This window comes from Neolamprologus brichardi, chromosome 7, assembly GCF_056152115.1.
Source record: "Neolamprologus brichardi isolate AB-2024 chromosome 7, ASM5615211v1, whole genome shotgun sequence".
Taxonomy (NCBI): Eukaryota; Metazoa; Chordata; class Actinopteri; order Cichliformes; family Cichlidae; genus Neolamprologus; species Neolamprologus brichardi.
The window spans coordinates 66,129,347-66,188,683 of NC_142110.1; the positions used below are offsets into that span (position 1 = coordinate 66,129,347).

Genomic DNA, 59,337 nt, shown 5'->3' on the forward strand with positions numbered 1-59,337 from the left:
GAAAATTAAAATGAGGTCTGATTTTTAGATTTCGTTTCATCATACACAGTTCAAAGAAGTCAAAAAATTCAAAGTCCCATGAATAAGGACCCTTGAAGCAACAAGGATGCTAATAGACTGATAGAAAGTTAAGCATTTGTTATTCTTAGGAGCACACTTCACAACCTTCTGTTGGACCTTTGGTGCACCCCTGAAGGACCCCTGGGAGGCCCTCACACCCCAGTTTTAGAGCCCTGAGGTGGTGAAACCTAAGGTGCCGTGGCCTGTCAGTGATGCATCTCGCCTCAGCTCGCCTTGCTGTCACAACTACGCTGCTGTCACTGAGCAGCTCGCAGGGCTCAGGATTTATTTTTGGATTGTCATGGCGCCTGTTCCTTCCATTTGCAGAAGGGGGGTCGAGTTGGGCTCAACATGAACCTGCCGCTCTGACACTCCGGGCTGGGACAAGCAGGCAGCAGCCGGCCGGCCGCCCCCCAAGCAGCAGTCGCACAGGTAAACACACCATAATTACGCCTTTTGTTCTCCAGATAGAGCATGGGGACACTGTTCGCAGGGTTAGTGAGGCAGAATCACCCCCCCAACTCAGCACCAAGGTGTCTGATGTGATTGGGGAGCTCAGGGTGCTTTTTCTTGTCCTCAGTGCAACATTAAAGCACCAGCATTGATGAGCTAGGTGCTAATCACGCACTGTTTTGGCTTCAAAAACACACTCTGTCCTCTCGGTTATTTGTCCTCTTCTGCAATGAGGTCAATGAGATTGACTGTACTCCTATCTTCTTTTGTGTAGTTCTTGAGAATAAAGCTGTTCACTGTTTTACAATGAGCTTGAACCTGTGCTCTGTTCTGTTAAGGGGAACCTGCCTGGAGTGCTTTTGAACATCAGCAACAAGTTTTTACCTGGTAAGCTCTCCCATTTTTCATCAAAAAAACCAGTTTGCTGTGATTGATCGTCATAACTTCAGGTTAATGACTTTTTGGAGTGGATTCATTTGCTTAAGCAGGGCATTGTGGAGCAGCTTGGCCTTTATTACACAGCTATTATTACTCTTTCCTCTTTTGAACTAGCATCCTGAAGGCACTCCAAATACCAAAACTACCAAAGCCTTAAAAGGAGCAGTGAGCATCTCATGTGTCAGGCAGGCAGCAGGTTCAGACAGGGAGATGTGTGCGTGCAAGGGTGGGTGGGAGGTCTAAAACACAACCAGCACTGGCCTACATTTCACCGAGGTGACACACATAGTAAACTGAGGATATCAAACACTCGTTTTTGCAGACTTCATGATGTCAGCGTTGCTTTATTTGTAACACGAACCTTCTTGTTACTTCTCATCAAAAACATTTCTGCATCTCATTTTAAGCTGACCTCGACTCTGCCGTCTCATTTTCCATTAATTAAAAAATAACTACAGAACAGTCCATTAGAAAATATATCTCCTAGTCTGAGGTTCATGATCCATTTCTGTTAAGTGGTGCTGTCATGTGATTGGACATTCTCAGTGACAACATATTTCCCAGGCCCTATCTGGTGATTGGGAGCTGTGATGTCATAAGGTCAGATGCTTTGCATTTACTTTCACCCTTCAGCAGAACTGCACATACATGTCTATATGTGTGCTTTTATTTATGTGGGGCGAGACATGAGAGGATATGTGATGGAGCTGCCCTCCATTTCTGTCTGGTATTAAATATCAAACTATGATTTGTGGCCTGACTGGGAAAGCAAATATAACCCTTTTTTTTTTTTTTCCAAAATAATAACACCAACACAAGGTAAATATGTTAAATTCTTACATTTAAAGAAAGAAAGAAAAGTCTAGTTTGTTAAGTGCAAAGTAAATCATCTCACTAAATAATAGGGAGATACCCAAAAATCAGCCATTTATTGATTCTACTGGTTTTGACATTGGAGAATGTACAGGACCTGTTCTCTAGCATCACTATTACCAAGAAATATCTATGCATGAAGCTATATGACACAAGTCAATTAGTTAGACTGCAATAAAATAAAGGCCTGGATGTAATAACTTTTTCTATATTCAGACAAAATAGTTCTTAAAAATCTAAAAAACAAAAATCACAGAAACATGTTGTCCAAATACACTGGACGGTATTACCTTAGTCTTCGGCAACACTATGGAACCTGGGAGCAATTTTTGATCAGGATATCTCCTTGAGTGCACATATTCAGCTAATATGTAGGTCTTTCTTTGCAGTATCTATAAAATTAGAAACATCTTGTCTGAGTATTGCTGAAAAACAGGGGCTAAAAATAGGGATCACATTTCTCCCACATTGGCTTCTCTTTGGTGGCTGAACAATTGAATTTAAAATTCTTTTAAAATTCTTTTTCTCAAATACAAAATTCTCAATAATCAGTCCCACCTGATCTTAAAGACCTTCTAGTACCATAGTATCCTAACAGAGCTCTTTGAGCTTTCTTGAGTTTCTGAGAGTAGAATGGGAGGAAAAGCCTTCAGCAACCAGCTCCCAGTTTACCTTTCAGCTTTTGTTCAGACCGCTGCGATACGTCATGTGATTCACTGTAAGCTTTTCTTTTGCACTCACCTCTTTTCAGTCCCCATGTTTATATCTCACTTAAGCATGTCAATCGTCTTCATCACCCTTGGTCTGTGTTTTGTCCTTGCCACCTCATTATTTGGTTCATCCTCTTTCACTTCCACCTCCCAACTGGTCGTGGCAGATGGTTGCCCATCCCTGAGACTGGTTCTGCTGGAGGTTTTTTCCTTTTAAAAGGGAGTTTTTCCTTCTCACTACGTGTTTGCTCATAGGGGGTTATTTGATTCTTGGGGTTTTCTCTGTAGCGTCTTAACCTTACAGTATTAAGCCCATTTATGTGGCTGTTGTTGTAATTTGGCACTACATAACTAAACGTGAGGTGAATTAAAACTAATACACATTATCATATTGCAACTCCCCACATTTTATAACCTTAAATCTTGAACATGTAGAATGAAAGCCATAATAAACTTGACATTATTAGCTCTGATATCGATGTATAGCAAACTGTAAATAATGTATTGTCTATTGGGAATCTACAGATTCAGTTATAACATTTTAAGGTCACAAATTGACAGTTTCTTCCCGTTTCTTTGACTTTCTGTTGATAATACTTATACTAAAGATACTAAATACTAAAAAATACTAAAGTGACAATTCTTTAAGACAAAGATATAATTTTGTGAAAAGATTTCTGTGTAAGTCAGTAAGTTTGCTAAGAATAGACGACGCGGCTGCAGTCAATGGAGAAATATAGCTTGCATTTATATACATTCATCTTACTCACTTCTCCTGTTACACCAAGTTTGTATCTGATGGCTTTAAGGCAGCTGGTCCTGCAGAGACTCCATCTGAGAATCTGCATCACAGCTCTCTGATTTATTGTTTTTAGGAAAGTGATGCGGCCTGTAAAAAACCAGGAGTCTTAAAAAAAGAAAGCAGGTGATTGGCCAGCGTCCGCTTTGCCTTCAAACTAAAATTAGGCTGTGAAACAGGCTTCCAGCATCAGCTGTGAAGGGGTATCATAGAGCAGGAGGAGTTCAGCTTGATTCTTCGGGTGGGTGTTTCAGCCTGAATTGCCAATATCCGTCTTCCATCAGGACATCAGTGTTTGAGGCACAGGAAAAACTTTTTGAGAGAAGTTGATGTATTTTAACTCTTGCCAGACTAACGCCTTGTTCATATGCTAAGAATGCACATCTTTTCCATCGTCTCCAATGGAATACCTTTGTATTGCTAAAATTGGGAATAAAATATTTCTGAAACAGACTGAAACCTTAGTAGTCTATAGTAACCCAATATCTTACACTATAGGTGCCTGGTTAGTGGCTAGTAAAAGCATGCTAGCCCTCTGGTTAAAGGGGTTATTTTTTGCTGTTCATTGCCTTTAATGAAAAATGTAAATAATAATGATAATATATTTGTGGTAATAAGTAATGGATCAGTATACTGCTGCCTGTCCAACTGGTTGCTCATCCCATGGATTCCATTTCTACCAAAACTGGAAACAGATAGTCCCTCTCCTGCATTATAGCCGTGTTGAGTTTGGCATAAGTGGGACGTGAACCAATTCTATGGTAGTGTTATTACTAATTATAGACTTTACTGAGGAAAGTTGGAGAAGCTTCCAAGTCTGAAAAATAAAGTACAATTAAAAACTGAATACTACATATTTGTTCAGAAGGCTAACGGAGGGTGACTGCTGTGGTTGCAAAAAGAGTCACATTTGCATTCTTACTAAACACTTTCCAGATGAATTCACGGTCTCAGGTGATAGTTTTAACTGCAATAAACAGCAAACTAAGCTAAAGTGAAGACACAGCTCAAGTAAAAAAAGAAAGATTTTAATTTAATCAAGAAAATGACTTAAAAACACATACAGGTAAACATTGCAGGACATTAAAGGTGAAAAATGTCATTTAGTTTGGATGTTATTAGCCTTCCAAATTGCAGCATCAGTCCCATACACATCAACTTTAACTGCCCTCCTTTATCTTCTTGCAAGCAGAACAGGCTGCTGCATTGTAATCAAAGTTAAACAGCGGAACAGATTATGTAGACATCTAGTGGTTTTGTGAAGAAGTGTATACTGAGGCAGTAAATGTGATATTAAGATAGCAAACGTCAGCTGTGTTTCAAATCTCTCCCAAGTCCAGCTTCTTTTCAAGATTGTTCTTTAGCAAAGGTTTAAGTTCAGAACATGTAACATGTCAAAGGGTGAACCAACACTTCTATGCAATTTCTAAAATGTAGAGGATTTCTATAGGACCCCTCCCCCATACATTTAATATTTCACAAAACATCACCATACAGTGATCAACTAGACTTGAATTATGATTTACCAAAAACTGCAGAGGAGAAGAAAAACAAACAGCAAAGTTTACAGTCAGATATATACACAATACTAGAAATGCAATGCAAGAAAACATGGAAAGAAAGAGAAAATCGGTTAAATATAAACATTAAATGATCAAATGGTTTTGGGCTTGAGCTGATGCTTTCTTGTATAATTGTACAACCTCCACAATCTTGAGAAACCTCTATTTAGCAGTTTCGCTGTAGGTATTAACAACGTTTTTCTGGTTCTGGTTACTTGTGTTAGATGTCTGTATCGTCAGCACATTGTTGTGAGATCAAGATGGAGACCACTTGAAGAGCAACGCCATTTCAGTAATCACTGTGACACAAATCTGCAAAAAACAACAAGAAAATTGTTGCAAAACAGTCAAACTTCCATTTGCGCAATTTTCGGAAACATTTTCAGGACCAACTTACTAAATCCTTCATTAATTTAAGTTAAGTTAAGATAAAATGCTGTGAGTCTGGTTACATTTCTGAAAGAAAAAGCTCAATGACCAATGTTAAAGACAGAATTTAAATCAATGATTGACTTACAGTCAGAACTAAAGACGAGGAACCAACCATCATTATAATATTATTTATTTATTGGCATCTGGACCAGTTTGGTAGTGTACAGGTCCAGAGCTGTAATCTTTGTTAGTTTTTGACAGCTTGTGACTTTTTTCTCCTTAGGGTGCTGAAGCACTCATGGCTGTCGCTTATGGTAGTGTCACCCAGCCAGGCCTGCTTTCCCAGCAGTACCCCCCACCCCTGCTTCCCAAGCCTGGAAAGGACAACGTTCGGCTTCAGAAACTCCTCAAAAGGACTGCCAAGAAAAAAGCTTCTGCTCAAGCATCACAGTCTACCGCACCTTTCCGCTCCAGCCTCTCCCCTGTAAATGAAGCAAGCCCTGACCTCGAGCACAGTGACCACTCCACCCCACCTCGCACTCCAGACACACCACAGAGCATCTACAGGAACCAACAGCCACCAAGGTTCACCATCAGGCTTCCGTATCAGCATGTGGCATCGCCATACCCACAGCGTGCAGCTTATGGCAGAGGAGCTAGGATGTCACCTCCAACAGTGGCAATGCCTTCATACTCTTACTCTCAACGTGTCACCACAGTTTCTTACCCAGTTTACCCTGAAGGAGTCTCAGCAGCCCTGGGGCAAGTCACTCAGCCAGGGCCACCCAAAGTGCTGCTGTTGGCTTCTGAGGTGACAGTATCTGCTGCTGAATTGGACAAGCCAGCTTTTAGCACATTAGTTGAAACCCATGCTGGTCTCATACCTACCACAGCTGTAGCAACCGCACCTTCAAAACCTCGGAGTCCAGGTCCAACTCCATTTACAATAGCTGGGGGTCAGCCAGTGATTAGACCTCTCACTGTGTTGACAACACTGGTCAAACCCAGAAGTCCACGTCCAACATTTAAAGCAACTGAACCCTCAAAATCACCCAAACCCATGTTTGATGTCCCTCAAATTAGGATGTACACTGCAAGCACATCATTTTACGAGAATTCCAGGATGCCACCAGTGTATGACACGGCTGGATTAACTGCTATTGGTAGTACATTACCTCAAAGTAAGACACCAGTTGAGACAAAACAAGCTACTCAGAGAACAACACCAACTTCAGATATTAAGAGAGGCATTACACCAACAGCAGAGATTAATGCCACCATTGTTCCTCCTTTGGAGATCAACACAGCCACATCAATATCTGAAATCAAAAGAGTCACGCCAACTGCCGAAATCAAAAGAGTCACGCCAACTGCCGAAATCAAAAGAGTCACGCCAACTGCCGAAATCAAAAGAGTCACTCCAACTGCCGAAATCAAAAGAGTCACGCCAACTGCCGAAATCAAAAGAGTCACGCCAACTGCTGAAATCAAAAGAGTCACGCCAACTGCTGAAATCAAAAGAGTCACGCCAACTGCCGAAATCAAAAGAGTCACGCCAACTGCCGAAATCAAAAGAGTCACGCCAACTGCCGAAATCAAAAGAGCCCCACCACCAACAACTGAAATCAAGAAAGTCACCCCAACAGCTGAAATCAGAGTTAAAACACCAACTTATGAGTTCCAAATATCAAGAACTGCAGCAGGAAGGCCTAAAACACCAGCGCACCATGTAAACCGCGCTGCAACACCAGTATTTGAGATCTCAAGACCCAATCCTCTTTTATTTGCAGTGTCACCAGTCACAGTAGAGTCAGAGTGGTCGAGAGCACCTCAAACAGTGGTAAGCAGTTCATCTGCTTCCCAAAGTGTGAAGACTACAGTGTCTCTTGAAAAAACATTAAATAGGGACATCCACTCAGACATGATGCCTTCAGCAAAACCAATACAACCAAGTATTAGAAAGTCAAAGTCGGAACCCATGCTGTCAAGCAGAAAGAGTTCAACTGGGTCTGAGGAGCCCAAAACTTCTATAACACCAGCAGTGACTGGTTATCAGAGGGCTAAGACTCCAACATACGAGGCATCCCGACTTATGACCACATCACCTGGCTATAAAAGACCAAAGACACCCACCTATGGGACATCACCTTTAAGTGGGTCACCTATAGGCTTTCCGAGACCTAAAACACCAACTCAAGTGTCTCAAAAGTCAAAGTCTAGTTATCGTGGACTCACACCGGCTGAATACGCTGCTTATGGAGGAATCAGAACTTACTCTCCAGCATTTGATATTTCAGTTTCAACTACACCGACTAAAGAGGATGATAAAGCTAAAAGAGAGATCTCTGAAGAATCAAAAGCCCCCAGCCAAGAACCCTCTACAGTCAAAGAAACACCAAAAGATGTTGCTCACTACCACCAGAGAGATGAGAAGGTTGCTGCCACACCTCCAGTCCCTTTTATTGTTGTTACACAAGCATCTGACTCACCTGGAGCAATGTTAATACAAGAGAAGAGCACTGTATCTGGTCAGGTTGCAGCAAAAGGAGATACAACAATCATTCAAGAAATGCCAAAGACTATACTTTCAACGGCAGAGAATGAGAAAGTGGAAACACTTATTCAAGAAACTAAACCAAAGACTCCTGAAACCAAACGTCCTTTGCCTAAAGGTGGAGACCAAGATCCCCTGAAGGCAGTAAAGAAGCTTCTAGGTAAAGAAAAAGTCCCGACTGCTGAGCAGAAATCTGTACCTGAGAAAAATGCTGATGTCGCAGAAATAAAGGAACAAGGAAAACCTGTAAATGTCACTAATATCACACCTAAAGGCTCAAAGCCAAGTACTGCAGCTTTTCCTCTGCTTAAGGTTTCTGCTGCTGTAGCAGACAAAGAACAGGACAAGAAAACAGAATCACCTTCAGGAGATCAATTGGCACCTGAGAAAAAGGACAGTGATGAGAGCCTCCCAGCAGGCGAGTCTCTTCTTAAAGCCATAGTAAAGCCGAAGGGATTGAAATCTAAAGCGAGCGGTTGGTCAAGGCTCAAGACGCACATGGTGGTGGAGCAGGCGGAGCCCAAATTCCCAGAGACAGTCTCTGAGAAGGTGGTCACGGGGCAGGACCAGAAGGAGACAAAAACAGTGGAGGAGAAGGCTGGAGACGAGCCGAGCACCCAAAATGAAAACCAAACCAAAGACACTCCCAAGGCGACACAAATGTGGGACGCTGTCCTCTTCCAAATGTTTTCTTCCAAGGAGAACATCATGCACCAGATTGAGTTAAATAAAAGTGAGGAGGAGAAGAAAGAAGGGGAAAAAGATGAGCTGAAAGAAATACCGTCATTCGCGTACAGGTTGCCTGTGCTGCTTTTCAGTCCAAAATTTGATGCTAAAAAGCTCAAAGAGGCAGCATCGAGGCCGGTCACAAAAATTTCCACTGTATTTGAAATGGGCCTGATTGGGCGAAAAGGTAAAGATGAGGAACCAAAAGACTTTAATAGAACAGCAAGGGGGTTCACCACTTCTTAAGCTACACCCAAGATGAAGCGCCAAGACAAAAGTGTAAAAAACAAAAAAACAGGATTCTATGTTTAATGTACAGATGCAGAAAATCTTAGCCACAGAAACAATGTAAAAGTCTGGAGTCTTAGTCCCTTGTTGCTGCAGTGCTGAAGAAAACTTCGGTCAGAACTTTATACTTGACAAATGCTTTGTGTAATGCTTTGTGTGACTGGCTGTCAGGGTGTTAGCATACATGTCTGTATTTGTGGATTAGCTTGAAAGAGAGCTCTGTTTGTCTTAAAGTCATTCAGACATCACACCAAGTGTTGTAAGAGCTTCTCGTTTGTTCTTCAAAGTGTTCACAATAAACAGACACTGTTAGATTATGAATTGGCGAGATTTTAAAAGTGCCCTGTGGAGTTTTCTATTTAGAAACATACATACTGTTAGGTGTTTAAAAGGTCAGGGTGTTGAGTGTAATTTTCATTTGCAAAGCATTTTGAAAAATATTTTATATTTCTGGTTCTTAGCTTTCATCTTTTCTGCTTTGTTGGTGCATTGCTACAAATTTAGGCTTTGGCTTCACTCTACCAACTGTAATGAAAAGGACAAAACCTAAGAGATTAAAATTGAGTTATTCTAACTGCATGAAACAGGTCTTATAGTGTATGTAAAAACCACAACATACTGCTAATAGTGATCAGAAAACTCCATAGGGTACTTTTATTACAGAAATGTGGATGCTTAGAAAAATAAATTAACTTTTGGTGAAATAAAATATGTTTTTATGGCTAATAAATAAAATGTAAGTGATTTTATGATACATAACTTGTTCAATCATTATTCTAATATGCAGTTTTATTCAAACTGGTGCTACTTACCTTAGGGTAAGACTTCTCTTTATGATTTTGTTTTTCAGGCTGTAGATGGTTGTGTTTTGCGAATAAACCCTCTTAAAATCACACTGCATGAACATTTTTGAGATAGTTTAAAATCACTATGATCTAACAAAAAATGGCAAATTGGAGGGAGTTTATTTAAATCTGATTAATATTATAATTTTCATGTTTACAGGTTACATATTGAGCCGCAGTACATTTTTACACATGCTTACTGGTAGCTGTATACAGTGGTAAATGCTGCATAAATAAAGCACTGGGCTTTGCTATGAAATATAACTCCCATATAAAGTTCAAATTACTTAAAATTATTTTAGTGATTTTCAGCTCAACATGTTAAATTTTACTGTGACTTAAAGACGGTTGATGAGCTAAAAGCGTGTGAAAGTTGTTTGAAGAACGATGAAGAGCAGCCTCCACTGTGATGGAGGTCAGTGGGATAATGATCTGTGAGGTCAAAGGTAAAGATACACAGAAGGGATGTGACTGTAATGCATGGTAGGCACTCCAAACTTTATTTTAAAAGCTTTGTTTGTTTGTGTTTTGTCCAGCCCGAGTCAGGAGAAGTCTTTCACTAGTGATCTTTTTAACGTGTGTGTCGGAGCTACTGATTATTCTAGGCACAGCTTATAAAAGTCATCTTTAGTTGCTGACACTGTAAAAATAAATCTTAAGCAGAGTTACCCTCATGTTCAGTTTATTTACAGTAACACAAGAAATAAAAACTGCTCTGATTTTTTACTTTCCTACAGTTGGAAAATGTAAAAGAAATCTTACTCTACCAAATTCAGTTCTTTTCATTTTCATATCTCTATCTAGGTTACTCTGTTTGAACATAGCTTAGCATTTCATAATAAAACCAAATTGTGACTTCCGTCTCTATTACTGTATTTTCGTTATCACTGCTGTTTTATTTAAAGTGAAGCACTTTGAACTGTTTTCTTTTTCTTATGTGAAGCTTGCTGTACTGCCGCCCTGCACAAAAGGTAATGAAAAATAAACTCAGTCTGACTTAAATGTTTCTCAACATGTACATTTTTCTTGCCCATAGGTTCAATTCAGCGTGGAACATCAGGGGCAGAGATAGCTCAGTAGGTAGAGTGGTGGCCCCATGATCGGAAGGTTGGGGGCTCGATTTCCCTGAGGTACCCCTGAGCAAGGTACTGTCCCTACACACTGCTCCCCGGGCGCCCAGTGGCTGCCCACTGCTTCACTGAGTGAATGGGTTATATGCAGAGAGGAATTTCCCCACGGGGATCAATAAAGTATACATTATTATTACATCTAGGGATGCACCGATACCAATACTGGTATCGGGTATCGGGGCCGATAACCGATACCATGAACCGATACTAGCTTATTTCATTAGTCAGAGGGTGGCTTGTCATTTCTGTTGTAGTTTTTTAGATTGGCCACTAGGGGGACATCCCACGCTAAACAGGCACAGGGTTAGGCGGGTGAGACTGGTGGCTCCAGATAAAAAAGAGAAACTGGAGGCTGCTGTAGCCAGGCTAAACAAAATGTCAGCAGTGTGGACCGGAACAGCCAACTTTAACTCAGGTTTTGGAAAAGCGATGAAAAATGTCAAGAGAAAATCCACGGGCAGTTAAAATAACAGAGGCTCTGACTCATTTTATTTCTCTGGATGACCAGCCAATGCCGGTCGTGGAAAACATAGGATTGAACCGTCTTCTCAGCATACTCGAGCCGCGATATGAAATTGGACACTCTGCAATAATGTAAAAGTTTATTTTATTCTCAAACCTAATTTGTATTTATTTTATTCCAAACAGAAGTGTTTATTTATTATTCTGAAAGCTCGAGACAGTGCCAATAGTTCAGTGATATTTTGTTAAATTACAATGTGGAGACTCTGCAATAATTTAACAGAAGTGCTTATTTTTCACTTGAAATTTTTTTTGTGGTCATTTTTATTACGATTTTATTTTTTATCGGCAGAGAATAAAATAAAACCTGTCTTCCAATTCATTGCATTTGTGTGTGTGTGTGTGTGGTAGAAGTATCGGTTTTTGTACTCAGTATCGGCAAGTACTCAGATCCAAGTATCGGTATTGTATCGGTTTGAAAAAATTGGTATCATTGCATCCCTAATTACATCAGTATATTTTTGAGTCATGCAATGGATTGAATGAAGAAAAGAGACAGCTGAAACAGCTTCCTAGTGATCACAAGCTGAAAGACACGTCTGAACATCACAACAGATCAGCAGTTTACCCTTTACCCTGATTCACACGCTTACATACTTACTTACATTCAGGCATCATAGTGGAATCAATGCTTAGAGTTTAATGATGCTTTGATGTGGAATAAACTTTAAACTGCCAGGGCTGCACACTGCACATATATTAAATACAAAAATGCCACTAATTTGTTCTGCTAGCAGATTCTCTGATGAAAGTCACTGAACCAAGCAATCCAATCTGAAAACAGGCTCCCTTTCTGCTCTGTATTCAAGATGGTGACCACTGAGGGTAAGAACAGAGTGCTACTCAGAGGACTTTGTGTCATCATATATAGGAACGGTGGTACACAGTTTAAGAGACAGCTAGCTCTTAGTCTTTTACTTCCTTGTCTGTGATCTTACCCGACTCTCCATTGGTGAACTTCCCTTCGTCCTCGTCGTCCACAGGAATCTTCTCATATTTGCCGTGTCCGGTGACGACAAATTTGTACTTTTTATTAGCCGCTGAGCTCTGAGGAGATAAGCAAGAGCTCATTTTGAATATTTTTTACAGATTAGAAATCTGAAGATGAAAATCCAGGTCAAGATTTTCATATCACCATCACTGATGACATTTTTTTAAAAATGATTCCTCCACCAGGTGAGAGTGGTGGAGGCCTCTGAAGTGTAAAATGAGAAAACTGACTAACTCAGGCATCAGATAACTGTACCGTGAAGTTGTGAAAGGGACTTTTTTTTACATTAAATATCCTTTTCCAGTGTTTTATAGACCAAACAATGAACACTTCTGATGTGCACAATAACAAAAGAAGCGAGGTAAATGCAAACAAATTATTCTTAATTGAGCTTTACTTTACATTTAAGACTCTTCTGTGCTTGTATTCTATGTTTATACCTTCATGTTTTGTCCGGGCCTCCCCGACGAGTCTCCGATGACCTCCCACATGTTCTTCTTCTGCATCACATCTCCGGGTCTCAGATCCTGTTTTGTTTTTTTAAAAAACATGGCTCAGGAGTCTTCCATGAAATCTGGTGCATAGACTGAATAAATCTAGCTGTTCTTGATTTGCATTCCACTTACATAAAAAAGGAAAAGACATACTTTTATTGCTTTTTTCTTAGTCGTTTCTAAATATTGAATTGTTTATGGAATTTCCTGATTTATTTTACATTTTTAGGATAAAGGAAATGGAGAAATCCTGTTATATAGAGTTATCTCTGACGCTGCCACTAGAGGGAAACCTCACATCGCAAACTGCACCTGAACGCATCACTGTGAGCTCAGCTATTACACAGGAGAGGCGAGTTTAGTGCAGCTGCTCTCTTCATTAAAACCGCACACACACAGATTTCCTTTGCATACATAAAAAACAGATTAAAGGACAATCCCGCTGCCTGTGAATGCCAAACAAAACTGCAGAAGCACTATTAACATCTGAAACCACTCTTGTTGGAGTGAACGTGACTTACAGCGGGTCTGCTGCTCAGCTGTCTGCTGCCGTCTGAGGGGCCTTTCACCCACTGATTGATCAGATTGGCCACGCCCACCTTCAGACCCTCAGTGTCCTGATTGGTGAAGCACAAACAGGATACAATGTTTCACTTTCATCTTCAGCTAAACTCAGATGTTTAGTTGAGTATTTAACTTTGTTTATTCAGTTGTTCCACACTTGCATTAAAGCAAACTAGGTTCATTTAGCTGGATAACAGCGTCCTGCTCTGTGGAGGCAAAACATGCCTCAAAGGGAGAGGCATAATAAACCTTCAATACAGAAATATATTTAAATAATAATGATGATGATAAGAAAATATGAAGAAAAGAGATGAAAAATTAAGTAAAATACAAAAGTTTTAAATTATGGCCTGTTTACATTTTTTAAAGTATTATTTTTAATAGATTACACTTTTTAAAAATACATTAATTTTCTTTCATTTATGAAATTGTTAATGTATTAGACTTTTTTAGATATAAAATTAAAGTAAAAAAATATATTTTTAATTTAATTTAATTTAATTTTTAATTTCCTTGGGTGGATAATAATGTATAATTTATGAAATTGTTAATGTATTAGACTTATTAAAATATAAAATTAAAGTAAAAAATATATATTTTTAATTTCCTTGGGTGGATAAAATTAAATGTGATTATTATACATATTAAAAATATAGTATAAAAATTAAAAATGACAATTCAATTCACTTTAGCAATAATTTCTTTTTAAGATATAAAATGTTTAATTGGTGTAATTAAATTGCAGTCAGTGCTGGACCTGCAGAATAAATTCGATGAAAACTCCTTTGTAATGTCCATAATTTGTGTTTGATAAATAAATATATCTCCCTTAATTTGGTTCTTCGCTTTTCTCTTCATGACCTGCTGAGAAAAATCGAAGCTTGGACAAATTATTTTTAGCCCATAATAACCGCTCTCTGTTTCACTAACAAGCGCCTGTTTGACCGTTCACATCAAAGAATTCCCATAAAACAGAACATATGAAACAGGTGAGGATGGATCTGTTTGCCAGACTTTAAATAAACACGTGAGGTTTTAGCCGTTAGGTCGGACAAACATGAGGCTTTAAATGGGTAAAAATTTCAATAATGATCTTCCACAAGCACATGCAGACAAACAGCACGATCGGGTGAAGCAAAAGGCATTTGGTTCTAAAGTGCAGTGTTTTAATGTGATGCTAGCAACTTTATGGTCATCCTTAATAATAATAATAATAATAATAATACATTTTATTTGAGGGCGCCTTTCAGAAACCCAAGCTCACCTTACAAAAAACACAATTAATAAAAGGAACAGTAGTCATAAAATACATAAAATAAGTTAAAATTACAAAACAGAGTGTGACAACAGATAAAAATCAGCATTAAAGCGAATAAGCCAGTCTAAACAGGTGTGTTTTGAGCTGTGTCTTAAATACGGAAAGGGTGTCAATATTTCTTAGTGCAGGAGGAAGAGAGCTCCAGAGCCGGGGAGCAGAGCAACTGAAAGCTCTGCTCCCCATAGTGATAAGGCGTGAGGGCGGTACGGTAAGATGAGTAGCAGATGATGATCTGAGAGGGCGGGAAACAGTGGTGATATGGAGCAGGTCACACAAATATGCAGGAGCAGATTTATGGATACATTTGAACGTGAGAAGTAAGATTTTAAAGTTTATCCTGGCTTCTATGGGCAACCAGTGAAGCTGCTGGAGAACTGGGGTAATATGAGCACTTAACGGAGTACGGGTTATGAGCCGAGCTGCAGAGTTTTGAAGAAGTTGGAGTTTATGAAGGGACTTTTTAGGGAGACCAAATAGGAGGGAATTACAGTAATCAATACGGGATGTAATAAGACTATGGACAAGGATGGCAGCAGCATGGGGAGTAAGGAAGGGGCGGAGTCGGTTAATATTACGTAAGTGGAAGTAAGCAGACCGGGTTATGTAATTAATGTGAGACTGGAATGAGAGAGTATTATCAAGTATGACACCCAAACTCTTAACCTGAGGGGAGGGAAGGGTGGGAGAATTTTCAATGTTAATGGAAAAACTGTGGGATTTGGTTAGAATAGATGGTGTGCCAACAAGTAAAACTTCAGTTTTATTACTGAAGTTGTGTACATGTGTTAATGCTAAACAAGACTGTTCATGAAATAAGAGAAATGTGGAAACAATGTGCTTTAGTGCATAGTGTCTGCAGATGTATGCGCACACAGGTTGCCTGTTGATTGTTTAAGTTTGAGCTTAAACCCTTAAAAGCTTGTGATTACCTATTAAAATGACCAAGAAAAGTTCCTTTTAGGTCAAACTGGCTCTGCTTTAACTACATACCACAGATCGTAGCTTTACATGCATTTAAGCAGAAATCTAAAGATCCCCTGTTAGATTGTTTCCTCTCACCTTGCAGATGGCTCCCTTGCTGGGACTCTGGCTCCAGGCCTCTCCAGCCTCAAACAGGTTCTTCTTGGAAGCGACAACCTCAGGTGATTGGGGCAGGTCATTCAGTGATGCCTTCACTGCCCGAGCCTCCTGAGAGTTCTGCACAAAGACAAACCTCACGGTTAGCAACAAGTGGCAGCATCCAAGGCTGAAAGATGAACATCATCTTATTGACATCTTATCTTATTATCACAAACTGATATTTAAAACATTAGAATTTATTTCAGAGAGTGTGTATTTGTTAAAAAAGTTTGCTAGCATAAGCTGGTATGCTATGTTTCTTTGCTATTGTGCTGAAAGCACAATATATATCTAATTGCGTTCAAATTGTGGTTTATGTAAATGACATAGTTTAGGCAGATTTATGTGGTGTAATCTCAATCTAAAAGATTTATGGTGAGAATATTCTCTCTCACCTTTAATTTATGTGCTTTTGTTAAACCTGTTTTTGTGCTGCAGACTATAAATCAGCATGGGAACCACCTGAGGTGAAAAGGAAAACGAGGAATGGAAAGATAAAAATAAAAAGCTGGGATCACCACGTTTTCCTGTCATGCATCCGTTTTACACGCACAATTGAAAATACGTGCGGGTGATGTAATCGCCCAGGTGCTGCTGAGGTTTGTGGCCGCTGCACAAAAAGGGTCAGAGCAGCTGCTGCTGCCCCCAGCTGAGTCCAAACAATGTGAGTGCAAAGGTTCAAACCTGCAGCGGAGCAAACATCACGCGCGTCTCGCTGCAGAAAACACCCGAGGGTTTGCAGAAAATTCAAATCAGAGGAAGGAAGCAACTAGTGCACAAACATTATCCTGATGAGTCAATGCTTTCCACGTATTGTACCGAAATTATCTCAGTGACTTTTTATTTTTGTGCCATCCTCACGCTTAACCAACAGAAAGGATAATCGTCAGTCTGTTGTGAGGCCGTGCCTGTAATGAACACTGCAGCGAGGCAGATATGAATGAGACCAACAGGCTGTGATAGATATCTGTGGGCAGGAGGGGGGGGGGGCTGATGAAAACATTCATTAGCTTCATCAATGCTCCCTCTGTCTGCATGCGTCTTTGTGCAAGTCATGACTGAATATGGTTACGTCACGTCTCCCAGAAACACGAGTGGAGGTTTCATGTGAACACGAGGAGAGTCTGTGGGGTCTTAACAAGCAAATGAAAAAAGACGGTAAACCTTGAAAATCAATAAAATATTAAAGAGTCATGGACAATGGACGTGTGTGCGCTGACCTCCACAGCGTGGGCGTACTGCTCCAGCTTGTCGTCGATCTTGGATGTCAGGAGGAGAGGCTGCGTCTTCTTGAAGCTGTTACTGAGTCACACAAAGCAGCAGGAAATTAAAACCAGAGACTGAGTCTGCGTCACATTCATTTTAATAGATTGCTCCCTTAAATTTAAAATAAACAATTCAAATGTTTCAACTCTAAACTTTATTTTTATGATCCTGTCATTCATGTATCGTCTGCTGCTGATTATCCGGGTCACAGGGGGGCACAGTCTCCATGGCCAACTCTTCCAGCTCTTCTGGGCCACACCAAGATATTCCCAAGCAATAGGAGAGATAATCTGCGGGTTTAACTGGAGCTCTCCTCCCATTTGAACAGATCTCACCCAGGAGGAGTTTCCTCAATTGTGAACAAGTCCCTGAAATACTTGAACTCTTTTATTTGATTAGGAAGGGCAGAAACTCCTTCCCATTCCGGAGTCGCCATGCTATTGTTTCCGGACTCGGACCACGTCCTAACACTTGGTGGTGCTAATTTTTTATTATCAGTATGTTTAGATCAAAGCGCTCCCGTGATGGGCATCAATGTAATCAATATATTGAAAAATGGGATATTGGGGGTGTCAATAATGCAGTTAATATGATTTTTTTTTCTCTTCCTGTACTCTCTCAGCGCACACACTTGTACGTTGATTTGAATAAATTGGCCAAAAAAGACAACGCACACTTAAACCAAAGTTATGGTCTGTGAAAATCTATTACTGTGACAGCTCCAGTCCAGTCTGAGAATGCAGGATTTCATTAAGCTGAAATATGACGTTTAAATTTAAACCTTAAAATTTGATTGCTTTATATTGTCAGTTCAAAACGTGTGGCTCTCAGGTTTGGCCTCACGGCTCACCTGATGATTTTAGAACCTCCCAGGCATTTGCAAAATAAAGTTTGTGTCTGTCTGTGTCTACATTTTTACAACTTCCCAGATTTCCATGTTCACACTATAATCAAGATCAAAAACGTTGGGTCAGACCGACTCACGTTGGCTCCAGAAACTGAGTCAAAGCTGGATTTGCGGTTGATTAAATTAAAGTCTGTCTGAAATGTTTTTGTCTTGTGGTCTTTGCAGATCCAGCAGATCCTCCTCCCTATTTTTTTGGCTTTCCCCGGCTTCAGATAAGAGCTCTGACATCATTCTTTCATGGCAGGAGGGAAAAACTCATTTATCATCTGACTCTTTGACTTTGACATGTCTGAGGCGCCATCATGGGGCAACACCCGCTTTTAAAAGGAGGTTTGACCTGATGATGTCATGCAGCTGAGCAAACAGAGGCTGCTGCTGAGGTTGTCATAGCTGGAAGCCGTCAGTTAGTTTTAACTTCTGCAATAAAGTTTAAGGGGGGAAAGTTTCTACCTGTCAATAAATGTTAAATTCAAACTTTCAGTTGTAGTAAACCACATGTCTGTAGCACTAAAACCACTACACAAATGTAGTAATAAATAAGTACAAATCCTTTACAGAGGTTTTTTATGAACTTATACACCTCTTATACAAGATGTCCCAGACTTAATTTATGAGGATGATCAAAAAAATGTATGGCTACCTCCAGGAATCCTCCCTCCTGTCAATACTGCAGTGATCACACATGAGCAAAGCTCCTGCTTAGAAAAAGTCCCTCTGGCATTCATCCATCCAGACCAGACATGTTTCATTAACGGCAGACAGTCATCGGCACTCGTAAACGATTCAACTTAATGCAGGAAAAAAAGATTTGAAAACGTCAACTGCGAATTCCTATTTGCAGCACTTGAGAAATTTGGGTTGAGAAAACAATTTAATCGGTTGGATATGAGCAGGGCTGCGTAGTCCGCATGTGCGCATTCGCTGTCAAAATAAAAGACGCGCACCGGATAAGAAGTTGCAACGCGCGTTTGCGTACATAAGATTTTCTGAGCCTTGTTCCCGGCTAGCTATCGAGCTAGTGGCTAACAGACGTCTCTGAAAACGTCGGAGCGCTTTTGAAAATATGTGGTGTCTTGATAAACTGAGCAGATATTTGAGGTTTACACAGCTACATTCTCGCCTGAAAATATGTTAACTGTTTATTTTGTGACCCGGAAAGAATAATAAGAGTAATATTAAAACTAACTAGCTGCCGCCATTGTTGGAAACTGAGCTAGGGTTCTTCTTCTTCGGGGTTTAACGGCAGCTGGCATCCTTGTACATGCAGTGCTGCCATCTTCTGTTTCAGTCCGTTATTACACTCTTAAATCCTACTACTCATTCCTGCGGCTTTTGTGATCTTACAAAGCTTCAAACGACGCGTCCACTATTAAATCAGTCGTCAACGATTTTAATAGTCGACTTAATCGTGACTAGTCGACTAATCGTGGCAGCCCTACTATGCACTATTCATAAAACTGCTATGTGCAATAATAAAGATAGTAAACTTATAATCCCAAACATAATATTCTCCTTTATGCAGATGATGTGCTCTTATTTCATCGGGACTCCCATTCTTTGCTGCCACAACCGTTTAAGTCCAGCTACTCTGTAAACTGGTCAAAATCCATCATTTTACTTCTTTGTATGAATGAGAAGGTGTGGAAGACGTTTCACCTCCTCCAATTGCTTTAATCGCAGACTAAATTTAAATGAGCACCCACACACTCAGTTACACCTCTCATTTTCTGTACCACCTCTGCCCAGCCTGTAAGTTTCTTGCTTCATGTAATTAACTATGTATTTTAACTTCAGCAATTTACAGTTCACGAGTACTCTGCAGGCATTAACACTGTGGGAGTCAAAGGTTGAGCTGCCTGATGCCATCACACCTCTTCTGAACACAGTTGTCTGTAAATTAAAGCATCTTCATAGAAACGTTCCTCCTGCTCAGAGCTGATAATATCCTGCTGCAGACTGCCTGGAGCCACCATACCTCACTAACCACGAGAGAAAACACAGCCGCCTGCATCTGGACAGAGTTAAGAGGAGCCATAAATCACAGCTTTGGAAAGGCGTTGCACTGAGAGAGGTGGAGAGGTCACCTCCAACCCTTTTCATCAGGGTTTACGTTCAGACGCTGGAGAGTTAACCAGCAGCCAAAAAACTGAAAAAAGAAGCAGGTCACTTACGTCAAAAGGATTAGCTACTTGAAGTTTATCAGTGGAAATACCTCACATGCCTGCTTCCAGTTCCTATCACTGTAACTTGCTTAGCTTTAGCATAGCTAGTCAGAAAAAAATAACTTAGTTAAAATATGTAGACACGTATTTTATCTCTCTGTGGATACAGTTGAATATCACATGCTCCTCCACTATTCAGATGCTTGGATAAAAAAAATCTGCATTTTTCTTTGATCTGGAAGATTCTGAACAACATTCAAACTGAAGCTACATTCAAGATTAGCTCATTTGTACATAAAGGCCACAGTTCTTTGACTTGTATCCTTCCATTAAGGTAGCATTCAGATAACACTCAGTTGACCTGATTGACTCAGTAGAAACTTTGAAATCAAGCTGCGCTCTTTGTCTACCTGTCAGACTGTGTCTCAGGCTTCTAGCAGGACATTGCTGACTATGCAGCACTGTGAGAGCATGGAGTGTGTTGGGAATGCCAAAAACAACTGAGGTACAAAGGATTATATAAAGATGCAACCATCGCAGATGCAAACTTCCCTAAAGTGCAATCCCTTGGGTGAACAGGCTAAAATGTGTAGATTGGTGTCACTGTGGCATTTTCTGTTTCTACCCACGAAAAACAAACAAAAAGGAGCCAAAGAAATGACATTGCAGAGTCCAGAGTGTTATATCACACTCACTACTTCCATCCTTTATATACAGTTTTATAGAAGGAGGCAGAAAAAAATAAATAAATTAAAAATTAAAAAAAGGCTGCCTGCATGCTGTCAGGATAATGAGCCCAAACACCATTTATTAGGTTGAATTATTTAAGAGATTTTAATAGGTTTAATATTTCTATTTGGTGAAATAATGCATATGTAAATCTGATCAGGATACTGATGAAGATCCTCACCTTTTCTTCAGTGAGCGGTTCAGAGACTCCGTTCTCTCTGTGATCTGAAACAGAAGAAGACGTTTGACGCCTTTTGTTTTTCCTTTCGGATGAACACATTTCTCTCCGTATCACTGCTGCAGTTCATGAATGTGTTAATTAAAGCTCAGCTCTGGGTTTGGCCTTGGACCTCCCAGTCCCAGACAAACAGCGCTGAGGTGGCTGGCCTTCATCAAACCGCACGAGTCATCAGAGAGTCAGAGGATGATGGAAAAATGTGGCTTTTTACAATATAAATTCATACAGCGTGTTACATTACCCTAAGGACATACACCTACAATAAAACTGACAGAGTCACTGGGTTAAAGATGAAGAGCAACAACTGAGAAAATGTGTTATACTCTGAAGAAAGCTTAAATTCAAGGGGAAAATCATCCCTCTGCATTATTCTGGATTGATTTTCAGTCCATGTTCTTTTTATTTATCCCCAAACTTTTCCAGCAAAATGCCCACACAGAGTAAAACATCTGCTGTGGGAGGTGACGATTTTCCTTTAGTGTACAGGCTCAAAGGGCCTGCATTATTCAGCATTCTTACTGGTAATGCTTGTTTCCCCAGTCTAAGTAAATGAAACTGGCCCTAGATGGACACCAGCACTGGTACCATCAGCTCATCCAGCTGACCTGGACAATTTTGCTGTTTTTTAATCCACACTCAGGGGTCCGATTTTTAGGACAGGAGCAGTGTATCTCTGAGTTACTGTTTTATATATAGTTATAGTGTTGTAGCCTGTTGTTTGAAATTAAAAAAAATGACACTGCATAATTTCTTCTGGTAAAAAGCCATAAAATGTGCTTCCAACATGCAGCAAAATGCATCAAACACTGGACATAAATGACAATATTTAAGGTAGAGGTGAAGCCTGTCTGATGTGAAACATGGCTAGATTTGAGTTCTGTGTGGAAAAAGTCACAATGTCAGATTTTAACAATTTTAATCTTAGTGTTGTACTTGCGTGGTGCCATTAACACAACTTTAACTGAGAAAATAAACCTGAGGATTTCACTTAATCTCATAAGTTTTTACCCATTGTTGTAAATGTCTCATCTGCTATTTGGATTCATTTTTTTCTGTGTGTCCTTAAACATTTGGTTCGTTTGAATCTGTTCATGTTCACATAAATTCAGGAATAGAAGAAGCAAAAAAAAGAAGACATGCCAACATGCACACAGTGTCATGCACGTGGATGAGCCACTCATCAAAAATCCAAATACAGAACCCCAAAGTCCCAAACATGGTTTGGTTTCTTAATCTTTATGAACCAGATTTTGTTTTAAATAAGAAAAGAAATGTCTTCCTGGACTGAAAGGGCTCCATAAACGAGCGCAACGTGCTGAAAACACACACATAGGCATTTACAGTTCACACAGTTCATCAAGCTCAGACAGTGAAACATTTCGAGTGGCAGTGAGATCGAGGACAACACCGCGTGCTGTTCCTGGTGCAGCCAGGCTGAAGTGGCTTTGCAATCACACACACAGAGGTACACACACATGCAACTTACAAGCTGAGACTGAACCCATCTGCTGGGAAGATAACACACAGCGATCAGTCACTGAGTTACTTGTTTTTTTTAACCCAGCAGGTCAAACAGTAGGCTGCATTTTGTTAAATCAACATTACAGTAATGCGCTAGACGGAAGGACGGATCACCCGAAACAATCAAACTTTTCTTTTTCAAATTCCTCTTTATCTGCTCACATGATAGCTCTTGCTGACCTGAACAGGTAAGATTAAATTCTGACAGCATTCATGGCTGTGCCAGTGGGTTCTTAAGTGAACCTTTGATGCTTTTTCTCTCATATATCCATTTTATATCCACATATATGTGAATTCACTGTGAACCACAAGCTCAGGTTCAGACTGATCTAAATGCTCAGTGCTGCAGCGTCTGTTTGAATATTGGATCTGACTGCTATTCATGATCATCTCAGGCACATAGCTCTGCCTGTGAGGACACAAGTCCACCCACCTGTGGCTCAAAACTTTTGTTTGAACTTGACTTGTTTGCAAATATAATATATATAAATAATCAGGCCCCATCTTATCTTAATGACCTTGTAGTACCATATCACCCTATTAGAGCACTTCGCTCTCGCTCTGCAGGCCTACTTGTTGTTCCTAGAGTATTTAAAAGTAGAATGGGAGGCAGAGCCTTCAGTTTTCAGGCCCCTCTTCTGTGGAACCAGCTTCCAGTTTGGATTCGGGAGACAGACACTATCTCTACTTTTAAGATTAGGCTTCAAACTTTCCTTTTTGCTAAAGCATATAGTTAGGGCTGGACCAGGTGACCCTGAATCCTCCCTTAGTTATGCTGCAATAGACGTAGGCTGCCGGGGGATTCCCATGATGCATTGAGTTTTTCCTTTCCAGCCACCTTTCTCACTCACTATGTGTTAACAGACCTCTCTGCATTGAATCATATCTGTTATTAATCTCTGTCTCTCTTCCACAGCATGTCTTTATCCTGTCTTCCTTCTCTCACCCCAACCAATCACAGCAGATGGCCGCCCCTCCCTGAGCCTGGTTCTGCCGGAGGTTTCTTCCTGTTAAAAGGGAGTTTTTCCTTCCCACTGTCGCCAAAGTGCTGCTCATAGGGGGTCATATGATTGTTGGGTTTTTCTCTGTATCTATGAAGCGCCTTGAGGCGACTTTTGTTGTGATTTGGCGCTATATAAATAAAATTGAATTGAAATATGATTTATTAACAAGTGAATACAACCAGCTTTCGATACATTAGGGTTTGATGACCAAGTTACTCAATCAGAAATGTTGTTTAGGCCTAGAGACCAGGTGGTAACCCTCTGGCACACCTGATCACTAGGGGAAAAATACGCATTACCCAACCCACCGGTGGTTGCTGCATGTTCTTGCTGTCACTGAGGGTGCTGCACCAAGGCTCTCCTTGTGGTTTGCTAGCAGATTTCTACAGTTACCTTTAGTTTGCATGAAAGATGCTGACTTGTCTGCAAACACTCGGCATTTAGCGTGACGCCAACAAGAGATAGAGAATGTTTGCATTGAAAGTAAAAGAGTAACACCTTTTTTTTGTCGCACTCTTCAGACTTAAAACTACTCTCTGAGCAGGCATGTAAGTCTTTATCTTCTATGCAAACTGCAGGCAATATGTTAAAAACCAAAGCAATTCTAAGGAGGCCTTCAGTGCAGAACCGTGTGTCTCTTTGTGACCATTTTCAAACCAGCAATCACCAACCAGTTGGGGAATACGCATCGTTCCATAGCGACCGGTTGTAGCCAGATGGTTGCTGACCAGTCTCTAAGTTAGAAAAGTGAAACAGTCAAACAAAAGAAGAAGCAGTTACCAACAGAGAGATTTTATAACCGGCGTTAGAAGCTGGTGCACGCTCTTTACCTTCTGTGTGGAAACTTTTGGGCTGAAGGGACTGAACATCTCATCTTCATCGACACTGGACGTACTCAGGTTCTTCATCCTCTCTGCTGCCTCCATCCTCCTCCTCTCGATTTCTTCCTTCATGCGTCTTCTCTCCTCCTGGGAGTCAGATTAAAAACACTCTTCAGCCCCAAAGCCATATAGATCTAACAGCTGCTAATACTAGAGACTAAGTAGCCATTGTTTTACTCTTGAAGCTGAATTAGTTACTTTTAGGCAAGGCCATGATAACTCCATAATAAGCTAAAGATGGCCCCACTGTATATCCCTGATATATTAAGAATTTGTTATGAATTTTAGACATTTGGCATGCTGCATTCTTCTTCTTTCACATTTTACATCCTCACTGATATGATAAACATGGATAAGACCACAAAGATGATCTTTGTAACTTTCTTAAAAATAAATAAATCTACGGAGCCCCGCAGGGGACATGGGAGAAAAAAAAAATTAAGACGGACTTTTGCGAGATCTCGCAAAACTAACTCGGATCTCGCAAACGTTTTAGCCGCATTCTTCGGACGCTGGCTCGAAGCCGACCGGGCGGTCGAGGCACAATGTGCCGGGAAAGCGGTGTTCCTCCCGGCTGTAGTGGGTCTCAACCTCCCATTAGCTCGAAGCTAACGGGAGACCTCCCGTTAGCTTCGAGCTAATGGGAATGTCACTACCCGATCCGTACCGGAAACCCGATCGGTACCCCGCATGCGCGAATGGTGTCTACTTCCGGTCGTAGCGTTTTACGATAGTTATGGGTCAGAGTATCTGTTAAAATGTTAAGAATATTAAATATATCTTAAAATGTTTGCAATAATGAAGCATTTCAGTACAATGTAGACAAAAACAAAAAATAAAAAGACAGTTACGGATCGGAACTCCCCGATCCTTACTGCGCATGTGCAAAGTCGGACCGTACAACTCGGGTCTACCCGATCCGTACCGCGCATGTGCAGGAGTTTTCTTCTTCTTCTGTTCTTTTAATGGCAGTTTACTCCCCAGTGGACGAGGATACTGCCACCTGCTGACTGAGCGAATGAACCCTATTGTAAACTGAATTGGAGTCATTACAAACGTGTGTTAAATTTGATTTAGTGATCATCAAGTGTGTTTATGCTTGTCTGTGTGGAGAGGATTGACTGGAATAGTGATGATGATGTCCGCTATCACTGTCAATTGTCAGTAAACACTTAATCTGGCTGCTGAATCTTCACGTGACACATTGCTAAATCAATATTATTAAGTCTGTAATTAGGCGCCATTCTTCTTATTTTACGGCGCTGTTGTTCAATCGGGGAACGCTCTCTGTTGAGGAGAAAAGCATGAATTTGTTTGTATACGGATTCTCCATTGTTTAAATGTCCCAGGCAGTCGAAAAGGAGGCAGAGCTGTTGAGAAATGCTAGGAGCTAACTGGGCGCTAACCGTATCATTCAAATATATTGAATGTCGCAAAGAGAGGAAGTGACGTAAGATTTGCGCATGCGGGGTACCGATCGGGTTTCCGGTACGGATCGGGTAGTGACAGGGAAGAATGCGGCTAAAACTTTTGCGAGATCCCGCAAAAGTTTTGCGAGATCCCGAGTTTGTTTTGCGAGATCCCGAGTTTGTTTTGCGAGATCTCGCAAAAGTTTTGCAAGATCCCGAGTTTGTTTTGCGAGATCCCGAGTTTGTTTTGCGAGATCTCGCAAAAGTTTTGCAAGATCCCGAGTTTGTTTTGCGAGATCCCGAGTTTGTTTTGCGAGATCTCGCAAAAGTTTTGCGAGATCCCGAGTTAGTTTTGCGAGATCTCGCAAAAGTCCGTCTTAATGTTTTTTTTTCTCCCATGTCCCCTGCGGGGCTCCGTTGAAATCTGACGTTCACAGGCTAGTAGATTTTTTTTTATTACCAGCTCTTAAAATATGAAGAAAAAATATGAAGCTTGCATTACATTTAAACCCCAAATAAAAATGTTTTACTTGAAGCTGAACATCATTTCCCAAATTCCCAACCCCCCTCCTGCAGTTGTGTATATATATCTCTGTGCATTTCAGATGCTGCGCTTTTATTGAGGCATGGTCACCTCTTCTTTGGCCAGCCGCTGCTGCTCCTCCTCCTCCCTCCGACGTTCCTCTTCCTGTCGGACCTGTCGCCTTTCCTCCCTCCTTCTCTTCAGCTCCTCCAGCTCTTGCTCAGCCTCAGCCTGTCGTTGTCTCAGCTGCTCCATCTCCTGGCTCTCCTTCTCCTGGAGGCTCCGCCGGATCTTCTCCAGACGTTGCTCTGTCTCCAGGATGGCCTCCGACTCCTCTGGTTCAGCAGCTCTGCTACACACAGCACTACTGTATGGAGGATATAACAGGCTTTGATTTACGCCCTGGCTGTGGATCTGAAATAAGATCCAAATATTTTTGTCCAAAGTCTTTAAAGTACTTTTGGGATTCTGGAAAATGTCAACTTGATATTTGTAGGTTTTTTTGTGTTGTCTCAAGAAATGATTTACTTCTGCTTTGGCTTTTAAAGCTTTTAAAGCTACATAAGGTACATAATCAGGTGGGTGGAAAGGCACATAATAAGATAGCAAACAAAACTTGTTACACACATGGTGGATCTCTTTGTTTTGGTGATAAATGATGTCACTTCCTCATTGGCTGCGTTGCCGTTTGAGTTGCTGTGTTTTGGCTCTTGGTGAAGAAAAACCTTGGATGTGTAGGAGATTTTGACTTCTTTTCTTTTCTCCACCTGTTAATGAAAGATCGAACAAAATAGATTTTTAAATGCATGTAATAATATATACGCTGAAGTTTGTTTCAAATCTTTTGAACACATCAACTCTTTTCTTGAATCGTTTGAGACTCAGACTGTTCTAATATGATTTTAGACCTTATATGAACCGTCTTCACCATCTATCAATAACTTGATATTTGAATAAGTAAAATATATATCTAGACTAATGTTGAATATTTTTATTTATGACACTTCCACAGAAAACTCAGTTTTCCAGTACGGAAGTCCTACCTCTGGATGTGGCCTTTGACTCTCCTCGCTCCTCCTCGAGATCAGCTCATCCTTCTTCCTTAGTTCCTCCTCCCTCTCTTTCTCCCTCCTTGCTCTCTCAGCTCGAATCACTTCTTCTTCATGCTCCTTCCTCCTCTCCATCTCCACCCTGTCTCTGTCTTCCTGCTCCTGCCTCTGGAGTTGGAGAGAAGTGATGGAGGCCTTCATGCTCTTTATGGGCGCAGCTTTTTTTATCCTGTCTTCCTCTTCGTACTCGTCTTCGTATCCTCCCTGGCTGAGCTCCTGCAGGCGCTGCTGCCTTCGCCTCTCTCTGCGTTGGGTCCAGTCGCTGAAGCCTTCGTCCTCCTCCAGAGACTGAGAACCATTTGGCTTCAGGCTGCTGCCATACCTATGGAGAGAAGAGATGGAAAAAGAGTCAGGAAAGGCAAGATCATGAGATCCCAAACGTGTTTAACAAAATTCCAACCATCTGACATATCCCATTTGCATCCTAGTACTCAGGCTTTCAGTGTGATGTGTATTATAATAAAATACAACACAGCGTGAGACAAATTGAGCAATGCTTTGCTTAAACCGTGTTATTATGGATAAAGTGCCCATTAAGTCAGTTAAATCTATCAAATTTGCTACTCTGTGGTCTCTGTTAAAGTCTCTGTTTTTCCATTACTCAGCAGCTAAGTCAACAAACTAGCTGATTAGTTCCCAGCCGGGAACTTGGCTGAAGTTCCTCAGGTTGCTCGATTCCACAATTTATGTCAAACCTCAAAACAGGGAATACAAGTTTGATACTTCAATAGCTCAACCCCTGCTTTGTACACCGCTCTATTAAAATTGAAAGAAAATAACGATGCAACAAGAATATCTTTAAATTAAATCTGGAGACAACTCCCCCTAAAAAAGAAGAAGAAAAATAGAATAGAATAGCCTTTATTGTCATTGTACAAAGTACAACGAAATTGGAGTGCCACTCCCTTGGTGCAAAATGCAATAATAAATATAAATGTAAAATATAAAAAGTACAATAAAACAACCAAAGTACTCAGACTAGGGGTGGCTGTAGCTCAGGTGGTAGAGCAGGTCATCTACTGATCGGAAGGTTGGTGGTTCGATTCCTGGCTTCCCCAGTCTGCATGCCAAATATCCTTGGGCAAGATATTAACCCCAAATTGCTCTCCGATGCATCCATCGGAGTATGAATGTGTGTGAATGTTACTTAGAAAGCACTTAGATCAATGTGCTTGTGTGAATGGGTGAATGCACAAGTTGTGTAAAGCGCTTTGAGTGCTCAGAAGAGTAGAAAAGCGCTATATAAGAACCAGTCCATTTACCATTTACTCAGACAATAATAAGTACAATATATACAGGATAGCAGCATAATATAGTGACAATGACAAGTATGGTATAGTTAAGCAGGTTTAATTGTTTTGTGCTTATTTACTATGGTGATAGCTCTGGGAAAGAAGCTATCCCTGAATCTGTTTGTCCTGGTTTTATGTGACCTGTACCGTCGGCCTGACAGTAATAGTTCAAACAGTTGATTACTGGGGTGAGAGTAGTCCTTAATGATATTGCCAGCTCTGCTGAGGTATCGGGAGTTTGCAATGGCCTCCAGACTGGGCAGAGAGCAGCCAGTGATCTTCTGGGCTGTGTTGATGACCCTCTGCAGTCCTTTCCTGTCTGCAACTGAGCACCCTGCATACCATGTTGTTATGCCGTACGTTAGGATGCTCTCTATGGTGGCTCTATAGAATGTCACCAGCAGCCTCTCCTCCAGGTTGTTCCTCCTGAGCACTCTCAAAAAATGGAGACGCTGCTGGGCCTTTTTTACCACCACCGTGGTATTTGCAGTCCAGGAGAGATCATCAGAGATCTGCACGCCCAGAAACCTCATGGAGTGTACCCTCTCCACACAGTTCCCGTGAATGTAGAGTGGGGCCGGGTCTGCTCTGCCCTTCCTGAAGTCCAAAATAAGTTCTTTAGTTTTCGTGGTGTTCAGTTGGAGGTTGTTAACTGAACACCACTCAGTCAATCTGTTAACCTCATCTCTGTAGTCCGACTCATCCCCCCTTGAGATGAGTCCAACCACTGTGGTGTCATCCACGAACTTTATGATGGTGTTTGAGGTGCAGGATGTCGCCATGGTGGGGAAAATAGTCCCTGCAGATTTCTAGTCTGGAAATAAATCACGTGCAGCCACGTTTCAGCCAAAATGTGACGCAATCCACTCAAGACAATGCATGCAATTTCACCTCCGTCTTAAATGGATACAAAAGTAAATCCTGGAAGGAGCCATGACTTCACCCAGTTTGAGCAGTGAATGGGTGGTGGAAAACGTCTACTTTCACGTTCCAATACGTTCATTTTGAAAAACAACAAGTGTACAAATGCAGCGTTAATCTTGAAAGTCCTGTTTCTGACGTAAGGAGCAGAGCTCGGTTTCAGTCAGTCAAAAGGCATTAAGTGATTTTAGCAACAAGGTCTGCAGAGCTTTGTTGAACACAAGTTTCGACTTGCTACAGGATGGCATTAGTCTGGGAATCATCTTGACTGGGAAAAAACCCACTGCACCGAATGCATGGCAATCATCCTAGCCAAAAAATGCAGGATAGAAAGATAACAGTCACTCGTCAGAGGTAATCCATCACATTAAGGGTCCTTCAGTAAAATATTTTGGGAAGCAGTTGGCAGACCACCATATCATTAGAGGACAGATCACCACAAGCAAAAAAGACAACATTTCCTACAAGACCTAAAAATATAATAAGCTGATTGGTCTGTCGTGTCTATGATGAGCTCAGATTAAACTGATTCTTCCACTTGCCAGCTTCTGTAATCACAGTGCCATTAAGGGCCTACCAGAGCTGAAACCATGACCACTGAAAACAGGGAGTGGAAGCTCACTATAAACACACACACTTTAATAATACTCCCAATTTGTCTTGGGTGGTTTTGATGAATTTATCGCAGGGATGTCGAGCTGCTGTCGTTAAGGCTACACATCAGGTTTGATATTCAGTTCTCAGGTTATAAGCAATGAAATTGTTTGACATTCAACAGCAGTGAATGACTGCTGAATGACCCATTTCATTGCTACTCAAATCTAAACCTGACTGCAGTCACTCTCAGATTAGTGAATCTTTGTGAATAATTGCAGACTAATTTATAAACACAGATTGCAGTCATGTTGCAATCAATCTGAGTGAGTCTGTAATGCACGACTACATCAATTTATGAATTTCTGTTTCATATCTAGGGAATTCTGTCTGGACGACAAAGAAAACAGATTTGGGATTCGTGCAAGTTTATTACAGTTAATGGCCGTAGAGCCACAAACAAATTGCATGCAGATGCCAACTTGACCCTGTTCAATCGCAAACTGATAGCAGGCCGATTTTGCCTTTTTGCCATTTTCTGTCGCTTTGCATACAGACGCTGATTACGAGTGGTCACAGACTGGACTAATGTAATTCATTATTATCAGGATGTCCAAAAAACTCCCTGAAAAGCCTTCAGTTAATCCAAAATGCTGCAGCAAGAGTCCTGACAGGGACTAGAACGAGAGCAGATTTCTCCTGTTTTGGCTTCCTGTTAAATCCAGAATTCAAAATCCTGCTCCTCACATACAAGGTCTTAAATAATCAGGCCCCATCTTATCTTAATGACCTTGTAGTACCATATCACCCTATTAGAGCACTTCGCTCTCGCTCTGCAGGCCTACTTGTTGTTCCTAGAGTATTTAAAAGTAGAATGGGAGGCGGAGCCTTCAGTTTTCAGGCCCCTCTTCTGTGGAACCAGCTTCCAGTTTGGATTCAGGAGACAGACACTATCTCTACTTTTAAGATTAGGCTTCAAACTTTCCTTTTTGCTAAAGCATATAGTTAGGGCTGGACCAGGTGACCCTGAATCCTCCCTTAGTTATGCTGCAATAGACGTAGGCTGCCGGGGGATTCCCATGATGAGTTTTTCCTTTCCAGTCACCTTTCTCACTCAGTATGTGTTAACAGACCTCTCTGCATTGAATCATATCTGTTATTAACCTCTGTCTCTCTTCCACAGCATGTCTTTATCCTGTCTTCCTTCTCTCACCCCAACCGGTCGCAGCAGATGGCCCCGCCCCTCCCTGAGCCTGGTTCTGCTGGAGGTTTCTTCCTGTTAAAAGGGAGTTTTTCCTTCCCACTGTCGCCAAAGTGCTGCTCATAGGGGGTCATATGATTGTTGGGTTTTTCTCTGTATCGATGAAGCGCCTTGAGGCGACTTTTGCTGTGATTCGGCGCTATATAAATAAAATTGAATTGAATTGAATTAGACGTGGTCCCAGTTTTTTAAGCAACCGCTTCAAAAACAACGTGCAAGTTCACTGCAAAGTGTTGCAATGACAACACACTATGAAAACATGGGGTTGAGATCATCTCATTCCATAAAAGTCAGATTTTAAAACACAAGTGGGTGCACTTTAATGCTGAAGCTATTCCACATTTCCAGTCTAGAATATCTGTCAGATCTGCAGCTGCTCACACAAAGGTGTGAGGTCCTCGCTGCCTGCTTCCCTCTGCACACATCGAACAGCCACAGGAGGAAATCAGCATGCAACATGCTATATACAATCTCATATTCTACTATGAAATATTTGAACTTCAATTTAGGCGTTAATTATTATGGAGCGCCAGTTATGTTTTGTCTAAATGGACTTAGCCCTGTACACTTATTCAACAGTCAGAAGATCTCCCACTAAGTCCTGCTGATTAAACTAATAAGTGTGCTTCGTGTCTTTGGGAGCTGGCAGAAAGGAATTCACTCAGCATTCCCCAGATGATTAAGACATTCTGGTCAGTGGGGCCCCAACTGTGTGGTGGGAGCCTCTGCCTGAGCTCTCAGAAACTAATCTGTCCAAACAAACAGCAAAGTTTCTACTTCAGAATGAAGACGTCCAACACGAAGTCATCGAGTCCTGATAGGCAGCACTCGGTCACGCTCGATGACCTCTCCTGATTTACTGCATTTTATGAAAAATGGTACTGTTCCCTCTGAATGAAGGTAAGTGCAGTTAACGGCTACTCGAGGCCGGCTCTAAAAGCGAGTCGTCACTCCTCCCGCCTAATCAGTTTTGGACAGCAATGAATTTGTAAGTGCTCAGAATATTTCTTCTCATCGATGTTAACAGAGTGGACAAAATATTATTAGATGATCGACAGAGCTGATGTTTAACTAATAAATATGAATTAAATTGTATTTAATGAATTACAGATTGTATATAAAAGATTGGACCTCCCCAGTGTGACCAAAGCAATTGATTGATGCCATTTATAGCCAAAAAAACCCCATAGCTAATGGCTCTGGTCTAGGAGTGGGCGATATAAACGATATACGATAGAAACGATATAAATTTGGCCAACGATAGAGTTTGACTATATCGCTCTATCGCGATAGCGCATGTTGATGATGTCATCAAGCTGCGCCTGTTTTGGTCGAAAGCACAGCGGCTAAAACCTTATGCCGAGAGTCATAGCAAAGAGATGAAGCACTTTTGAAATATGGGGAAAGCCAAAAACTGCGCTTCCTCCACTTCCGTAACATTGATTCATTAATGTTGAATTCTCTCGCAGCTGTTCTGTTCCCATGTTGTTGCAGTATATTAATGACTAACCTCGTATTGTGGATGAATAATCTCAGTTGTTCTCCTGACTGAAGTTTGGCCCGTGTATAGCATCCTGCTATGCGATTGCATTTGTCCCTGACCACCAGAATCCCTCACGTTAACTTTTATCGAGTGGAAAAAAGTTGGCGTTCATCCTCCAGCTTCACTGTGCTAATGTTATGCTAACATAGCTGTGTTGCTAGCAATCACGTAGCACAACATTATATACCAGGTAATCCAACTTCAGTAACCCTGCAAACGCCACTGCTGTTTAGTTTTCTGTCTTCATTTATGTTGGAAGTGGTAGCAGAGCTGTACGTTTTAATTAGTTTCAAAAATCTCTGTCAGCTGTCAGAACATGGTATGAAATGTTTAGGTGTAAACTAGCGAGCTAACTTCCTGTTAACTTGTAACTCCGTTAAATTTAATAAATTCTGTTTTCATGGATGTCTGGATGTTAAACTTAATTGTTACACCCGATAAAGCAGCAACACTGATCATTTTTATTAAAGATGAAAGAATTTAGACCATTTTTAACTGTGTTCGTTTGACTTTGGGACCTGAAGTAGACGGAGTTTTGGACCCAGATTACTCCGTGAAGCTCCTCACTACGGCAGCCGTAATGCTCTGACAATCCATCAAGCAGTGCAGCTTACCAAAGTTGTACTAAAACACTTTTTAACAGATTTCTGCACCCAGAAATCGGTTCGAGGTCAGTAAGCACAACCAGAATTTATACATAACCCACACTCTTGAGTTTTGAGAAAATTTAAGGATTTTAAGTGTGCTTATAGTGTGGAAAATACGTTATACAGAAGAAAAGAATATATCGTGATATGTATCGTTACCGCACATGCTTCAAATTATATCACGATATGAATTTTAGGCCATACCGCCCAGCCCTACTCTGGTCATTAGCTATTAGCTATGTGGCTACACCCCTACTTTAAGCCTCAGCAGTATCCAAAAGAATCAGAAAAGAAAGCAATTCCTCATACTGATATTACGGAGGGAAATCATGTGCAGAGCAGGCAGTAAACAGGGCTAATCCTTCTGTAACTTTGGAGTCTTTAACATGGGAGTCTATGGGGACTGACTTATTCTTGGAGTCTAAAGTGGACGTTAGAGGAACTGCAGCTTCCACAGTGGCTTCATTTTTCTGCCCTGAAGGTCGGTGCCTTGTATCAGTGCACTAAAACATAGCTAATGTACATCAGTCTGAAAACGTATCTGCAGACTTAGAATTTTTACATCTTTTTGAATAAAAAGGATATATTTGAGTTGTTTCTGATCGTTTTTCGTCAGTGGAAACCAATGGGCTTGATGCTTAGCGCCACAGAGAGAGGCTGGTGGAATCAGAAACGGAGTCACTGTAGATCCAGTAAATGATAAAAGGCAGCATCTGCTTCAACCAACATTCACAAGCTCAAAATCTGTCAGCGCTTCTGAGCTCACTGATCTTGCGGTGAAAGAAGATTTTAAACCAGCATTACATCACCTGCATCTCACAGAACACCTTTCAATTACAAACCACAGCAGTGGAGCTACCTCATATTCAGTCACCGCAGCCTGAATCCAGCTGAGCCTGTGACGTGATGAAGGAAAAGGTGTTGAAGATGCAAGCTATAATTAAGAGCCTGAAATTAAAAGTCAGCTGAGAAACCACGAGCTCCGACATGGAGGCTTTGTAGTAAACATTCTTTGGCGGTTGTGTAATGAGAAGGCAGCTGCGTGTTGGTCTTCATGTCAATACGACAGGATGGAAGAGGTTGTTTGTGGCATTTCCCAGTGGAAACATTTGTTTTATGTAACCAGACGTCCGTGAACCCATGTAAAGCAGCCAGGCAGGCCGGGGGGAGCGTAACCGCTGCAGAAACAGGCTGAACTTTGCAGTTCATGACTGGGAAACGTGATGACAAAATCTTTTAACTGCATCATCAGGAAATTAAAGATAAACAAAACATGCAGACACAGTCAGCAGCTTGTTCAGGAAGTCATTGGACATGAGATGAGTGAATGAATAATGTTTGCACTTAGTAGCTTCCTGGGTTCTCATGACTGCATGGAGAAGGAATTCCACCATATTTAGATTCCTCCTACTTCCATGATTTAGAGGGAGAACATAGCCAGACTAAGCAAATTCAGGCCTTAAAATGGAATTAGATATCTAGATATCCACTGAAATCTACAGACTCAAGCTTCAGACTTTTATTTTGTATTTGTTAAAATTAAAACCTGATACCAGGGTTCATCTACGAGATGAGTAGGGATGGGTATCGAAACCCGTTCTTGCTGAGAACCGGTTCCCACTGTTTCAATTCCTTGGAATTGTTTACCATTTTTGCAAACGATTCCCTTATTGATTCCAGTCGCCACGAATGACGTCGCCACGTTGCAGAGCGTCATGTACCTGGCAGGAAACACGGCGTCTAAGCGGCTCAAACGCTCAAAAGTTTGGTTATACTTTACGAGAACGGATGACAACAGGGCAACTTGCAATACTTGCAAAGTAGATATTTCATTTAAGGGAGGAAACACTACGAATATGCAAAAGCATTTGCTCATAAAACACGCGATGACCTTAAATGAATGTCGTGTTTTTAATTCCGATCCGGACTCGTGAATCTCAACCCAGCAGCAGCGGTAACGTTTGCACGTCCTCTCCCGTTAATGTGGCAGGTAAATAATCAACTAACAGTGCATATTATGTTAGCGCGATCTGCCTTATTACAAAAACTGCCATTACTGTGCATTTAGGGACCATGATGAGAGACAGAGTCTGGTTGGCTCAGATGCTGGCAGTTCTCGCTGCAGTCTACCGTAGCGTCTCCTTTCAGGCAGGATAGACGAATGTCACCGAGCAGTGACTCAGTTTGTGGTCAAAGGCTTGCAGCCGTTTGCCACAGCAGATGATTTTCGGTAAGTGAATGTGTTTAATTGTAGGCAGGGACATTACTGGATATTCTTGTGTAATTGTAATTATTGCTACAGAAGAATATTTATTTTATTATTTTACATTTACAATTTTTTTTTCCTGGGGACCCTGTGACACCCCATTGAAGAGCCATGTTACTCCTAAATTTCTATTTTGTTCAAAGAGAAGATATAAAACAAAGTTCTAAGCTAATCGACCTTAGTGTTCTCCTTTTTTAAAAAGAATCGATAAAGAATCGAATCGTTAAACAGAATCGAAAATGGAATCGGAATCGTGAAAATCTTATCAATACCCATCCCTAGAGATGACTATGGCTAGAACGCCAGTGGTTCCATAACTTTGAATAAAACCTAACAGAGCTTAGTGCAGGGCAGGTCGCAGATGTAATTATACTGTTTCTTGAGCAGGTCTTGAATAGTTGTTGAAGCCCAGCACTATATGGGGAGAAGATCACTAACTCATCTGCATAATATTCAGTCAGTCATGTTGTTGCAATGCTGAAAGCTCAGTTTGCAGCTCCATGATGAAGGCCCATGTGTGTCTTTAACATAACACAGTGAGAAAGTGCTTTAAACCTCCATTTTCTGAGGGCCAGCAGGAGGTGACTGCTGAGTGGCTAAACAAACTGCAAAAAAGTTCTATGGGGAACAATGTCCCTTTAGCTTATTAAGCCTTTCCTGTGCAGTCTTAAATCATGAATTTTAAGTCTTACCAGCGACAACATGATGTAAATTTTGAACATTACGTCACCCACTAGAGTCAAAAAGGAAAAAATAAAGCAGGGTGTGATTTCGTGCGGGCCTTCGCAAGTATTGAAAGACTGTGTCTCAGTATCACAGTCAGATCTATCTCATTGCGTCAGGTTTCAGTGATGACAACATTCAGCTCGAAGCTTCAGAACGAGATAGACCGAGACATTACTCATGCTTCTTTAAGAGCCAGAGCTGCTTATAAGCAAGAAGTCACGTGTTTCAAACTGTTTAAAGAAAGAAAAAATAAGCAATTGAGGCAAATATTCCAAAACAGCAACTAAAACCCACCAGCATGTTCCAGATGTCCTCGGAAAAAGGCTGCTTTTCGTACAAACACCATAACCAGAGATCACATTCTTTATATTTTAAAAGGAAGCTGAAGGGCCTCTGCAATATTTTCTGTACTCACGTGTTCTCCTCTGGCGGCATCTCGCCGTCCAGTGATGACTCTCCGGGCGCTGAGCCGCTGTTCCTCCGGCGTAAAGACTCGCGAGCTCTCCGACGACGCTCCCTCTCCACCTCCTCGGCATCCTCGATGCTCCTCTGGGCCGTCAGCCTGGAAAGAAAGGAGGACTCCATTTCACTAAGAGTGCAGGCAGGTTTGAACACGTTTATTTGCCAACCATGTCATGATCTTTGGGACTTGTCATATTTCCTATTATTTTATTCATCCCTAAACAGCATATTTACAGAACAACATGAGCGGGGAGCAAAGACCTAAACAAAAAAACGAGTCATACAGTCTGAAATGTTTACACCAGTTTTGTACTTCAGTAATCAAAAATACTGCCTGTATTTTTCAGTCTTATTAATGTGTCAGATCAAAAGACGTGAATTTTTCCAGCAGTAACTTTGAGACTTTTTGGGGGAATAATTCGTACTTTTCCATGTGGTATTGCTCCACATGGCGTACTTCTTTCAACAGAGGAGGTTGGGAAACGTCACAACCTTCATCATGTATCACACATGACCCAGATTCCTGACTCACAGTCGTCTCTCTTCCTGAACAGTGAGCCTCTGAGGCCAGAAGAACATCTGCCGTCATCTGTTTGCGCGTCAGATAAACACAATCGTGCTACGCTTCATGTCGACATGAGATCACAGTATTTATTACAAACACAGTTGATCTTTATTTATCAGAAGACAGACACGAGCACTCTTTGCAACAACGCTTTGATTTACACCAATGTCGGGAGATTTAAAGACAGCACCTCGCCTCACATGGAAACGGCAACTTAAGAAAAAAAAAGTGCAACGTTTTCTTTGTTTATTTGGTGGTCAACAATGAAAAAAAACACTAGATATGTTTGTTTCAATTAAAAGAAGCAATTTGCAAATCAGCTTGCAGAGAAAAATGAGCTCACTGGTCATACAGGATAACGAATAACAAAATAAAGCAAAGTAAACAAATTAACACCTAAAGAAAAGTTAATATAAAGTGAGTGAAATGATTTGAAAAAAAAAAAAAAAAACAACAAAACAAAAGGAACCAAGTGATAAACCATAGAGTAGGGATGCACCGATACCAATACTGGTATCGGGTATCGGGGCCGATACTGTAAAATGTGTGTGTACTCATACTCGTAAAAGTTAACCGATACCATGAACCGATACTAACTTATTTCATTAATCAGAGGGTGGCTTGTCATTTCTGTTGTAGTTTTTTAGATTGGCCACTAGGAGGACATCCCGCGCTAAACAGGCACAGGGTTAGGCGAGTGAGACTGGCAGCTCCAGATAAAAAAGAGAAACTGGAGGCTGCTGTAGCTAGGCTAAACAAAATGTCAGCAGTGTGGAACAGCCAACTTTAACTCAGGTTTTGGAAAAGCGATGAAAAATGTCAAGAGAAAATCCACGGGCAGTTAAAATAACAGAGGCTCTGACTCATTTTATCGCTCTGGATGACCAGCCAATGCCAGTCGTGGAAAATCAGGGAGATAATGGTGCCAAAACTTTCTGAAGAGGTAAAGACAAGCAGTGTGTGCGCGATGTCAGTCCTCGGTTTAACGGCACAGTGGACTGATGATCCACGGGCAGATGAGGAGTTTGTTCGTCAATGCTGAATACTTATTTTGTTAGTTTGTTTACAGTATGGACACTCTGCAACAATTTAAAAGTTTATTTTATTCTCAAACCTAATTTGTATTTATTTTATTCCAAACAGAAGTGTTTATATATTATTCTGAAAGCTCGAGACAGTGCCAATAGTTCAGTGATATTTTGTTAAATTACAATGTGGAGACTCTGCAATAATTTAACAGAAGTGCTTATTTTTCACTTGAAATTTTTTTGTGGTCATTTTTATTAAGATTTTATTTTTTATCGGCAGAGAATAAAATAAAACCTGTCTTCCAATTCATTGCATTTGTGTGTGTGTGTGTGTGTGTGGTAGAAGTATCAGTTTTTGTACTCTGTATCGGCAAGTACTCAGATCCAAGTATCGGTATCGTATTGGTTTGAAAGAATTGGTATCGTTGCATCCCTACCATAGAGGTTGAAACACGAGCAGAACGGTGGTCACCTGTGACTTCTGCCCTCGCTACCTCTCCAGGCTCCTACCTGCAGTGTCTGATTAACCATCGTTTAATTATCTGCCTGATTAGTCATTGTTTTTGGCAACAAGCATGTCCATTTTCTCAGCGGCACTTTGTGTTGTTAATGAATGTATCATATATTATATTTCATTGTTTCGACATCAGATTTGATAGAACTGTAGATTTTTCTAATTTAGACTGAAGGGCTTAAATAAAGTGTCTTTTTACTCTTGTCCAAGTTTCTAGATAAATAGCTGAAAGCATTTTTTTAATTTTTTTGAATTATAAAGTATATTGGTGAGAGTCTTGTGTTTATCCAGCTTCTTTCCCAGAAGAGGCATCTGGAGGACTAACAGTTGCGTGAGCTCAGGTGTCGAGTTACTAAGCTCACATTTGGCTTCTGTGTCACTAATAGATTGCTAACGGCTCCGAGGCTCCATCTGCTCCTCCGCCCTCATCTTTTCTTCAAAACAATGGATTGATGCAGGAGAACCGGCTGCATGATCTCTGATATTTACAGATAAGACTTATTTTTGGCACAGTTTGGTCTAAGCTGCGTTGTCACCTCCTTTGACTCGTCCTTCTTCCTGAGATCTCAGAGATTTCGTCTATATCAACAAAGTCTTTGTTTCCAGCTGCAGTTTACTGGGAATAAAAGTCTGTTCAGAATGAAGATCAGCTTTGGGTTCGGTGTTTTCTTTATGTTAATCTCCTGCCAACTGAGAAGCTTCAACACTTCAGATTTCCTCTACTCTGGCTTTACTAAAGTCTTTGCAACTGAAGTGTGCAAAGTTAGTCATTTAATTTCTGTAGGTATTGAAGTAGGAGGATGTTTGTGCAAGCCTTGGGACTGGGAACAGAGCTCATTGGGATGGGTGCAAACTGCAAAGAAACAACAAAATCTGCAGATCTCCTCACCCTCAACGAGGTCACTTGAATAATGTGTTTCCCACTCTCTAAAAAGCACGGTTGGAAACTGGTTGGTTGACCTTTTCACAGATCATTTCCTCAAGGGTGGGTGGACACCAAAAGCATTTAGTACAAGTCCTTCAGATGAATAATCGTGTCTCTGACGTGGCATGTGGTCACACTGATGGCTCAGCTCATAGCTTTGAAGTGTTTTATACTCCACATTGATGTATTAATATACTAAGATGTATACTAATATACGTCTGTCATCCTGACATCGAATAAACTGTCCTGACACAATGACCATTGAAAGCAAACACTGCTTCCCCTCGCTTTCTCCATTTCAACACAGACTATTAGTTTCTGGGCCACCTCAGCAAAACACCCTGCTGACCCACATCCATCTATGCTCGGGCCTCTCCACCCCTTTCCATTCTTTCATTTCCTTTTGCTACTCCCTGCCTACAGGAAGGATGAAAAACTGACTGAGGGAGGAAGACATATCAGAGCTGATAAGAGCAGAGTTCATCAGCACGCTGGTTCAGGAGATATGAATCAGCACACACATCTTAGGTACTTTTCAAAGATTCGATGTTTCCTGTGCAATAAAGGGCCAAGTATCCCAGATTGGGATTAGGTTGGGTTTGGATTAAGAATGGGAATGTCATCTTTTGTGCCAGGGACAGAGAAATGGTGGCCTTAAAAAGAGGAGGAGCTAAAACAGCTCATTTTAGATAGAGGACAAACTGACTGGCTGGACTGAGGCCCAGTACAATATGGGCAAGGATTATTTTGAACTGTGAATCACACAAAATGACTTTTTTTAAAAAAAAAAAAAAGTGGCTGTAGTCATTATCATGGGAGGAAAGGAGGTTGGGGTGGATGGATGGGTCATGAAAATCATCAAGACGGCAGAATTAAACTTAATAATAGGACTTTCCAACACCAACAGGTGGAATGTTTCCGAGGAAAATTTGGAAACTGTCAGCACAATACCTGCGCGTAATATCTTGTGGCAAGTATAAACCAAAATGACCTACAAATGCCAAAGAACTATTCAATAATCCTATGTGAGCCCTAAAGTGGAGCACAGTTGACACATAAAACCTGGCTCTGCTTGATTTGCTGCTGTCAGCAGTTTGGGTGTTGAAAACTGCCGAGCTTTGACCCAGCAGACTGTTTGAGTGAAACTCACCACGCCGTCCTCTCATTACGTTTCCTTTCTGCAGTCTGCACTGTGGGATTCTGTCATGCCTGGCAGCTGCTCAGGCTGATTCGGGCTAAATGATTAATCTCCATCAGAGTGTTTCTAAAATACCGGGATTACAGTTTGCTTTACTTCCTCCTTCTCGTGATTTGTGTCATCAAAATCAAATCATTTGCAATGTTTAATCATTGCTGCAGAGCAGAGATGTCGGCGCCTAAACCTGGCTCACAGCTTGGAGTTGCTCTGTACTCTGTCAGGGTAGTTTTGCTTCTCCAGACAATTAAAACAAGCACAGCGCACTTGTTCTACCTCAGCAGGAATCAAACAGGTTTTTCTCCAGTCTTGTGTTGCTCTTCTGTAAACTGACACCACAGGCATGACCGAGCACGCCGCTTCCCTGAACCCGTCCTCAGATAACGGCCGACAGAGCGCCCTCCAGCCCTTGAGGTCAGTGTGATCGACAGATTACACAAATAAACAAGAGGGAACATGGTTACAGTAAACAGAGCAGCAGATGTGCTTCATGAAGGTTTTTATCAAAACGTTTATTTCTTCGCTCTTGTGGTGTGTGGCGTGCAATGATATTGGCATTTCCACTTTTCCTTCCATAATAAATATCTGTGCATCCATTCTTCAGTTTTCTTAACCGCTTATCCAATTCTAGGGTAGCGGGGAGGCTGGAGCCGTCCCAGCTTTCACCTTATGTGGTCATTCGATATTTTTGGAAGAAAAATGAAAAAGAAAAGCGACGATGGCAGATCAGCCATCGGAAAAAAGATCACAAGGTCAGACAGAGGCAAGACCAAGCAGGCAGCTGTTAGAGCTGCAAGAAATCTAAATGCATTAGTTACAGCCAGATTTATTTTTTGTATTTCTGCTGTAAAGTTTGGCCTTTTAACAGGTAGCCTGTGAAAACTGACTCACTTTTGGAGAAAACCTCAAGTGGCCATTAGAGGAACTGCAGCTTTGTACACTTCACTTTCATTTGGATGAAACTAATCCAATGCAACTCTAACGGAAACTTAAAATCGTTGTATCCCAAAACTGTACTGCTTCTTTAAGAATAAACTGCTTTCTTGTGTTTTGGAGACACAGCCGGTTGCTAGCGGATCTAATAAAAGAAAAAGAAACCCTAAGCTTTGTAATCACCAGCATTTGTAGCAACCAGCAGAAAGAACCAGAAACACGACACACAAAGCCACAAACCAGATAAAAGCTTTGCCACCTGCCAACAGAGTCACTAAACCGCACACCGCCATGCTCTCCCTGTCTGCACTTGTCCAGGCTTTAACTTTATTGTCCGACCATGTTTCACCGGAACAAGAACAAAGGAGGGATTCATCTCAGGAGAAGTGAGGTTAATGTATTAAATCCTCCGCTGCTCTTTTGCAAGCACACACTTTGTCATCGCAGGGCTGACTGGCTTCAGTGACATAATAACATGGTTCGCTCTCAGGCTGAAAGAGTGCCAGGCTTCGTGGGACAGGCGCGGATGATGGGAAGACGTTTGCAAGATGAGGTCATGGCTGTGTTGAAACAAGTCAGGACAGCGGATCAATTACAACAGAACAGATTTCCATTTTCCTATTTGAAAAAAAAAGTTATGGGAGTCACCACACGAGCTGTGAAGAAGCAGCCGAGCATCACAGAACCACAGCGTCAAAGTGTTATTCATCTTCACAGAATTTATGAAGAAATATCCCCCATCTGTCCAAACACGGGTTATTCATATTTGAGGCCCCAGATATTTAAATACAGTGGAACCCCGACTTACGAATGCCCCATTTAACGACAAATTCAAGTTACGAAGCTATTTAACGGCAATATTTCTGCCTGTGTTACGGCAAAATGCCCGCGTAAAGAAATCCGCTGGCTCTGATTGGCTGAGCCCAGAATGTCTACAATGCCCACAATGCCTTCCGAATCATGTGACAACCCCCTTGCAGTGTTGCCAACTTAGCGACTTTGTCGCTATATTTAGCGAGTTTTCAGACCCCCTTTTTGGTTCGCTCTGACGTGGGTCTTTTTTAGACCCACGTCTAAAAAAGACGTAAAAGCGATATGCGCTTTCACTCTCAACAAGCAGCGGGTGCTGTAACGCAGTCAGTTCTTCTTTTTACTCTTATGCTGTTTTGTGGATCAGGTTTAAAACTACTTATAAACACACACACACAAAGTAACTCCACCAGAGTGCCTATTTCGGGTCACTTTTGCCGGTCCAAGCCCGGGTAAAGGAGCAGGGTTGGAATTGTGACATTACAAAAAACAATAATTGCTAAAAGAAATTTAATTTGTAGTTCTAAATAAATTCTAAATGCATTTAGGACGTTTTTTACTCACTTTATGTCTCGTCCACGATGTTATTTCTCTCTCCAGCAGCGTAGGTTACAATTACATTAGCATGACCAATTATGCAAATTAGGTGATGACGTCATTTAGCGACTTCTAGCGACTTTTAGGACAACCAATAGCGATTTTCCTTACTGAGGAGTTGGCAACACTGCCCCCTTGGCTTTCGTACTTGCGCTTCGCTGTTCCACTTGAACGACGTATTGTTGTCACTACCCGATCCGTACCGGAAACCCGATCGGTACCCCGCATGCGCAAATCTTACGTCACTTCCTCTCTTTGCCAACATTGCGACATTCAGTATATTTGAATGATACGGTTAGCGCCCAGTTAGCTCCTAGCATTTCTCAACAGCTCTGCCTCCTTTCCGACTGCCCGGGACATTTAAACAATGGATAATCCGTATACAAACAAATTCATGCTTTTCTCCTCAACAGAGAGCGTTCCCCGATTGAACAAAAGCGCCGTAAAATTAGAAGAATGGCGCCTAATTACAGACGTAATAATATTGACTTAGCAATGTGTCACATGAAGATTCAGCAGCCAGATTAAGTGTTTACTGACAATTGACAGTGATAGCGGACATCATCATCACTATTCCAGTCAATCCTCTCCACACAGACAAGCATAAACACACTCGACTATCACTAAATTAAATTTAACACACATTTGTAATGACGCCAATTCAGTTTACAATAGGGTTCATTCGCTCGGTCAGCAGGTGGCAGTATCCTCGTACACTGGGGAGTAAACTGCCATTAAACGAACAGAAGAAGAAGAAAACCCCTGCACGTGCGCGGTACGGATCGGGTAGACCCGATTTGAACGGTCCGACTTTGCACATGCGCAGTAAGGATCAGGGAGTCCCGATCCGTAACTATCTTTTTATTTTTCGTTTTTGTCTACATTGTACTGAAATGCTTCATTATTGCAAACATTTTAAGATATACTTATTATTCCTAACATTTTAAACAGATACTCTGACCCATAACTATCGTAAAACGCTTCGACCGGAAGTAGACACCTTTCGCGCATGCGGGGTACCGATCGGGTTTCCGGTACGGATCGGGTAGTTTTTTTTTTTTTTTTTTTTTTTTATTTTTTTTTTTTTTTTTTTGTTTTTGTTTTTTTTTTTTTTTTTTTTTTTTTTTTTTTTATTTGCACAGAAATGCACAACAATTATGGCAATCTCTACAAAGATTCTATTTTCCAACATGAAATATTATCAGAACAGGCTGAATTCCAGCATATAGAAGATAGGTAATGAACAGGAAGTACAAACAACAACAAATAAATAAATAAAACCAAACCCAAACAGAATCAAAACAAACAAACAACAACAACAAAAAAAACAAAAACAAAAAACAAATAAAGAAAAAAAAGACATTATACCTTAGGGGTTTTCTAGCAGATCTAGTTCAATAATCATATGATTCAGAACCAGAGCTTGTTTTTTGTCCATAAATTTAACAGATGAGAGGAAGAGGCAGAGTTCTTTGTGAAAAGTAAAAAAGGACGGCTTTGTTTTCAGAAAACGACATTTGTGAATGAAGAATTTCCCCATAATAATTATTACATTTAAAACATTGTCAAGCTTCTTTTCTTTTCTTAGATAACCAAAAATAATATCATTTTTAGAAAATTCAAGTAAGTTTGGAATCTTTGGAAAGAGCCAGTAGTGCACATCGTTCCACAGGGCTTTACAGAATATACAATCATAAAATAAATGTTCTGTTGATTCAATATCCCCATCACAAAAAGAGCAAGAATTATTATCAATACCAAAGCGACGTCTGAGAAATTCTTTGGAAGGGTAAATACCAGAGAGTATTTTGTAGTGGACCTCCTTAGCTTTGGGAGGAATGGGAAGTTTTAGGTAATTTTTTCTGATTTCTTTCTTTTGATCACCGGAGAACAGATGTGAGATGGAATTTGGATTGCATCTATAAGGGAAAAAAACATTAGTAAATAATTCCCTAATTTGGGAGTTTTTCAGACTGTTAGCTGTAATGTTATGCCCATTTACCAAGAGTTCAGGGAGGTCAGGGGATCTATAGTCAGGGTTTTGAAAAAGATTATATGCTGTACACAGAATGTTTTGAGGGATAGCCTTAGTAATTTTTTGAAATTCTTTGTTATTTATTTGCAGATTATAATTGGTGGTGAAATCTTCTAATAAAATTTTACCTCTATCATTTAACAAATGCATCACTGACCAGATGCCCTTATCGTACCATTTTTTTATAAAGATTGATTTGTTTCCAATGTTTATGTAGCGACAGTTCCATAGGGGAGTGTTGTGTGGGCTATAGTTATGTTTGTATATTAATTTCCAGTATAATAAAACTTGCTGGTGAAAGGAAGAGAGCTTTATGGGGAGTTTTTTTATGTCAAAATCACATCTAAGTAAAAGATTAATTCCGCCTAGATCAGAGAATATTTTGCTTGGAATGTGAAACCAAAGACTATTTTGATTTCTTAAAAATGACCTAAGCCAATTTATTTTTAGGGTGCCATTTAAGCTGTCAAATTCAATAGCTTGCAAACCTCCATCTCCAAATTGTTTGACTAAATTACCTTGCCTGATATAGTGGGTTTTGCGTTTCCAAATAAAATCAAAGTTTAGCTGGTTAATAGATTTGATTGCTGATTTAGGCACTCCTACCGCATATGCAGGATATACTAGCCTGGAGATACTTTCCATTTTGGTGAGAAAAATTCTACCCAGAATCGATAAGTCTCTCTGAGCCCAGTTATTTAACTGAGTTCTACAAATTTGGATTTTCTCCCAAATATTAAGGTTATCTAAATCAGTCTTATTCCTGGTTATATACATACCCAAATATTTGACAGTGGATTTAACAGGAATATTAAAAGTGTTAGAAATAGTACAATCATTTAAGGGTAAGATCTCACACTTGTTTAAATTTAGATTTAACCCTGAAGCTTTTGAGAAAGTTTCAATAATCTGCAGAATTTTGGGGATTTCTTTCAGGTTATTTAGGAAAATAGTTGTATCATCGGCTAACTGGCTGATAGAGAGCTCTTTACCCAGGATAGACATCTTACCAAACTCAGCATTTTTAATCAATATGGAAAGCATTTCTGTTGCTGCAATAAACAGCAATGGTGAGATTGGACATCCTTGTTTTATTCCTTTGCAAATCCTAAATCTTTGTGAGGTGCCACGTGGAAGACACACTGAACTGTTAGTATCTCTGTACAGTAATTTGATTACATTAATGAAGTTACCTCCAAAACCGAACAAATCAAGGGCTTGAAACATAAATTCATGCTCTATCATGTCAAAGGCTTTGTAAAAATCTAAAAATAGAACAAAACCTTGGTTCTCAATTAGGTAGGTACGGATCGGGTAGTGACAATTGTTGTTGCAGTTAGCAATTAGCCTATAGCCTATCGTTCACTCAAAAGGCACGATGGGTGCTTCGATTAATTCGTTCCCTCGGGAACGAATTAATTTTGTAAGTCGGGGTTCCACTGTGTTATGATTTAACCCCTGAAATTATTGCCAAGTCTGCATTTATAGCTCAACCCTTATACCGGTTCTTAAAAATGTTTCGGTACATTTATAAAAAAACAAACAAACAGTGTTGTCCGAAATAATGATTGTATGTCACACAGAAAACCTCTCAGCACAGATTCTGCAGCTTAATAGGGGTGGGGGAAAAAAATCGATACTGTGTAGTATGGTGATATTTTGTTTGCTAAAAATGTATCAATACAGGGACAGCAGAAATCGTTATTTTGTTACAAAAAAGGTTTTTGTGCTCTGACTTCAGAGCATGTTGATCCTTTTTCTGAGCAAGAATCCTGACATTCCTTCACTGTCCAAATGTGTTTAACTTTTTTTTGGCAGCAATAAACATGACAGTTTATTTATTTTAATTTGCATTCAGTTACGTTGGACTAGACTGTAATACAAACCGTTCAGTTTGTCAACAATAAAACTGAAATGAGAGAAAGACTGAGTGTGAGACTTTGTTATTAGATAAAATGAATATTGATAAAGTTTACCTTTATGTACAGAATCTGAATATCGCAAAATATTTTAAAAAATTGCAATAATATCGTATCGTGCGTTGTATGATGATTCCCACCTCTACAGCTTAACCTGACCTTCAAATATTTGTTTCATCAGGGAAGTCCTAACGAGGTTAGCAAACTCCAGGACATCAGCATTACATACTCTGTGCATGCATACAGACAAGATGACACTAATAGACACACTAATAATAAAAAAAATATATATATATAGATATGCATGAAATTGTATCAATCAAGCAAATCGTTATTTCAAACATAAGTATCAAATATATTAGAAAAGTGGTGATAAAAGAGTTTAGAATTTATCTTTACAATAAATACGTATCAGTGTTCTTTTCCCTTGTTTCTATGCAAGAGACAGGGCGCTAATGCTACGGCGTCACAGTCACTTAGTCAATGTGCTCGTGTCAGAACAAATTCTTTGGTTGGGCAATCAACGGTTTCATGGGAAAGAAAACTTTCAGAGGTCTGAGAAATGGACTACTAGTGAAAAACAAGCCCAAGTTTGCGCAACTGTGGACTAAAACCAAACATAACAGTGACATCTGGCTTAACTAACGTTTGCATCTACGTGACGTTTCCTCTAAGTCGACTCCAAATTCACTGACATCATGTTAAACATTTCTGTTTTATTAAAACTGATTGCTTAAAATTAATATTTTCAACACATTTAACATCAACACTGGAACACTCCGTTTATGCTACGGATTGTACCTGTAATGTGATTACTGCAGGAATTGCTTTGTGTTGATTTTTAACTTTGCTTTGTGCCTTCAAAGAAAGATATTCTGTATACTCATTAGGGAAGAGTTGTGAGTGGAACCGTACCCACAGGTGTTTATTGTTAACTGGTTATTATGTGACATTTCAGGTCATTTTAAAGAGAAACAAGGAAATAAGGTAACAAAGTACTTTCTTTGGTGTACTGCATTACTTTAAGTACTGATTAATGCGTAACACGTTTTGATTAACGACCCCAACACTGAAACTGATAGTGGTCCCAGCACAGAGCCTTGGGGCACAACAGTAATCCAGTTTCAGCTGTGTAGCTGCCGTCATAGGCAACTCTCGCATTTAAGTTCATTTTATTAGATATGTAAGGTTGAAACAATTAGTAGTTGAAATATTAATAAATAATAAATAAATAAATAGTAATTCACGTTTTGTTCATTAGATTTATATGTTTAAATGTGTTATTTGTGCTAATTGTGCAACTAGATAGGAACCTTTTCTATAGTTCCGTCTGTTGTTGCTAAGAGGGTATTTTTTGGCTGTTGCACTCAGCAAGCTAATTGAGAGACGAGCCACGAGGTTTGCACGTCTACAGTAAGATAAATAAAAGAGTGCCTTTTTTGGACCTCCCCACGACTTAAGGATTAAAGTTTTATTCCCTTTGAGTGAGGCAAATGTTTTCTTTTGTTTATTATCGTTGTATGTAAATACGCTAGTGTTGCGTGATATTTGAGTGCAATTACCGTGTGAGGTGTAATGTGTATTTTATTGATCGTTTTGTTGGAATGTTTTGTTATATATAATGCTTAAGGGCTTTATTAAGAATATTCATTTAAGTTTGTATTTCTTTTTAGTTCTGACGGCATTGTATCGGCCGTGGTTGGACATCATTACATGTTAAAGCATGTCGAAGAATCCTCCTGTCCGAAATAAATGTCAGTTAAAACGCAAAGAACAAGTTGAGCTTGATGGACAATTTTAAACAATATTGTGACTTTAACGAAACAAGTGTTTAATTAAAGCCTCAACAATATTACAGCCGGCCATATATATATGCTTTATAATCCACCACTTTACATTAAGAGTGCAAGAACTCCAACAAGAATTTATTTTTTATTTTCTCCAAACAATAAAATTGATGTGATGATCCAAACTTTTTCCTGCAGTGGCATCAGGAGGTGAGAACGCCAACATATTGGCAAATGTCTTAATAAGTCTTCAGCGACTAGGAACTGAATTATATACATTAAAGGGCTCTCAGAGATGAACAACAGTTACCAGTTTGCCCTCAAACTTTTATGCATTCACATTCAACTTTGGATAAACTGGTGATCCTCTTATTTTTTTCCATCCAGCAACATCATTAAATTCTTAATTTTACCATTAAATCGGTGCTTAAATCAGGACCTAAATCCTGCAAACCATAAGCCACAGCTGCACTAAATTTATAGCATGCAAACACAGTAATCATCGCCCCAGTTCAACATCAGAATGTTATCTTGATGTTTTGCTTAGATCACTGCTATGGCCAACTACAGGGGCAATAGCATGCCAGTAGACTCTGTAGTGTGTTATTTGTATTAATTCCCTTCCAAAACCTTGCATCATTACCTGGTACCCATAAAACGGGTTGTACTGAATTTATTTCTAGAACTGTGTCCAGGGAAAGAGAGGAAACCAAGGGAATTTTATGCTTCTTTGTGCATTTAAATGGAGGATTCCAGCATCTGAAGCACATGTGCCTCTTGTTCCTCACCCTGACAACGGCTCAAACATTTTTGACAAGGAAAATGTGCCTAAATATTTCTGTTCCAGCCTGGGGCTCTTGAATCAATAAACCTATGACACTCACTGTCCCTGGAGGAGAATATTAAACAGGCTCGAGCTGCCAGATCTCTTTCGAACTAGAAACAGAGCCGCCATGTCCTGATTCAAGTGATTCAAATGTCCTCAGCTCTATTCTGGTATCTTTTCATTCAGAAAAGGTTCAGTCAAAGACACCAAATGATTATTTTAAATATGAAGAAATCTACAGAAAGACCGGCAGCTTCAAAAGCACTTATGAATAACTGAGATTCTGCACAGCGTTTTGTAAGGTAAGTGCTTTCTCTCTTCTTTGTTTCAGGCATTTTAAATAGTTTCTTAGTTAGTGATGACCAGTGTTGGTCAAGTTACTTGAAAAAAGTAATCAGTAACTAATTACTGATTACTTTCCCCAAAAAAGTAATCCGTTACTTTACTGATTACTTATTTTCAAAAGTAATTAATTACTTAGTTACTTAGTTACTTTTTAAAAACACGATTTACACCCTGAATAGGTGATAAAGCGATAGATCTTTCAGCCCAATTCTACTTTTTCTGCATAATCCATCATACAAAATGTAATCAAATGGAAAAGTCTCTTTTTAAAACTTGTTTTATTAGTTTTAATCTTTGAACTTTATGCATGAAGCAAAAATGTAATTATCTGCAACATTCTCTGACTGGAAGAAATTAGTTTAACATTTAAACCTATTTTCTGCACATTCCAGCACATAAAATAAAATATTTTTGTGTGTTTACACTCAGTCTTTCAAATAGATGCAAGTAAAACACAGCAGAAAATAAATAAAGTCAAAGACTAGCGGTCCTGTTGCTCTATTTTCACCTGTAAAGCAGGAGTGTGGTAGGCGGAGGTTTACCCTGGTGCAGGTGTGCAGCGGTCAGTGGAAGAATCCGCGAGTTTCTCTGTGAGTTTCCCATTACGTCGTAGCTACTCGGTGCTTGCTCGGAAGTTTAGGGGTTTTTTTCGCTGTAAAAAGAAGTTTTCTTCCCACGCACAACGGACACTAATGTTTTTGTCACTTTTTATGGAATCAAACTCAAAGTAAGGTCAGTACTTCCACGCTTTAAACGCTGCACGCTCATACTCTCTCTGCACTCGATATATGATCCATTGTTGATCTGCACACAGCTGTTGTCACGAACGTCGCACTCGCTTACGTCACTGTCATGAGACATTCTCACAAAAAATCACGGTTTTAGTAACGCAGTAACGCAGCGTTCCTACGGGAAAGTAACGGTAATCTAATTACCGTTTTTGCAATAGTAATCCCTTACTTTACTCGTTACTTGAAAAAAGTAATCAGATTACAGTAACGCGTTACCCATCTCTGGTGATGACAGAATAAATGCCAACTGGAAATAAAGCAAAAAGATAATTAGATATATTTCTGCATTGCAGTAAAAAAGTGGAACAAATCATCCTGCAGTCAGACACAAATAGTCTCGATTAGAACTCCAGCAACATCCCCAGTAATCACCATGTTATGGCTGGATCTCTGGGTGTCCAAACCCCCCATGCAGAGCACAAACAGACCACTTATGCCCGAAGTCTGGGAATCCTGCACGTTTGTTTGCACACAGGCTTTAACGGAGAGGGCGAGTGAGAAAGCTCCTGCCAGTAAAATGTAACCCAAAAAAGTAACTTCAAGCAAAAGTTTGTCATTACAGACCTCAAACTATTCTATAAATGTGGATCAATGGAAAATTAAAAGAACACAGGGACGCAGCAAAAGAGGAAAACAAAATCTTGTGCGATCGCTCCATGAGTATCCAAACAAATCCGGAACCCAGCAAGACCATCTATCCCCAAACAAACAAACAAACTGTGTATCCGATTGCATCCAAACCTTTATTTTACATTAAAGAGGCAGAAAACAAAAAAGCAAAGGCGGAGAGGTGAGTGGCCTGAAAGCAGAGAAGCTGGGAAAGCTTTTGCCATGTGAAAATGTCAGGGTGGACTTTTAACAAAGTTCAAATTACTTGAGTGATTCATGTCTCAAATTTAGATTTATCCTGAGAAATTAAAAGGTTATTCTCTGTGTCTACCTTAAATGGAACTTTTCTAACATTTTCCATGGAATTTAACACGAAATTTAACACATGTGATGTTTTTACTGCGTACAGACCGTGAACTTATTTTACTGCCCATGGCTCCACGTGTAAAAGTTCACCATCCACTGGCATGTAGCACCAAATCACAACAACAGCTACTTCAAGGTGCTTTATACTGTAAGGTTAAGACCTTACAATAATATAAATAATACACGTCATCCGGGGAAGAAGGATTTCTTATCTAGTGTTGAATGCTTTGCTATGTTAGTGTTGCATGTTCTTATTGTATTTATTGGATCTTCTCCTGGAGAGACTCCGCCCCCTGCTTTCCCTAATTAGACACACCTGGAGGGCACAGGGGACAGCAATCAATCAGGCCTCCCTTGTTGGCAGCGGCCAATAAGAGGGCCTGACAGGTCGCAGAGGAGAAGAGAAAGCCATGGAGTAGGTGGCGGCAGGCGCCACCTACTCGACGCAGCCGAAGGTAGTGCGAGCCACAGAGCGGTAACTGGCGGCAGGGCACAGCCGCAGTCGCAGGAGAAGGGGAGAGGGCCTTTGGTCCATGGATGGCAGACTTCGTCCAGGTGGCAGCAAGACGCCAGGTAAAACCCTTCAGGCCCGGAGCAGCGGCAGGCGGAGTTTGGAGCTCTGCCCTCGCGGGTTAAGTCCCGTTGTAAAAATGTATAAAGACACCTCTGGATGATCTGATATCGTCGTGTTGGTGTTGTTCCCAGATCATCATGAAAATGTTGTTCCAGGTTCAACATTGCAAGTGACCAATCACATTATTGTGTCCGTTGATCGGCGGACAAAGGCGGTTTCTCGCAGCTTAAGTACAGTTTTTTGTTTTACGCCGGTTTTTCCCGAAGTCGCAAAAGTATGACATCACAACATTCTGATTGGTCACTTGCAATGTTGATCCTGGAACAACCTTTAGTATGATGATCTGGGAACAACACCAACACGAGGATATCAGATCGTGCCTGGTACATTAGGATGGCTGACTGCTTGCGAACTGCGGAATCGACCTTTTCTTTTACTTATTCTTTCCCCTGATCAGGATACATTTTTTATGCTGTAAATAAAATATATATTTTATTATTTTAACCAGATTTTACATGTCTTTCTGTTCCCTTCTAACTTACACCCTTGACACTCATACTCTGATAACTCAACTTTTAGACCAACAGAGTATGTAAACTTCAAGTCTGTAATAATCTAAAAACAGTACTTTCCACTTTTTTTTCTTTTCCAACTAAATTTAGATGTAAAAGGAAGTTCTGGGGGATTTTAAGGCTGTGACTGGATTAACTCAGACAACTCTCTGCTACTTCCAGGTATAGTTCTCGTCAAAAGACGGCATTGATATATTGAACATCCAAGGGAACTAAAACCTAGGTGATGCTACAAATGGCTCCTAACAAATTTAAATTCACAATAATGGGTGCAGTTTATGAGCTGAAAAAACAGATGTTGTGTATGTGTGAGGGACGATAGCAGGAACGTTTTTGGTTCCTGGGTTTTTAGGCTATCATTCGATGTTTACTGAAGGGAGAGAGATAAAAACCTGTCGTCTGTTCTCAGAGATACGACCCCTGGAAACAGGAAGCCCCGCTGTGTTTACGTTCCCTCCATCCCTTTAATGAGGACAACCTGCAGAGGGAGGGAGAGTTCAGGGCCCCCATCACTCAGCAGCTTACGCCACTCCGACTCCCCCCAAACATTCTTCGCTCTATCTCCCTGCACCATAAACACTCAGGAAACCCACCCATGTGTGGGGGATTCGAAGGTCAGAGGTCGCAGCGCTCGGGCTGTTTTGAGGCAGGTATGCCTCCTGGGTGACATCACTGCTGCGGGCTGAGCCAGGCCCCACCAAGCTGGCAGGAGGAGGGCGGCGTTTGTCTCCCACGCAGAGCTGATTAAAAACAGATCAACTGCCTGCCTCGACACGATGCAATGATTCGAGCTCACACTGATGACATATTCTGTTTCTTCCTGTTGAGATCTATCGTGAAATAATATCTGTATCTAGTAAACAGTGTCAGCGTGTCAGATACACCAATCCTGCTCAGGTGGAGGAGGAAAGCTCAAATATTTCAGAGGTTTGCTCGCGTGGCATCGACAATGTTTTCCCCTCACGCCGATCAGTTGTTCCTTTAAGCTAAGTTACATGCTTACACGGGTATTTTTAAGATTAAACCTTTTCTTTGAGTTCTTCTGATCACACACATCCAGTAAGGGACATTATGGAGAAGTCTCTGCAGAGCTTGCATTTCTGATTGGTCTGGGTGATGTCACTGCTTTTGATTGAGTTTCAGTTTTGTTTCTATGCATACAAAGACTTTTTTTTTTGTTTTAAACTTAAACGTTTTAAGCTTATCTTTATATAACAAACATGGAAAACACTATAAAGACTATTCCTTGTTATGAGATAGCTCATGCCCAAGTAATCCTGAGTTGGACAGAAGGTTAAGAAAATGGATAGAGGGAGGCCTGGTTGCTTCATTCTTGGCAATTTAACATCAGTTTCCAAATTGTGCATGCCAGATATTTGAATAAACCGTCCCAGAAGTTTTATGGTTTTAGATTCTTCTGTTTAAGAGAATTTTAAGAGGGCACAAAAGTAAAATGTTTGCATAAACAAACGCTCCACCCCTGTGCTGACTGAAGGTGCACACACAGGCTGTACAAAAGATGTTGCTATCAGATTTTAAAGGGAAGAACTTTGATTTATCTTTAATGACCAGAGGGGGCGACTCTTCTGGTTGTACTGAAGTTCATAAAAAAACTGTCATCAATAAATACTTCCAATTTAAGTTATTTGATAATAAATTTGTTATGAAATTTGCGATCACAGTCAAAAAGATTATCACAGGTAAGCTCATTGGCTGAATCACCGGTGAGTAAGCCAATCAGTGTGGAGTGCGTTCATTTTCTCAGTCGCGCACTTTGCTCGTCACATCCATCCCATTTTTAATATGACCAAGATGCTCAAGTTAAAAACGACCCCACAAAACAACGGCTGATGTCATGTTCTGCATCCATCTTTTATATACAGTCTGTGAGTGTTACCTATCTACAAAACAAAAGATTGATTCAGATTGTTGCCAACGAATGTTAAGTTGATCTAAGCTAATCGGTTAATGTTTTCCATGAATAAATCGACTCACTTTAAGTCACTCGAATGTTAATAACTTCCTAAAACGTACGTGGGAATCTCTGAAATGATTATAGATCAAATAACAGGAGAACACGTTTGTATCTGGAGGAAGACACTGGTGTAAAAACTCAAGAAGAAATGTGTAAACAGTCTGGATGAAACTGACCTGTTTGATAACAAAAGACACAAAAATGCCAAGTGAATCACCGCCAGAGATGGGCAGTAACGCGTAATCCGATTACTTTTTTCAAGTAACGAGTAAAGTAAGGGATTACTGTTGCAAAAACGGTAATTAGATTACCTTTACTTTCCCGTAGGAACGCTGCGTTACTGCGTTACTAAAACCGTGATTTTTTGTGAGAATGTCTCATGACAGTGACGTAAGCGAGTGCGACGTTCGTGACAACAGCTGTGTGCAGATCAACAATGGATCATATATCGAGTGCAGAGAGAGTATGAGCGTGCAGCGTTTAAAGCGTGGAAGTACTGACCTTACTTTGAGTTTGATTCTATAAAAAGTGACAAAAACATTAGTGTCCGTTGTGCGTGGGAAGAAAACTTCTTTTCACAGCAAAAAACCCCTAAACTTCCAAACAAGCAGCGAGTAGCTACGACGTAATGGGAAACTCACAGAGAAACTCGCGGATTCTTCCACTGACCGCTGCACACCTGCACCAGGGTAACCCTCCGCCTACCCCACTCCTGCTTTACAGGTGAAAATAGAGCAACAGGACCGCTAGTCTTTGACTTTATTTATTTTCTGCTGTGTTTTACTTGCATCTATTTGAAAGACTGAGTGTAAACACACACACAAAAAAAATATATTTTATGTGCTGGAATGTGCAGAAAATAGGTTTAAATGTTAAACAAATTTCTTCCAGTCAGAGAATGTTGCATATAATTAAATTTTTGCTTGATGCATAAAGTTAAAAGATTAAAACTAATAAAACAAGTTTTAAAAAGAGACTTTTCCATTTGATTACATTTTGTATGATGGATTATGTAGAAAAAGTAGAATTGGGCTGAAAGATCTATCACTTTATCACCTATTCAGGTTGTAAATCGTGTTTTTAAAAAGTAACTAAGTAATTAATTACTTTTGAGAATAAGTAATAAGTAAAGTAACGGGATTACTTTTGTGGGGAAGTAATCAGTAATTAGTTACTGATTACTTTTTTCAAGTAACTTGACCAACACTGATCACCGCACCTTCAGTTTTGAGCTTTGCAGTCTTTCTGGTATTACGTCATTGCTTCTGTCAGCTCCCCAGACTGAGGACATCTGCTAAGTGGACTGAATCACAGTGACACACTGCCTCCTCCAGCTGTTATCTGTGCATAAACAAAGCCTGAATACCGTTCTCACTGTGACTCAGAGGTTTACTCTGAGCCGCCTGATTACGACACCTCTAGAGTCGCCGAGACACCACGAACGCTCGTAGGTGAATAACTCCGTAATGTCAGGACGGTCTATGACAAATACATGCATCAGTTCTCTGGAGAAACTTTGAGTCGATGGAAAGTCTCCAAATAGATGAGTTCAGACATTTGTCAAGCATATGATGCATTTCCTTACATGACTTCAACAAACACAACTGGGACTTTTACAACACAGAAACACCAACTCAAACTCCAGCGTTCACAGGTGGAGTTCAAACACTAGAGACCTGAGGACAGTCATCAATACATGCAAGGATTGTAAACCCAATCCAGACCACAGTGGACCCAAACGGATCCAACATGCATAATCTCCACTGGAAATTCATTAGTTGGGCACTCTGTTATCCCAGAGTGACACAGTCTCAAAGTTAAGAGTCACACATGCTTACAGGTTACGCTGAAATGACCAAGATTAAAACAAATCCACCTAAATGTGAATATAAAACATGGCATGAAAGACCTGGATCTCAAATTTGCTTGAGGGGAAACCTCCATGGACTGAGCTTTGGTTTCCCTCGCAGCTTCCGTGGTGCACCGACTGCTCTGAAGGATGTTACCTCCTATTTAATTCAAACCGTCTGTTTTAAAACTCATCTGTACAGATGTGGCAAACCTGAAAGCCAAGTCAGCCAATCATTTATGTCTACGAGGGATAAAACAGATAAAACATCCTCCCTCTACCGCGCGAGTACCTCAGCATGTGAGCGTGCGTTATCATCTCTGTTAGAAACCACAGTCGCACTGGATCCTCACACAGGATGAAAAACAAAATCCTTCCCAATAGACAGGACGTGCTGCCACCCGCACGAGCCCAGAAAACAAAAGACGAGTCAGGTGACCTTTCAACTCTGACACTGGTCACTGACACCACTTCCCTGGGCGTGGGGCTCGCCTCAAACCTCACTTTACAGTCTTACATTTCCTTTTAAGTGTGTTTTTAATAGAAAATAATAGAGTTCAAAGTAGATTTTAATAGGATTCCTTTGTTCTTTTTAGGTACACCGAAAGGAAGTAAGGCGATTCAAAATCCCTAAATCCCCCCAAAACCCTGCATGACCCAAAACACTCCCAGTAATCCCACTGTTCCCATTATGTTTACAGCACAAACACACACTCTTTATCTTGATGTGCTGATATGAAACACTGAGGTTTCCCCTTCAGTCGTGCTCCAGAGCTTTAGGGGAAAACCTCACGTCCTGTTTATTGAAGCAGAAAAAGAAGTGAGTGAAATGTGAGTGTGTTTGTGTGGCGTTTAAATATTAACCCGATTCTTTCCCTGTGAAACCAACGGGATCAACACGAACGGAAAAACGGATCGACCACATACCTCATCAGGTTCTGTAAACCCTGCTTGCTGGAGTTTCTCCTCACTAGAGCGTTGGACATGCTTTCGCTTCTTTTCTTCTTCTGCTGCTTGGAAATCTTTTCTCCCTGCGGTGGAAATAAAACAGACCACACCGGCCGCTGAGATTAGCTTTCTCCTCTTGTTCCAAATCGACAGTGAAGGCAGCCGTATCAAAGCCCAGAGCTCAGAATGAGTGAGAGAGCGTGTGTGATACACTGTTAAAGACTCTTCACACACACACTGTCTTATTGTTGTAAATCTCACCACAGTGCTCTCCCCTGCAGTGCTGGTTGGGAATGTCAGCAAGGCTCAGAGGGACTCCCTCCTCTATCTATCTCTCTCTTTCTCAGAGGCTGGGTTTTTAGTCATTACACTCCCCCCCCTCCCACACACACACACCTCACCCCCTCCCTCTGTCCTACATGTGGTTTTCATTGAAGAGCTCAGAGCAGCAGGGCCCAACATCTCTCTTTTTCGTCTCTTTCTTCGCTGCCTTTCCCTGTTATTCTGGGTCATGTGGTCTCCCCCGAGGGGGTATGAAAGATGATACCCTCAACACCCCACCATCAGCCCCCCCAAAATATTCACTACTGAAACATCCTCAACTCCTCCCCAACATTTCAATCCCCCTCCAAATGCCCTAACAGCACTTTAGCACAGAAGAAAACATGGAATATAATTAAAAATATACACAAAAGTACTGATATTGGAGAGAAATACAGCTTATCCTATGGATGCAAGGAGTTTTGTTTGGTTTACATACTATACTTGAATGTTCTAGTGACTTTGGTCCACCAGCACTGAAGCAGGAAACTCTATTCTGCAGAAAGGTGATGAGGCTGGATGGCGTGCACAAAATGTGATATTCTCTGGTATTACAAAGAGGTAACTTGCAGTG

General features: G+C 40.6%; 2 protein-coding genes across 5 annotated transcripts; one reads left to right on the forward strand and one right to left on the reverse strand.

Annotated features, from left to right (window-relative positions):
* Window positions 1-300: 300 nt before the first annotated feature.
* prr33 (proline rich 33) lies at window positions 301-9,728 on the forward strand. Its single transcript, XM_087844164.1, has 3 exons — window positions 301-492; window positions 852-900; window positions 5,551-9,728. The coding sequence occupies exon 3, from the start codon at window positions 5,566-5,568 to the stop codon at window positions 8,791-8,793; it is 3,228 nt and encodes a 1,075-aa protein (XP_087700290.1). The 5' UTR covers window positions 301-492; window positions 852-900; window positions 5,551-5,565; the 3' UTR covers window positions 8,794-9,728.
* Window positions 4,346-58,789, reverse strand: lsp1a (lymphocyte specific protein 1 a). 4 transcript variants are annotated; one of them, XM_087844166.1, is made up of 14 exons: window positions 58,704-58,789; window positions 58,422-58,525; window positions 37,233-37,379; window positions 27,502-27,889; window positions 27,086-27,225; window positions 26,570-26,825; window positions 24,476-24,613; window positions 21,064-21,107; window positions 17,039-17,120; window positions 15,759-15,896; window positions 13,339-13,434; window positions 12,764-12,850; window positions 12,271-12,379; window positions 4,346-5,207 (listed from the first exon to the last, which is right to left on the reverse strand). In XM_087844166.1, the coding sequence occupies exons 2-14, from the start codon at window positions 58,478-58,480 to the stop codon at window positions 5,185-5,187; spliced, it is 1,707 nt and encodes a 568-aa protein (XP_087700292.1). In that variant the 5' UTR covers window positions 58,481-58,525; window positions 58,704-58,789; the 3' UTR covers window positions 4,346-5,184. The 4 variants fall into 4 exon arrangements, with proteins under 4 accessions (XP_087700292.1, XP_087700294.1, XP_087700293.1 ...); XM_087844168.1 differs by having other exon boundaries at window positions 26,570-26,807; window positions 58,422-58,763; XM_087844167.1 differs by having other exon boundaries at window positions 26,570-26,822; window positions 58,422-58,763.
* Window positions 58,790-59,337: the final 548 nt, after the last annotated feature.

What these genes read in the sequence shown, in the direction of transcription:
- prr33 (XM_087844164.1), top strand. Translation starts at nt 5,566, where the DNA reads ATGGCTGTCGCTTATGGTAGTGTCACCCAGCCAGGCCTGCTTTCCCAG.
- lsp1a (XM_087844166.1), bottom strand. Translation starts at nt 58,480, where the DNA reads ATGTCCAACGCTCTAGTGAGGAGAAACTCCAGCAAGCAGGGTTTACAG. An exon ending in CAAAAGTTTCCACACAGAAG is followed by an intron (nt 21,108 to 24,475) that starts GTAAAGAGCGTG and finishes CTTCTGTTTCAG; the next exon opens with ATCACAGAGAGAACGGAGTC. An exon ending in AGCTGAGCAGCAGACCCGCT is followed by an intron (nt 12,851 to 13,338) that starts GTAAGTCACGTT and finishes AAAACAAAACAG; the next exon opens with GATCTGAGACCCGGAGATGT.